The sequence below is a fragment of the Pseudophryne corroboree genome, unplaced genomic scaffold (assembly GCF_028390025.1).
Source record: "Pseudophryne corroboree isolate aPseCor3 unplaced genomic scaffold, aPseCor3.hap2 scaffold_407, whole genome shotgun sequence".
Lineage (NCBI taxonomy): Eukaryota > Metazoa > Chordata > Amphibia > Anura > Myobatrachidae > Pseudophryne > Pseudophryne corroboree.
The window spans coordinates 185,564-253,253 of record NW_026970044.1 but is presented as its reverse complement, the minus strand read 5'-3'; the positions used below and the strand labels follow the sequence as shown (position 1 = coordinate 253,253).

General features: G+C 47.4%; 30 non-coding genes and 7 pseudogenes across 30 annotated transcripts; 36 read left to right on the top strand and 1 right to left on the bottom strand.

Moving 5' to 3' along the window:
* Positions 1-29,877: 29,877 nt before the first annotated feature.
* LOC135024327 (U1 spliceosomal RNA) lies at positions 29,878-30,042 on the bottom strand. The gene has a single exon (XR_010221158.1). It is a non-coding gene; the product is annotated as a U1 spliceosomal RNA (small nuclear RNA).
* Positions 30,043-32,930: 2,888 nt separating this feature from the next.
* On the top strand, positions 32,931-33,094 carry LOC135024352 (U1 spliceosomal RNA). Its single transcript, XR_010221182.1, has one exon. It is a non-coding gene; the product is annotated as a U1 spliceosomal RNA (small nuclear RNA).
* Positions 33,095-33,246: 152 nt separating this feature from the next.
* Positions 33,247-33,388, top strand: LOC135024319 (U1 spliceosomal RNA; annotated as a pseudogene).
* Positions 33,389-34,083: 695 nt separating this feature from the next.
* On the top strand, positions 34,084-34,247 carry LOC135024288 (U1 spliceosomal RNA). The gene has a single exon (XR_010221130.1). It is a non-coding gene; the product is annotated as a U1 spliceosomal RNA (small nuclear RNA).
* A 152-nt stretch (positions 34,248-34,399) lies between these two features.
* Positions 34,400-34,562, top strand: LOC135024316 (U1 spliceosomal RNA). Its single transcript, XR_010221154.1, has one exon. It is a non-coding gene; the product is annotated as a U1 spliceosomal RNA (small nuclear RNA).
* Positions 34,563-35,233: 671 nt separating this feature from the next.
* Positions 35,234-35,397, top strand: LOC135024291 (U1 spliceosomal RNA). The gene has a single exon (XR_010221133.1). It is a non-coding gene; the product is annotated as a U1 spliceosomal RNA (small nuclear RNA).
* A 152-nt stretch (positions 35,398-35,549) lies between these two features.
* On the top strand, positions 35,550-35,691 carry LOC135024324 (U1 spliceosomal RNA; annotated as a pseudogene).
* Positions 35,692-36,386: 695 nt separating this feature from the next.
* Positions 36,387-36,550, top strand: LOC135024351 (U1 spliceosomal RNA). Its single transcript, XR_010221181.1, has one exon. It is a non-coding gene; the product is annotated as a U1 spliceosomal RNA (small nuclear RNA).
* A 152-nt stretch (positions 36,551-36,702) lies between these two features.
* On the top strand, positions 36,703-36,865 carry LOC135024306 (U1 spliceosomal RNA). Its single transcript, XR_010221147.1, has one exon. It is a non-coding gene; the product is annotated as a U1 spliceosomal RNA (small nuclear RNA).
* A 671-nt stretch (positions 36,866-37,536) lies between these two features.
* LOC135024356 (U1 spliceosomal RNA) lies at positions 37,537-37,700 on the top strand. The gene has a single exon (XR_010221186.1). It is a non-coding gene; the product is annotated as a U1 spliceosomal RNA (small nuclear RNA).
* Positions 37,701-37,852: 152 nt separating this feature from the next.
* Positions 37,853-38,015, top strand: LOC135024318 (U1 spliceosomal RNA). The gene has a single exon (XR_010221156.1). It is a non-coding gene; the product is annotated as a U1 spliceosomal RNA (small nuclear RNA).
* A 671-nt stretch (positions 38,016-38,686) lies between these two features.
* LOC135024340 (U1 spliceosomal RNA) lies at positions 38,687-38,850 on the top strand. Its single transcript, XR_010221170.1, has one exon. It is a non-coding gene; the product is annotated as a U1 spliceosomal RNA (small nuclear RNA).
* A 152-nt stretch (positions 38,851-39,002) lies between these two features.
* LOC135024323 (U1 spliceosomal RNA) lies at positions 39,003-39,144 on the top strand (annotated as a pseudogene).
* A 695-nt stretch (positions 39,145-39,839) lies between these two features.
* LOC135024350 (U1 spliceosomal RNA) lies at positions 39,840-40,003 on the top strand. The gene has a single exon (XR_010221180.1). It is a non-coding gene; the product is annotated as a U1 spliceosomal RNA (small nuclear RNA).
* A 152-nt stretch (positions 40,004-40,155) lies between these two features.
* LOC135024305 (U1 spliceosomal RNA) lies at positions 40,156-40,318 on the top strand. Its single transcript, XR_010221146.1, has one exon. It is a non-coding gene; the product is annotated as a U1 spliceosomal RNA (small nuclear RNA).
* A 671-nt stretch (positions 40,319-40,989) lies between these two features.
* Positions 40,990-41,153, top strand: LOC135024355 (U1 spliceosomal RNA). The gene has a single exon (XR_010221185.1). It is a non-coding gene; the product is annotated as a U1 spliceosomal RNA (small nuclear RNA).
* Positions 41,154-41,305: 152 nt separating this feature from the next.
* Positions 41,306-41,468, top strand: LOC135024317 (U1 spliceosomal RNA). Its single transcript, XR_010221155.1, has one exon. It is a non-coding gene; the product is annotated as a U1 spliceosomal RNA (small nuclear RNA).
* A 671-nt stretch (positions 41,469-42,139) lies between these two features.
* On the top strand, positions 42,140-42,303 carry LOC135024339 (U1 spliceosomal RNA). Its single transcript, XR_010221169.1, has one exon. It is a non-coding gene; the product is annotated as a U1 spliceosomal RNA (small nuclear RNA).
* A 152-nt stretch (positions 42,304-42,455) lies between these two features.
* LOC135024320 (U1 spliceosomal RNA) lies at positions 42,456-42,618 on the top strand. The gene has a single exon (XR_010221157.1). It is a non-coding gene; the product is annotated as a U1 spliceosomal RNA (small nuclear RNA).
* Positions 42,619-43,292: 674 nt separating this feature from the next.
* On the top strand, positions 43,293-43,456 carry LOC135024349 (U1 spliceosomal RNA). The gene has a single exon (XR_010221179.1). It is a non-coding gene; the product is annotated as a U1 spliceosomal RNA (small nuclear RNA).
* Positions 43,457-43,608: 152 nt separating this feature from the next.
* On the top strand, positions 43,609-43,771 carry LOC135024304 (U1 spliceosomal RNA). Its single transcript, XR_010221145.1, has one exon. It is a non-coding gene; the product is annotated as a U1 spliceosomal RNA (small nuclear RNA).
* Positions 43,772-44,442: 671 nt separating this feature from the next.
* Positions 44,443-44,606, top strand: LOC135024338 (U1 spliceosomal RNA). The gene has a single exon (XR_010221168.1). It is a non-coding gene; the product is annotated as a U1 spliceosomal RNA (small nuclear RNA).
* Positions 44,607-44,758: 152 nt separating this feature from the next.
* Positions 44,759-44,900, top strand: LOC135024322 (U1 spliceosomal RNA; annotated as a pseudogene).
* A 693-nt stretch (positions 44,901-45,593) lies between these two features.
* LOC135024345 (U1 spliceosomal RNA) lies at positions 45,594-45,757 on the top strand. Its single transcript, XR_010221176.1, has one exon. It is a non-coding gene; the product is annotated as a U1 spliceosomal RNA (small nuclear RNA).
* A 152-nt stretch (positions 45,758-45,909) lies between these two features.
* On the top strand, positions 45,910-46,072 carry LOC135024296 (U1 spliceosomal RNA). Its single transcript, XR_010221138.1, has one exon. It is a non-coding gene; the product is annotated as a U1 spliceosomal RNA (small nuclear RNA).
* A 674-nt stretch (positions 46,073-46,746) lies between these two features.
* Positions 46,747-46,910, top strand: LOC135024347 (U1 spliceosomal RNA). Its single transcript, XR_010221178.1, has one exon. It is a non-coding gene; the product is annotated as a U1 spliceosomal RNA (small nuclear RNA).
* A 152-nt stretch (positions 46,911-47,062) lies between these two features.
* LOC135024303 (U1 spliceosomal RNA) lies at positions 47,063-47,225 on the top strand. Its single transcript, XR_010221144.1, has one exon. It is a non-coding gene; the product is annotated as a U1 spliceosomal RNA (small nuclear RNA).
* Positions 47,226-47,896: 671 nt separating this feature from the next.
* Positions 47,897-48,060, top strand: LOC135024344 (U1 spliceosomal RNA). The gene has a single exon (XR_010221175.1). It is a non-coding gene; the product is annotated as a U1 spliceosomal RNA (small nuclear RNA).
* Positions 48,061-48,212: 152 nt separating this feature from the next.
* On the top strand, positions 48,213-48,354 carry LOC135024315 (U1 spliceosomal RNA; annotated as a pseudogene).
* Positions 48,355-49,046: 692 nt separating this feature from the next.
* On the top strand, positions 49,047-49,210 carry LOC135024346 (U1 spliceosomal RNA). Its single transcript, XR_010221177.1, has one exon. It is a non-coding gene; the product is annotated as a U1 spliceosomal RNA (small nuclear RNA).
* Positions 49,211-49,362: 152 nt separating this feature from the next.
* Positions 49,363-49,504, top strand: LOC135024299 (U1 spliceosomal RNA; annotated as a pseudogene).
* A 690-nt stretch (positions 49,505-50,194) lies between these two features.
* Positions 50,195-50,358, top strand: LOC135024290 (U1 spliceosomal RNA). Its single transcript, XR_010221132.1, has one exon. It is a non-coding gene; the product is annotated as a U1 spliceosomal RNA (small nuclear RNA).
* A 152-nt stretch (positions 50,359-50,510) lies between these two features.
* On the top strand, positions 50,511-50,673 carry LOC135024301 (U1 spliceosomal RNA). The gene has a single exon (XR_010221142.1). It is a non-coding gene; the product is annotated as a U1 spliceosomal RNA (small nuclear RNA).
* A 671-nt stretch (positions 50,674-51,344) lies between these two features.
* On the top strand, positions 51,345-51,508 carry LOC135024328 (U1 spliceosomal RNA). The gene has a single exon (XR_010221159.1). It is a non-coding gene; the product is annotated as a U1 spliceosomal RNA (small nuclear RNA).
* Positions 51,509-51,660: 152 nt separating this feature from the next.
* LOC135024325 (U1 spliceosomal RNA) lies at positions 51,661-51,802 on the top strand (annotated as a pseudogene).
* A 692-nt stretch (positions 51,803-52,494) lies between these two features.
* Positions 52,495-52,658, top strand: LOC135024335 (U1 spliceosomal RNA). The gene has a single exon (XR_010221166.1). It is a non-coding gene; the product is annotated as a U1 spliceosomal RNA (small nuclear RNA).
* A 1,752-nt stretch (positions 52,659-54,410) lies between these two features.
* TRNAS-ACU (transfer RNA serine (anticodon ACU)) lies at positions 54,411-54,484 on the top strand. The gene has a single exon. It is a non-coding gene; the product is annotated as a tRNA-Ser (tRNA).
* The last annotated feature ends 13,206 nt before the right edge of the window (positions 54,485-67,690 follow it).

Sequence of the window (67,690 nt, the reverse complement as noted above, 5' to 3'; positions counted from 1 at the left end):
CCTTGGGCCCTGCCACCCACCCTTATGTTGTATAAACAAAACAGGACATGCACACTTTAACCAACCCATCATTTCAGTGACAGGGTCTGCCACACGACTGTGACTGATATGACGGGTTGGTTTGGACCCCCCCCCAAAAAAGAAGCAATTAATCTCTCCTTGCACAAACTGGCTCTACAGAGGCAAGATGTCCACCTCATCTTCACCCTCCGATATATCACCGTGTACATCCCCCTCCTCACAGATTATCAATTCGTCCCCACTGGAATCCACCATCTCAGCTCCCTGTGTACTTTGTGGAGGCAATTGCTGCTGGTCAATGTCTCCGCGGAGGAATTGATTATAATTCATTTTAATGAACATCATCTTCTCCACATTTTCTGGATGTAACCTCGTACGCCGATTGCTGACAAGGTGAGCGGCGGCACTAAACACTCTTTCGGAGTACACACTTTTGGGAGGGCAACTTAGGTAGAATAAAGCCAGTTTGTGCAAGGGCCTCCAAATTGCCTCTTTTTCCTGCCAGTATAAGTACGGACTGTGTGACGTGCCTACTTGGATGCGGTCACTCATATAATCCTCCACCATTCTATCAATGTTGAGAGAATCATATGCAGTGACAGTAGACGACATGTCCGTAATCGTTGTCAGGTCCTTCAGTCCGGACCAGATGTCAGCATCAGCAGTCGCTCCAGACTGCCCTGCATCACCGCCAGCGGGTGGGCTCGGAATTCTGAGCCTTTTCCTCGCACCCCCAGTTGCGGGAGAATGTGAAGGAGGAGATGTTGACAGGTCGCGTTCCGCTTGACTTGACAATTTTGTCACCAGCAGGTCTTTCAACCCCAGCAGACTTGTGTCTGCCGGAAAGAGAGATCCAAGGTAGGCTTTAAATCTAGGATCGAGCACGGTGGCCAAAATGTAGTGCTCTGATTTCAACAGATTGACCACCCGTGAATCCTTGTTAAGCGAATTAAGGGCTCCATCCACAAGTCCCACATGCCTAGCGGAATCGCTCCGTGTTAGCTCCTCCTTCAATGTCTCCAGCTTCTTCTGCAAAAGCCTGATGAGGGGAATGACCTGACTCAGGCTGGCAGTGTCTGAACTGACTTCACGTGTGGCAAGTTCAAAGGGCATCAGAACCTTGCACAACGTTGAAATCATTCTCCACTGCGCTTGAGACAGGTGCATTCCACCTACTATATCGTGCTCAATTGTATAGGCTTGAATGGCCTTTTGCTGCTCCTCCAACCTCTGAAGCATATAGAGGGTTGAATTCCACCTCGTTACCACTTCTTGCTTCAGATGATGGCAGGGCAGGTTCAGTAGTTTTTGGTGGTGCTCCAGTCTTCTGTACGTGGTGCCTGTACGCCGAAAGTGTCCCGCAATTCTTCTGGCCACCGACAGCATCTCTTGCACGCCCCTGTCGTTTTTTAAAAAATTCTGCACCACCAAATTCAAGGTATGTGCAAAACATGGGACGTGCTGGAATTTGCCCATATTTAATGCACACACAATATTGCTGGCGTTGTCCGATGCCACAAATCCACAGGAGAGTCCAATTGGGGTAAGCCATTCCGCGATGATCTTCCTCAGTTGCCGTAAGAGGTTTTCAGCTGTGTGCGTATTCTGGAAAGCGGTGATACAAAGCGTAGCCTGCCTAGGAAAGAGTTGGCGTTTGCGAGATGCTGCTACTGGTGCCGCCGCTGCTGTTCTTGCGGCGGGAGTCCATACATCTACCCAGTGGGCTGTCACAGTCATATAGTCCTGACCCTGCCCTGCTCCACTTGTCCACATGTCCGTGGTTAAGTGGACATTGGGTACAACTGCATTTTTTAGGACACTGGTGAGTCTTTTTCTGACGTCCGTGTACATTCTCGGTATCGCCTGCCTAGAGAAGTGGAACCTAGATGGTATTTGGTAACGGGGGCACACTGCCTCAATAAATTGTCTAGTTCCCTGTGAACTAACGGCGGATACCGGACGCACGTCTAACACCAACATAGTTGTCAAGGCCTCAGTTATCCGCTTTGCAGTAGGATGACTGCTGTGATATTTCATCTTCCTCGCAAAGGACTGTTGAACAGTCAATTGCTTACTGGAAGTAGTACAAGTGGGCTTACGACTTCCCCTCTGGGATGACCATCGACTCCCAGCGGCAACAACAGCAGCGCCAGCAGCAGTAGGCGTTACACGCAAGGATGCATCGGAGGAATCCCAGGCAGGAGAGGACTCGTCAGAATTGCCAGTGACATGGCCTGCAGGACTATTGGCATTCCTGGGGAAGGAGGAAATTGACACTGAGGGAGTTGGTGGGGTGGTTTGCGTGAGCTTGGTTACAAGAGGAAGGGATTTACTGGTCAGTGGACTGCTTCCGCTGTCACCCAAAGTTTTTGAACTTGTCACTGAGTTATTATGAATGCGCTGCAGGTGACGTATAAGGGAGGATGTTCCGAGGTGGTTAACGTCCTTACCCCTACTTATTACAGCTTGACAAAGGGAACACACGGCTTGACACCTGTTGTCCGCATTTCTGGTGAAATACCTCCACACCGAAGAGCTGATTTTTTTGGTATTTTCACCTGGCATGTCAACGGCCATATTCCTCCCACGGACAACAGGTGTCTCCCCGGGTGCCTGACTTAAACAAACCACCTCACCATCAGAATCCTCCATGTCAATTTCCTCCCCAGCGCCAGCAACACCCATATCCTCCTCATCCTGGTGTACTTCAACACTGACATCTTCAATCTGACTATCAGGAACTGGACTGCGGGTGCTCCTTCCAGCACTTGCAGGGGGCGTGCAAATGGTGGAAGGCGCATGCTCTTCACGTCCAGTGTTGGGAAGGTCAGGCATCGCAACCGACACAATTGGACTCTCCTTGTGGATTTGGGATTTCGAAGAATGCACAGTTCTTTGCTGTGCTGCTTTTGCCAGCTTGAGTCTTTTCATTTTTCTAGCGAGAGGCTGAGTGCTTCCATCCTCATGTGAAGCTGAACCACTAGCCATGAACATAGGCCAGGGCCTCAGCCGTTCCTTGCCACTCCGTGTGGTAAATGGCATATTGGCAAGTTTACGCTTCTCCTCCGACAATTTTATTTTAGGTTTTGGAGTCCTTTTTTTTCTGATATTTGGTGTTTTGGATTTGACATGCTCTGTACTATGACATTGGGCATCGGCCTTGGCAGACGACGTTGCTGGCATTTCATCGTCTCGGCCATGACTAGTGGCAGCAGCTTCAGCACGAGGTGGAAGTGGATCTTGATCTTTCCCTAATTTTGGAACCTCAACATTTTTGTTCTCCATATTTTAATAGGCACAACTAAAAGGCACCTCAGGTAAACAATGGAGATGGATACTAGTATACAATTATGGACTGCCTGCCGACTGCAGACACAGAGGTAGCCACAGCCGTGAACTACCGTACTGTACTGTGTCTGCAGCTAATATAGACTGGTTGATAAAGAGAAGATGTCTATGTAACTATGTATGTATAAAGAAGAATGAAAAAAAACCACGGTTAGGTGGTATACAATTATGGACGGACTGCCTGCCGAGTGCAGACACAGAGGTAGCCACAGCCGTGAACTACCGTACTGTACTGTGTCTGCAGCTAATATAGACTGGTTGATAAAGAGAAGATGTCTATGTAACTATGTATGTATAAAGAAGAATGAAAAAAAACCACGGTTAGGTGGTATACAATTATGGACGGACTGCCTGCCGAGTGCAGACACAGAGGTAGCCACAGCCGTGAACTACCGTACTGTACTGTGTCTGCAGCTAATATAGACTGGTTGATAAAGAGAAGATGTCTATGTAACTATGTATGTATAAAGAAGAATGAAAAAAATCCACGGTTAGGTGGTATTACAATTATGGACGGACTGCCTGCCGAGTGCAGAGACACAGAGGTAGCCACAGCCGTGAACTACCGTACTGTGTCTGCTGCGACTGGATGATAAATGATATAAAAAATATATATATATCACTACTGCAGCCGGACAGGTATATATTATATATTATATAATATATACACTGTCTGTCAGCAGAATGAGTTTTATTTTTATAGAATAAAAAAAAAAAAAACACACAAGTGAAGTCACACGACGAGTGTTTAACTTTTTCAGGCAATCACAATATAAGTATACTACTAACTATACTGGTGGTCAGTGTGGTCAGGTCACTGGTCAGTCACACTGGCAGTGGCACTCCTGCAGCAAAAGTGTGCACTGTTTAATTTTAATATAATATGTACTCCTGGCTCCTGCTATAACCTATAACTGGCACTGCAGTAGTGCTCCCCAGTCTCCCCCACAATTATAAGCTGTGTGAGCTGAGCAGTCAGACAGATATATAATATATATAGATGATGCAGCACACTGGCCTGAGCCTGAGCAGTGCACACAGATATGGTATGTGACTGACTGAGTCACTGTGTGTATCGCTTTTTTCAGGCAGAGAACGGATATATTAAATAAACTGCACTGTGTGTCTGGTGGTCACTCACTATATAATATATTATGTACTCCTGGCTCCTGCTATAACCTATAACTGGCACTGCAGTAGTGCTCCCCAGTCTCCCCCACAATTATAAGCTGTGTGAGCTGAGCAGTCAGACAGATATATATAATATTATATATAGATAATAGATGATGCAGCACACTGGCCTGAGCCTGAGCAGTGCACACAGATATGGTATGTGACTGACTGAGTCACTGTGTGTATCGCTTTTTTCAGGCAGAGAACGGATATATTAAATAAACTGCACTGTGTGTCTGGTGGTCACTCACTATATAATATATTATGTACTCCTGGCTCCTGCTATAACCTATAACTGGCACTGCAGTAGTGCTCCCCAGTCTCCCCCACAATTATAAGCTGTGTGAGCTGAGCAGTCAGACAGATATATATAATATTATATATAGATAATAGATGATGCAGCACACTGGCCTGAGCCTGAGCAGTGCACACAGATATGGTATGTGACTGAGTCACTGTGTGCTGTGTATCGCTTTTTTCAGGCAGAGAACGGATTATAAAGTAAACTGCACTGTCCTCACTAGTAAACTCTCTCCACTCAGTCTCTACACTTCTACAGTAACAGTACTCCTCCTAGTCAGCTCCAGTAAATCTCTCTCAGTCTCTTATAATCTAAATGGAGAGGACGCCAGCCACGTCCTCTCCCTATCAATCTCAATGCACGTGTGAAAATGGCGGCGACGCGCGGCTCCTTATATAGAATCCGAGTCTCGCGATAGAATCCGAGCCTCGCGAGAATCCGACAGCGTCATGATGACGTTCGGGCGCGCTCGGGTTAACCGAGCAAGGCGGGAAGATCCGAGTCTGCTCGGACCCGTGAAAAAAACCATGAAGTTCTGGCGGGTTCGGATTCAGAGAAACCGAACCCGCTCATCTCTAGTTAATATGTCCTTAATATCCACAATCATGTACTGAATGCTCCTTGCCAATATTGGATCTAATCAGGAAATATTATGGTCGACATAGGAATCAGTATCCGAGTCAGTATCAGTGTGTAGTAACTGGGCAAAATAAAATTTTTGCGGGGCCTGAGGGAAAAGAAGCATAGCCATGAACCTCACATCTTTTCTCTACGTCTGTGTCTGGGACACAGATTTATCCAACCTCACTCTGATATTACTGAAACTTTCACCCAGTCAGTTATTGGTGGTGCCAACAGGGCCACCATCATATGTCTGCATTCCTAATATAGTTTCCTCTTGGGAAAAACATTCAGCCACCGACATGTTGACACACATGTACCAAGTACCCACAGACACATCGGCTTATGGGGGATAGACCTACAGTAAATCTGTCAGAGGGACAGATGGGATTTTTCAGCTCACAACCCAGCGTCAAAAGTACACAGTCTGGAAATAATAAACTCTATAGTGATAGACTTGTAACGCTCTATAGGTGTGCTGGTGAGGAAGAAGCCCCGCCGCTGTAATGGCACGCTTCTGTCCCGTTCAGAAACAAATAATTAATTACGCTGGCGGGGTAAGGACAGTGCCCAGGCACTAATGTCCACTTTTGCCAGCCTTTTGTGAGGAATTTATGCTGCCCAGGGTGCCCCCCCCACGCCCTGCACCCTGCAGTGCCTGTGTTTGTGTGGGAGCATGGCGCACAGCATTCCGCTCGCTGCGTGGTACCTCAGAATGCCATCTGTTCTTCTGCTACTCGCCTGTCTTCTGACTTCTGGCTCTGTAAGGGGGTGATGGCAGGCTACGGGAGTGGGCATCTAGGCGTACCCAGCGATCAGCACCCTCAGGAGCTAATGGTGTCCTGTCTGCCAGAAGTAGAGCCATTGAACTCACTAGAAGTTGGTCATACTTCTCTCCCCTAAGTCCCACGAAGCAGGGAGACTGTTGCCAGCAGCCTCCCTGAAAATAAGAAAAACTAACATAAGTCTTTTCAGAGAAACTCAGTAGAGCTCCCCTGTAGTGCATCCAGTCTCACTGGGCACAATTCTAAAACTGGAGTCTGGAGGAGGGGCATAGAGGGAGGAGACAGTTCACACCCTTTGAAAGTCTTAAAGTGCCCATGTCTCCTGCGGATCCCGTCTATACCCCATGGTTCTTAATGTGATACCAGCATCCTCTAGGACGTATGAGAAAACAAATAACGCACACACGAGGAGGAGAGAACAAAGGAAGCTATAAGGAGGGGAGGGGGGGGGGGGAAGGTAAGGTAGTAAAGGCATATTGGATAAACTACAACCTTATACATATTCATTAATGTACCAGTAGTTAGAAGTAGAAGAGCTCTAACAGAAACCACAAAGCTTATCTAAAGCCACACCACACTGGATATGCCCAATCTCATTTGATCTTTGAAGCAAAGCAGTATTGGACTTTGTTACTACCAAGCAGTCTCCCATCCATGTATTATCAGATTCTTTAGGTGTTTTTAAACTACCAACACCCTTTTCTTGGTACATTTAATTTTTACACGTATTCTTTTATGTACCAGAAGTTAGAAGTAGAAAAGCTCTAACAGAAACCACCAGCTCATCTACAGCCACAGCACACTGGATTTGCCCAATCTCTCCTGATCATGGAAGCTGAGCAGTGTTGGTCCTGGTTTTAGTACTTGGATGGGAGACCACCAGGAAATACCAGGAGCTGTGTGTATTTTTACAATACCAACACCATTCTCTTGATGCATTCCATTTTGAAACATTGGGGCAGATCTATTAAGCCTGGTGAACTGATAAAGTGCAAGGTGATAAAGTACCAGCCAGTCAGCTCCTAGCTGTCATTTTTCAAACCCAGCGTGTGACATGGCAATTAGGAGCTGATTGGCTGGTACTTTATCACCATGCAAATTATCATTCCACCAGGTTTAATAAACCGGCCGCTTATTCATTTATGTACTAGTAGTTAGAAGTAGAAGAACTCTAACAGAAACCACTAAGCTCATCTACAGCCACACCACACTGTATATGCCCAATATTACCTGATCTTAGGCCTGGTTTGTTCTTGGATGTGAGACCACCTGGGAATACCAGGTGCTATAGGTAGTTTTATACTACCAACACCGTTCTCTTGATGCATTCTATTTTGAAACTTATTCATTGATGTAGAAGTTAGAAACAGCAAAAATCATCTACAGCCGCATCACACTGGATATGTCCAATCTCATCTGATGTTGGAAGCTAAGCAGTGTTGTGCCTGGTTAGTTTTTGGATTTCAGGTCCTGCCTTCTGGTTTGGCCACGCACCTCGGAAATTCACCAAGGTCATGGCCGTGATGACGACCCTTCACCATCGGTAGACCAGAGAGGAATCTCTCCTCCCGATAAACATTCTGGAATTGCGGGCAGTGTTCAATTCATTGATACTGGCCCTGCCTCTAGTACAGAACAGGCCTGTTCAAGTACAATCGGACAACGCCACCATGGTAGTGTACACAAATCATCAAGGCGGCACTCGAAACTGCATGGCAAAGCTGGAAGTATAAAAAAATCCTCAGTTGGGTAGAACGTCATCTGCCAGCAATATCGGCAGTGTTCATTCCCGGAGTCCTCAACTGGGAAGCGGATTTCCTCAGTCGTCAGGAAGTTCACGCTGGAGAGTGGAGAGGCTGCAGCAGAAATATCTGCACTGGTGTCAGTAGGTGACTGAGGCAGGGATGACTGGGAGATAGTGGGTGACTGAAGCATGTATGAGTGGGAGATAGTGGGTGACTGAAGCCGGGGTGACTGGGAGATAGTGGGTGACTGATGCAGGGGTGACAATGATAGTGGGTGACTGAGGCAGGGGTGACAGGGAGATAGTGGGTTACTGAGGGAGGGGTGATAGGAAGGGGTTGGGTAAGTATGGGAAGAAAGTGGGTGACAGGGATAATAAATGAATAAGGCAGGGATGATAGGGAGATAGTGGATGACTGTGGCAGGGGTGACAGGGACAGTAAGAGACTGAGGCAGGGTTGACAGGGATAGTGGGTGACTGAAGCAGGGGTGATAGGGTGACAGTGGGTGACTGAGGCAGGGGTGACAGGGATAGTGGGTGACTGCGGCAGGGGTCGCAGGTATAGTGGTTGACTGAGGCAGCGGTGACTGGGAGATAGTGGGTAACTGAGGCAGGGGTGAAAGGGAAAGTGTGTGACTCAGGCAGGGGTGATAGGGAGATAGTGGGCAGCATATCTCTGCCTCACTGCAGCAGCACATTCCTGCTTCACTGACAGCAGCACATCCCTGCAACGTTGACAGCAGCACATCCCTGCAACATTGACGGCAGCACATCCCTGCCTCATTGACGGCAGCACATCCCTGCCTCACTTATAGCAGCACATCCCTGCCTCGCTGACAGCAGCACATCACTGCCTCGCTGACAGCAGCACATCACTGCTTCACTGACAGCAGCACATCACTGCTTCACTGACAGCAGCACATCCCTGCCTCACTGGCAGCAGCACATCCCTGCTTTACTGACAGCTGTATATAGGGCCTAATTAAGACCTGATCCCTGCTGTGCATATTCACACAACAGGAGATCAGGTCTGAAGTGCGTGTGTGCTGGTGCCACAGTGCACCGGCACATGCCAGAGATGCGATCAGCATCTCTGCCCAGTGAGCGCCTCTGCCTGATTGACAGGCAGAGGCGGTCACTGGGCAGGAGGAGTCGGGCCAGCGGCGTTGTGCCGCCATTTTGGGGGCACAGTCAGGACAACACAGACATGACCGGACCGTATGGGGGCGGGCCGTGACGGCTGTGTGACCCGGACAGCAACAGGCCTTATTTACTAAAATCTCAGATAAATTTTATGGCATTTATGTGCAGTCTAGTTTGCACAGTTGATAGAGTGTTGATCTTGTACTATCAATGTAAGCCTCACATAGGTTTGATACACATGTAAGTTTGTTTTTATTTTACTACATTGTGGTTTGTGGCTCTATACCATGTAATGCATGTCTTTTAACAGTAGTCAAGTCTTCCAATGTGCTTGTTAGTGAAACCCAATACATAGCTTTATTTTATTTTGTTTCTTCAAATATTGAATGCATATGTCTTATAACTTTTTATTTCAATATATAAACATTTTTATTATAAGATTTTCAATGACACAAGTACATCCAAGTTGCAGATTATGGATTGTGAAGTACAAATCAACCATATAAACAATTTAAGCAATTTAAATTGCATGCAGGTAGTAGAATGTCAAACTCCTTGGATGAGAGTTGGTCGTAATAAACTAGGATAGAAAAGAATAAAGTAGAAAATAAGATTTTAAACCTACCGGTAAATCTTTTTCTCGTAGTCCGTAGAGGATGCTGGGGACTCCGTAAGGACCATGGGGATAAACGGGCTCCGCAGGAGACATGGGCACTTTAAGAAAGACTTTAGTTCTGGGTGTGCAGTGGCTCCTCCCTCTATGCCCCTCTATGCCACAGTTAGAGAAACTGTGCCCAGAGGAGACTGACAGTACGAGAAAAGGATTTTGTTAATCCAGGGCAAGATTCATACCAGCCACACCAATCACACCGTATAACTTGTGATAAACTACACAGAAATGAGTACGAAAAAACAACATACTGTAGCATCAGTACAGGACCGATGCAACTATAACATAACCCTTATTGAAGCAATAACTATATACAAGTATTGCAGAAGTAGTCCGCACTTGGGACGGGCGCCCAGCATCCTCTACGGACTACGAGAAAAAGATTTACCGGTAGGTTTAAAATCTTATTTTCTCTAACGTCCTAGAGGATGCTGGGGACTCCGTAAGGACCATGGGGATTATACCAAAGCTCCAAAACGGGCGGGAGAGTGCGGATGACTCTGCAGCACCGATTGAGCAAACATGAGTTCCTCCTCAGCCAGGGTATCAAACTTATAGTATTTTGAAAAGGTGTTTGAACCTGACCAAGTAGCAGCTCGACACAGCTGTAGTGCCGAGACCCCTCGGGCAGCCGCCAAAGAAGAGCCCACTTTCCTCGTGGAATGGGCCTTGACCGATTTCGGTAACTGCAATCCAGCCATAGAATGCGCTTGCTGAATTGTGTTACAAATCCAGCGAGCAATAGCCTGCTTTGAAGCAGGGGCACCAATCTTGTTGGTTGCATACAGGACAAACAGCGCTTCAGTTTTCCTGACTCTAGCCGTCCTGGCCACGTAAATTTTCAAAGCCCTGACCACATCAAGTAACTCGGAATCCTCCAAGTCACGCGTAGCCAAAGGCACCACAATAGGTTGGTTCATATGAAAAGATGAGACCACTTTTGGTAGGAATTGAGGACGGGTCCGCAATTCCGCTCTATCCACATGGAACACCAAATATGGGCTTTTATGTGACAAAGCTGCTAATTCCGACACTCGCCTAGCCGAAGCCAAGGCTAATAACATGACCACCTTCCACGTGAGATATTTTAACTCCACCGTTTTAAGTGGTTCAAACCAGTGTGATTTTAGAAAACTTAACACCACGTTAAGGTCCCAAGGTGCCACCGGAGGCACAAAAGGAGGCTGAATATGCAGCACTCCTTTTACAAAAGTCTGAACTTCTGGAAGAGAAACCAATTCTTTTTGAAAGAAAATGGATAAGGCCGAAATCTGGACCTTAATAGAGCCTAATTTTAGGCCCAAATTCACTCCAGTTTGTAGGAAGTGAAGGAAACGGCCCAGATGGAATTCTTCCATAGGAGCATTCCTGGCCTCACACCAAGAAACATAATTTCGCCATATACGGTGTAATGTTTTGACGTTACATCCTTCCTAGCCTTTATCAGCGTAGGGATGACCTCAACCGGAATGCCTTTCACTGCTAGGATCCGGCATTCAACCACCATGCCGTGAAACGGAGCCGCGGTAAGTCTTGGAACAGACAGGGCCCCTGATGCAACAGGTCCTGTCTTAGAGGAAGAGGCCACGGATCTTCTGTGAGCATTTCCTGCAGATCCGGATACCAGGTCCTCTGTGGCCAATCTGGAACAATGAGGATTGTTCTCACTCCTCTTTGTCTTATTATCCTCAACACCTTGGGTATGAGAGGAAGAGGAGGAAATACATAGATCGGCCGGAACACCCACGGTGTCACTAGGGCGTCTACAGCTACTGCCTGAGGGTCTCTTGACCTTGCGCAATACCTATGTAGCTTTTTGTTGAGCCGGGACGCCATCATGTCTATCTGTGGCAGTTCCCACCAACTTGTAATCTGTGCAAAGACTTCCTGATGAAGTCCCCACTCTCCCGGATGTAGGTTGTGTCTGCTGAGGAAGTCTGCTTCCCAGTTGTCCACTCCCAGAATGAACACTGCTGACAGTGCGCTTGCGTGATTCTCCACCCAGCGAAGAATTCTGGTGGCTTGTGCCATCGCCACTCTGCTCCTTGTGCCGCCTTGGCGGTTTACATGAGCCACTGCGGTGATGTTGTCTGACTGGATCAGAACCGGTTGGTCGCAAAGTAAGGTCTCCGCTTGACGTAGGGCATTGTATATGGCCCCTAGTTTCAGGATGTTGATGTGAAGACAAGTCTCTTGACTTGACCAAAGACCTTGGAAATTTCTTCCCTGTGTGACTGCTCCCCAACCTTGGAGGCTTGCATCTGTGGTCACCAGGATCCAGTCCTGAATGCCGAATCTGCGTCACTCGAGACGGTGAGCACTCTGCAGCCACCACAGGAGTGATACCCTGACCCTGGGGGACAGGGTGATCAACCAATGCATCTGTAAATGTGACCCGGACCACTTGTCCAGTAGGTCCCATTGGAAAGTCCTCGCATGGAACCTGCCGAATGGAATGGCTTCGTATGATGCCACCATCTTTCCCAGGACTCGAGTGCAGTGATGCACTGACACAAGTTTTGGTTTCAATAGGTTCCTGACAAGAGTCATGAGTTCCTGGGCCTTTTCTATCGGGAGATAAACCCTCTTCTGGTCTGTGTCCAGAATCATGCCCAAGAAAGACAGACGAGTCGTAGGAACCAACTGCGACTTTGGGATATTGAAAATCCAGCCGAAAATCCAGTGAAAGTGATACGCTGTTCAGCAACTGCTCTCTTGATCTCGCTTTTATGAGATCGCTCAAGTACGGGATAATTGTGACACCTTGCTTGCGCAGGAGAACCATCATTTCCGCCATTACCTTGGTGAAAATTCTCTGGGCCGTGGAGAGACCAAACAGCAACGTCTGAAATTGGCAATGACAGTCCTGCACCGCAAATCTGAGGTACGCCTGATGAGATGGATAAATGGGAACATGAAGGTATGCATCCTGTACACAAATGCGGACAACAGGTGTCAAGCCATGTGTTGCCTTTGTCAAGCTGTAATAAGTAGGGGTAAGGACGTTAACCACCTCAGAACATCCTCCCTTATACGTCACCTGCAGCGCATTAATCATAAGTCAGTGACAAGTTCAAAAACTTTGGATGACAGCGGAAGCAGTCCACTGACCTCTAAATCCCTTCCTCTTGTAACCAAGCTCCTGCAAACCACACCACCAACTCCCTCAGTGTCAATTTCCTCCTTAGACAGGAAAGCCAATAGTCCTGCAGGCCATGTCACTGGCACGTCTGACGAGTCCTCTCCTGCCTGGGATTCCTCCGATGCATCCTTGAGTGTAACGCCTACTGCTGCTGGCGCTGCTGTTGTTGCTGCTGGGAGTCGATCGTCATCCCAGAGGGGAAGTCGGAAGACCACTTGTACTACTCCCAGTAGGCAATTGACTGTCCAACAGTCCTTTGCGAGGAAGATGAAATATCACAGCAGTCATCCTGCTGCAAAGCGGATAACTCAGGTCTTGTCAGCCTGGGTGGTGAGAAACGTGGTTCCGGTACCCATCGTTAATTCAGAGGCAACTAGAGACTTGATTGAGGTACTGTGTCCCCGGTACCAAATGCCATCTAGGTTCCATTTCTCTAGGCAGGCGATACCGAAAATGTATACAGACCTCAAAAAAGAGTCACCAGTGTCCTAAAAAATGCAGTTGTACCCAATGTCCACTAGTCCACATGTCCGTGGTTAAGTGGAGCAGGGCAGACTCAGGGCTATATGACTGTGACAGCCCACTGGGTAGATGTATTGCCTCCCGCAGCAAGAACAGCAGCGGCGGCACCAGTAGCAGCATCTCGCAAATGCCAACTCGTTCCTAGGCAGGCTACGCTTTGTATCACCGCTTTCCATAAGAGGCACACAGCTGACAACCTCTTACGGAAACTGAGGAACATCATCGCAGAATGGCTTACCCCAATTGGACTCTCCTGGGGATTTGTGACATCGGACAACGCCACCAATATTGTGCGTACATTACATCTGGGCAAATTCCAGCACGTCCCATGTTTTGCACATACATTGAATTTGGTGGTGCAGAATTATTTAAAAAATTACAGGGGCGTGCAAGAGATGCTGTCGGTGGCCCGAAGAATTGCGGGCCACTTTCTGCATTCAGCCACCGCGTGCCGAAGACTGGAGCACCACCAAACATTCCTGAACCTGCCCTGCCATCTTCTGAAGCAAGAGGTGGTAACGAGGTGGAATTCAACCCTCTATATGCTTCAGAGGATGGAGGAGCAGCAAAAGGCCATTCAAGCAAAAACATCTACTCACGATATAGGCAAAGTAGGGGGAATGCACCTGACTCAAGCGCAGTGGAGAATGATTTCAACGTTGTGCAAGGTTCTGCAACCCTTTGAACTTGCCACACGTGAAGTCAGTTCAGACACTGCCAGCCTGAGTCAGGTCATTCCCCTCATCAGGCTTTTGCAGAAGAAGCTGGAGACATTGAAGGAGGAGCTAAAACAGAGCGATTCCGCTAGGCATGTGGGACTTGTGGATGGAGCCCTTAATTCGCTTAACCAGGATTCAATCTGTTGAAATCAGAGCAATACATTTTGGCCACCGTACTCGATCCTAGATTTAAAACCTACATTGTATCTCTCTTTCCGGCAGACACAAGTCTGCAGAGGTTCAAAGACCTGCTGGTGAGAAAATTGTCAAGTCAAGCGGAACGTGACCCGTCAACAGCTCCTCCTTCACATTCTCCCGCAACTGGGGGTGCGAGGAAAAGGCTAAGAATTCCGAGCCCACCCGCTGGCGGTGATGCAGGGCAGTCTGGAGTGAGTGCTGACATCTGGTCCGGACTGAAGGACCTGGCAACGATTACTGACATGTCGTCTACTGTCACTGCATATGATTCTGTCACCTTTGAAAGAATGGTGGAGGATTATATGAGTGACCGCATCCAGGTAGGCACGTCAGACAGTCCGTATGTATACTGGCCGGAAAAAGAGGCAATTTGGAGGCCCTTGGACAAACTGGCTTTATTCTACCTAAGTTGCCCTCCCTCCAGTGTGTACTCCAAAAGAGTGTTTAGTGCAGCCGCTCACCTTGTCAGCAATCGGTGTACGAGGTTACTTCCAGAAAATGTGGAGAAGATGATGATCATCAAAATGAATTATAATCAATTCCTCCGTGGAGACATTCACCAGCAATTGCCTCCAGAAAGTACACAGGGATCTGAGATGGTGGATTCCAGTGGGGACGAATTAATAATCTGTGAGGAGGGCGATGTACACAGTGAAAGGGGTGAGGAATCGGAGGATGATGAGGTGGACATCTTGCCTCTGTAGAGCCAGTTTGTGCAAGGAGAGATTGATTGCTTCTTTTTTGGTGGGGGCCCAAACCACCCAGTCATTTTAGTCAGCCGTGTGGCAGACCCTGTTGCTGAAATGATGGGTTCGTCAATGTTTTTCTTTTCAATCTAAGCCCCTGCAGTTTTCTGTAAGAATCTGCTTCGCTATGATGATCAACAAGTCACAAGGGCAAACACTCAGGGCTGGAGGCGTAGATCTTAGGACCAGCTGCTACAAGCATGGCAAAGGTGTCACTATCATTGGTGACACCCAGAGAGGCAGCGAGGGAGATTGTAATGCAGTGCGCGCAGATAAGCAGCGCAATGGTAAAAAGGAGGCATGGTCTCATAGGTAGGGGTGTGGCCTGTTGGCCTGAATCTCCATTTTGTTGCTCCGGGTATCCCGGGGGTTGGGGGCTGCACCCGGGGACTAGTGTGTGAGTGGTGCTGGCTCCTGCACAGTGACAGAAACTGGGTGTTGCACGTAATGTCACAGTGAAACACCCATATTCTGTCACTGAAGAGGAGCCGGCACTTTGGTGTCACCCCCCTTGGCGGGTGACACTCGGGTGTGGGCCGCAACCCCATTGTGATGCCACTGACCCATGGAAAGCTTTACGTGGCTTACCCATGTGTTAGTAGCCCCAAGCATCTTTTGTGTTAGTCCCTGAAGAAAAACTTCAAATATTTACAAATAAATTTTGTAATCAATGGGCCTAATTCAGTAAGGATTGCAAATTCCGCTAAGTAACAGAATTTGCAATCCTTTGGTTCACATGCTGGGGCCACCCAGCATGCCGCCTCCCTTCTTGACCACGCTGAAATTGCAGTCGCAGTGCAGTTCAGCGTGATCATAAAAAATGGGTTAGCCTCCAGTTGGTGCAGACTGTATGTGTGCGCAGGAAGCCGCCACCATTTTTGTGATCGCAGCTGCTGCATGTGATGTCATGCAGCCGCTCTGACCACGCCTCCTGTTTCTCCGTTGCCGACCCCATTTTGAAGCCCTGCCCACGCACCGCTCCATCTCCGACTTAGAAACGGAGTGTTGCTGACTCCCCCCCCCAGCACCGATTGACAGTCAGAGGCGATCGCATTATCTGCGGGGTGCCGCAGAAAATGCAGGCGCATGCGTATGCTCTTAGCAATTTTTGCAGTTAGATTGCTTATTGCGATTGCAATCCAACCTGAATCAGGCTCTATTACCTATCAGGAAAAAAACTGTGTTCCCTAATGCACACCGAGTGAATAATATTGCTATGTAATAATGGTCAGATAATACGGAGATCTTAGTTGCGCATATCTGCAGATATAGGGTTAAGCCCCCAGGCCGATCGACAAGGCTTCTCCGTCACTGGGGGTCCCTAATACTAGGTATGGGCCCGGGGCGCAGGACCCCACAATGTCGGCACAGGTCGGCCACCCCAGGTCAGCACACAGGTGAAAATTAATAGGGGTTAATAAGAAGCACAGAAGTGCTATGTAAGTGGTGTGATTAAAATAATATATACAAAGTGATAGGAAAAATAATAAGTGTTAATAAAGTGTTAGGGTGTGCCGACCTGCAGCAGCCCACCCATACCGACACAGGGGCCACTGCACCCCACACCCACCCCATAAATAATTACATATATATATATCTGGGTTAAATTCCCAGTGTAAGGCCACATGGTAATGGCACCTACAGCATCTGAGAGCCAGCTTACCTGGGGATACCCCTGGCTTCCCCTATGGCACTACTAGATTCAGCAATCCCTCCTAATGCTGACCCATTTGTGCCTCTCTATATACAATACACAAGGTGGAAAGCTGCTCAATCAGATTGTAATGTCACTCAGGTGCTAAAAGGGGAGGGGGAATTCTGTGTAGGAAAAAAACTGTGTTCCCTAATGCACACCGAGTGAATAATATTGCTATATAATAATGGTTAGATAATACAGAGATCTTAGTTGCGTATATCTGCAGATATAGGGTTAAGCCCCCAGGCCGATCGACAAGGCTTCTCCGTCACTGGGGGTCCCTAATACTAGGTATGGGCCCGGGGCGCAGGACCCCACAATGTCGGCACAGGTCGGCCACCCCAGGTCAGCACACAGGTGAAAATTAATAGGGGTTAATAAGAAGCACAGAGGTGCTATGTAAGTGGTGTGATTAAAATAATATATACAAAGTGATAGGAAAAATAATAAGTGTTAATAAAGTGTTAGGGTGTGCCGACCTGCAGCAGCCCACCCATACCGACACAGGGGCCACTGCACCCCACACCCACCCCATAAATAATTACATATATATATCTGGGTTAAATTCCCAGTGTAAGGCCACATGGTAATGGCACCTACAGCATCTGAGAGCCAGCTTACCTGGGGATACCCCTGGCTTCCCCTATGGCACTACTAGAGTCAGCAATCCCTCCTAATGCTGACCCATTTGTGCCTCTCTATATACAATACACAAGGTGGAAAGCTGCTCAATCAGATTGTAATGTCACTCAGGTGCTAAAAGGGGAGGGGTAATTCTGTGTAGGAAAAAAACTGTGTTCCCTAATGCACACCGAGTGAATAATATTGCTATATAATAATGGTCAGATAATACGGAGATCTTAGTTGCGTATATCTGCAGATATAGGGTTAAGCCCCCAGGCCGATCGACAAGGCTTCTCCGTCACTGGGGGTCCCTAATACTAGGTATGGGCCCGGGGCGCAGGACCCCACAATGTCGGTACAGGTCGGCCACCCCAGGTCAGCACACAGGTGAAAATTAATAGGGGTTAATAAGAAGCACAGAAGTGCTATGTAAGTGGTGTGATTAAAATAATATATACAAAGTGATAGGAAAAATAATAAGTGTTAATAAAGTGTTAGGGTGTGCCGACCTGCAGCAGCCCACCCATACCGACACAGGGGCCACTGCACCCCACACCCACCCCATAAATAATTACATATATATATCTGGGTTAAATTCCCAGTGTAAGGCCACATGGTAATGGCACCTACAGCATCTGAGAGCCAGCTTACCTGGGGATACCCCTGGCTTCCCCTATGGTACTACTAGAGTCAGCAATCCCTCCTAATGCTGACCCATTTGTGCCTCTCTATATACAATACACAAGGTGGAAAGCTGCTCAATCAGATTGTAATGTCACTCAGGTGCAAAAAGGGGAGGGGTAATTCTGTGTAGGAAAAAAACTGTGTTCTCTAATGCACACCGAGTGAATAATATTGCTATATAATAATGGTCAGATAATACGGAGATCTTAGTTGTGTATATCTGCAGATATAGGGTTAAGCCCCCAGGCCGATCGACAAGGCTTCTCCATCACTGGGGGTCCCTAATACTAGGTATGGGCCCGGGGCGCAGGACCCCACAATGTCGGCACAGGTCGGCCACCCCAGGTCAGCACACAGGTGAAAATTAATAGGGGTTAATAAGAAGCACAGAAGTGCTGTGTAAGTGGTGTGATTAAAATAATATATACAAAGTGATAGGAAAAATAATAAGTGTTAATAAAGTGTTAGGGTGTGCCGACCTGCAGCAGCCCACCCTTACCGACACAGGGGCCACTGCACCCCACACCCACCCCATAGATAATTACATATATATATCTGGGTTAAATTCCCAGTGTAAGGCCACATGGTAATGGCACCTACAGCATCTGAGAGCCAGCTTACCTGGGGATACCCCTGCCTTCCCCTATGGCACTACTAGAGTCAGCAATCCCTCCTAATGCTGACCCATTTGTGCCTCTCTATATACAATACACAAGGTGGAAAGCTGCTCAATCAGATTGTAATGTCACTCAGGTGCTAAAAGGGGAGGGGTAATTCTGTATAGGAAAAAAACTGTGTTCCCTAATGCACACCGAGTGAATAATATTGCTATATAATAATGGTCAGATAATACGGAGATCTTAGTTGCGTATATCTGCAGATATAGGGTTAAGCCCCCAGGCCGATCGACAAGGCTTCTCCGTCACTGGGGGTCCCTAATACTAGGTATGGGCCCGGGGCGCAGGACCCCACAATGTCGGTACAGGTCGGCCACCCCAGGTCAGCACACAGGTGAAAATTAATAGGGGTTAATAAGAAGCACAGAAGTGCTATGTAAGTGGTGTGATTAAAATAATATATACAAAGTGATAGGAAAAATAATAAGTGTTAATAAAGTGTTAGGGTGTGCCGACCTGCAGCAGCCCACCCATACCGACACAGGGGCCACTGCACCCCACACCCACCCCATAAATAATTACATATATATATCTGGGTTAAATTCCCAGTGTAAGGCCACATGGTAATGGCACCTACAGCATCTGAGAGCCAGCTTACCTGGGGATACCCCTGGCTTCCCCTATGGTACTACTAGAGTCAGCAATCCCTCCTAATGCTGACCCATTTGTGCCTCTCTATATACAATACACAAGGTGGAAAGCTGCTCAATCAGATTGTAATGTCACTCAGGTGCTAAAAGGGGAGGGGTAATTCTGTGTAGGAAAAAAACTGTGTTCTCTAATGCACACCGAGTGAATAATATTGCTATATAATAATGGTCAGATAATACGGAGATCTTAGTTGTGTATATCTGCAGATATAGGGTTAAGCCCCCAGGCCGATCGACAAGGCTTCTCCGTCACTGGGGGTCCCTAATACTAGGTTTGGGCCCGGGGCGCAGGACCCCACAATGTCGGCACAGGTTGGCCACCCCAGGTCAGCACACAGGTGAAAATTAATATGGGTTAATAAGAAGCACAGAAGTGCTGTGTAAGTGGTGTGATTAAAATAATATATACAAAGTGATAGGAAAAATAGTAAGTGTTAGTAAAGTGTTAGGGTGTGCCGACCTGCCGCAGCCCACCCATACCGACACAGGGGCCACTGCACCCCACACCCACCCCATAAATAATTACATATATATATCTGGGTTAAATTCCCAGTGTAAGGCCACATGGTAATGGCACCTACAGCATCTGAGAGCCAGCTTACCTGGGGATACCCCTGCCTTCCCCTATGGCACTACTAGAGTCAGCAATCCCTCCTAATGCTGACCCATTTGTGCCTCTCTATATACAATACACAAGGTGGAAAGCTGCTCAATCAGATTGTAATGTCACTCAGGTGCTAAAAGGGGAGGGGTAATTCTGTGTAGGAAAAAAACTGTGTTCCCTAATGCACACCGAGTGAATAATATTGCTATATAATAATGGTCAGATAATACGGAGATCTTAGTTGCGTATATCTGCAGATATAGGGTTAAGCCCCCAGGCCGATCGACAAGGCTTCTCCGTCACTGGGGGTCCCTAATACTAGGTATGGGCCCGGGGCACAGGACCCCACAATGTCGGCACAGGTCGGCCACCCCAGGTCAGCACACAGGTGAAAATTAATAGGGGTTAATAAGAAGCACAGAAGTGCTATGTAAGTGGTGTGATTAAAATAATATATACAAAGTGATAGGAAAAATAATAAGTGTTAATAAAGTGTTAGGGTGTGCCGACCTGCAGCAGCCCACCCATACCGACACAGGGGCCACTGCACCCCACACCCACCCCATAAATAATTACATATATATATCTGGGTTAAATTCCCAGTGTAAGGCCACATGGTAATGGCACCTACAGCATCTGAGAGCCAGCTTACCTGGGGATACCCCTGGCTTCCCCTATGGTACTACTAGAGTCAGCAATCCCTCCTAATGCTGACCCATTTGTGCCTCTCTATATACAATACACAAGGTGGAAAGCTGCTCAATCAGATTGTAATGTCACTCAGGTGCTAAAAGGGGAGGGGTAATTCTGTGTAGGAAAAAAACTGTGTTCTCTAATGCACACCGAGTGAATAATATTGCTATATAATAATGGTCAGATAATACGGAGATCTTAGTTGTGTATATCTGCAGATATAGGGTTAAGCCCCCAGGCCGATCGACAAGGCTTCTCCGTCACTGGGGGTCCCTAATACTAGGTATGGGCCCGGGGCGCAGGACCCCACAATGTCGGCACAGGTTGACCACCCCAGGTCAGCACACAGGTGAAAATTAATAGGGGTTAATAAGAAGCACAGAAGTGCTGTGTAAGTGGTGTGATTAAAATAATATATACAAAGTGATAGGAAAAATAATAAGTGTTAATAAAGTGTTAGGGTGTGCCGACCTGCCGCAGCCCACCCATACCGACACAGGGGCCACTGCACCCCACACCCACCCCATAAATAATTACATATATATATCTGGGTTAAATTCCCAGTGTAAGGCCACATGGTAATGGCACCTACAGCATCTGAGAGCCAGCTTACCTGGGGATACCCCTGGCTTCCCCTATGGCACTACTAGAGTCAGCAATCCCTCCTAATGCTGACCCATTTGTGCCTCTCTATATACAATACACAAGGTGGAAAGCTGCTCAATCAGATTGTAATGTCACTCAGGTGCTAAAAGGGGAGGGGTAATTCTGTGTAGGAAAAAAACTGTGTTCCCTAATGCACACCGAGTGAATAATATTGCTATATAATAATGGTCAGATAATACGGAGATCTTAGTTGCGTATATCTGCAGATATAGGGTTAAGCCCCCAGGCCGATCGACAAGGCTTCTCCGTCACTGGGGGTCCCTAATACTAGGTATGGGCCCGGGGCACAGGACCCCACAATGTCGGCACAGGTCGGCCACCCCAGGTCAGCACACAGGTGAAAATTAATAGGGGTTAATAAGAAGCACAGAAGTGCTATGTAAGTGGTGTGATTAAAATAATATATACAAAGTGATAGGAAAAATAATAAGTGTTAATAAAGTGTTAGGGTGTGCCGACCTGCAGCAGCCCACCCATACCGACACAGGGGCCACTGCACCCCACACCCACCCCATAAATAATTACATATATATATCTGGGTTAAATTCCCAGTGTAAGGCCACATGGTAATGGCACCTACAGCATCTGAGAGCCAGCTTACCTGGGGATACCCCTGCCTTCCCCTATGGCACTACTAGAGTCAGCAATCCCTCCTAATGCTGACCCATTTGTGCCTCTCTATATACAATACACAAGGTGGAAAGCTGCTTAATCAGATTGTAATGTCACTCAGGTGCTAAAAGGGGAGGGGTAATTCTGTGTAGGAAAAAAACTGTGTTCCCTAATGCACACAGAGTGAATAATATTGCTATATAATAATGGTCAGATAATACGGAGATCTTAGTTGCGTATATCTGCAGATATAGGGTTAAGCCCCCAGGCCGATCGACAAGGCTTCTCCGTCACTGGGGGTCCCTAATACTAGGTATGGGCCCGGGGCGCAGGACCCCACAATGTCGGCACAGGTCAGCCACCCCAGGTCAGCACACAGGTGAAAATTAATAGGGGTTAATAAGAAGCACAGAAGTGCTATGTAAGTGGTGTGATTAAAATAATATATACAAAGTGATAGGAAAAATAATAAGTGTTAATAAAGTGTTAGGGTGTGCCGACCTGCAGCAGCCCACCCATACCGACACAGGGGCCACTGCACCCCACACCCAACCCATAAATAATTACATATATATATCTGGGTTAAATTCCCAGTGTAAGGCCACATGGTAATGGCACCTACAGCATCTGAGAGCCAGCTTACCTGGGGATACCCCTGCCTTCCCCTATGGCACTACTAGAGTCAGCAATCCCTCCTAATGCTGACCCATTTGTGCCTCTCTATATACAATACACAAGGTGGAAAGCTGCTCAATCAGATTGTAATGTCACTCAGGTGCTAAAAGGGGAGGGGTAATTCTGTGTAGGAAAAAAACTGTGTTCCCTAATGCACACCGAGTGAATAATATTGCTATATAATAATGGTCAGATAATACGGAGATCTTAGTTGCGTATATCTGCAGATATAGGGTTAAGCCCCCAGGCCGATCGACAAGGCTTCTCCGTCACTGGGGGTCCCTAATACTAGGTATGGTCCCGGGGCGCAGGACCCCACAATGTCGGCACAGGTCGGCCACCCCAGGTCAGCACACAGGTGAAAATTAATAGGGGTTAATAAGAAGCACAGAAGTGCTATGTAAGTGGTGTGATTAAAATAATATATACAAAGTGATAGGAAAAATAATAAGTGTTAATAAAGTGTTAGGGTGTGCCGACCTGCAGCAGCCCACCCATACCGACACAGGGGCCACTGCACCCCACACCCACCCCATAAATAATTACATATATATATCTGGGTTAAATTCCCAGTGTAAGGCCACATGGTAATGGCACCTACAGCATCTGAGAGCCAGCTTACCTGGGGATACCCCTGCCTTCCCCTATGGCACTACTAGAGTCAGCAATCCCTCCTAATGCTGACCCATTTGTGCCTCTCTATATACAATACACAAGGTGGAAAGCTGCTCAATCAGATTGTAATGTCACTCAGGTGCAAAAAGGGGAGGGGTAATTCTGTGTAGGAAAAAAACTGTGTTCTCTAATGCACACCGAGTGAATAATATTGCTATATAATAATGGTCAGATAATACGGAGATCTTAGTTGTGTATATCTGCAGATATAGGGTTAAGCCCCCAGGCCGATCGACAAGGCTTCTCCATCACTGGGGGTCCCTAATACTAGGTATGGGCCCGGGGCGCAGGACCCCACAATGTCGGCACAGGTCGGCCACCCCAGGTCAGCACACAGGTGAAAATTAATAGGGGTTAATAAGAAGCACAGAAGTGCTGTGTAAGTGGTGTGATTAAAATAATATATACAAAGTGATAGGAAAAATAATAAGTGTTAATAAAGTGTTAGGGTGTGCCGACCTGCAGCAGCCCACCCTTACCGACACAGGGGCCACTGCACCCCACACCCACCCCATAGATAATTACATATATATATCTGGGTTAAATTCCCAGTGTAAGGCCACATGGTAATGGCACCTACAGCATCTGAGAGCCAGCTTACCTGGGGATACCCCTGCCTTCCCCTATGGCACTACTAGAGTCAGCAATCCCTCCTAATGCTGACCCATTTGTGCCTCTCTATATACAATACACAAGGTGGAAAGCTGCTCAATCAGATTGTAATGTCACTCAGGTGCTAAAAGGGGAGGGGTAATTCTGTATAGGAAAAAAACTGTGTTCCCTAATGCACACCGAGTGAATAATATTGCTATATAATAATGGTCAGATAATACGGAGATCTTAGTTGCGTATATCTGCAGATATAGGGTTAAGCCCCCAGGCCGATCGACAAGGCTTCTCCGTCACTGGGGGTCCCTAATACTAGGTATGGGCCCGGGGCGCAGGACCCCACAATGTCGGTACAGGTCGGCCACCCCAGGTCAGCACACAGGTGAAAATTAATAGGGGTTAATAAGAAGCACAGAAGTGCTATGTAAGTGGTGTGATTAAAATAATATATACAAAGTGATAGGAAAAATAATAAGTGTTAATAAAGTGTTAGGGTGTGCCGACCTGCAGCAGCCCACCCATACCGACACAGGGGCTACTGCACCCCACACCCACCCCATAAATAATTACATATATATATCTGGGTTAAATTCCCAGTGTAAGGCCACATGGTAATGGCACCTACAGCATCTGAGAGCCAGCTTACCTGGGGATACCCCTGGCTTCCCCTATGGTACTACTAGAGTCAGCAATCCCTCCTAATGCTGACCCATTTGTGCCTCTCTATATACAATACACAAGGTGGAAAGCTGCTCAATCAGATTGTAATGTCACTCAGGTGCTAAAAGGGGAGGGGTAATTCTGTGTAGGAAAAAAACTGTGTTCTCTAATGCACACCGAGTGAATAATATTGCTATATAATAATGGTCAGATAATACGGAGATCTTAGTTGTGTATATCTGCAGATATAGGGTTAAGCCCCCAGGCCGATCGACAAGGCTTCTCCGTCACTGGGGGTCCCTAATACTAGGTTTGGGCCCGGGGCGCAGGACCCCACAATGTCGGCACAGGTTGGCCACCCCAGGTCAGCACACAGGTGAAAATTAATATGGGTTAATAAGAAGCACAGAAGTGCTGTGTAAGTGGTGTGATTAAAATAATATATACAAAGTGATAGGAAAAATAGTAAGTGTTAGTAAAGTGTTAGGGTGTGCCGACCTGCCGCAGCCCACCCATACCGACACAGGGGCCACTGCACCCCACACCCACCCCATAAATAATTACATATATATATCTGGGTTAAATTCCCAGTGTAAGGCCACATGGTAATGGCACCTACAGCATCTGAGAGCCAGCTTACCTGGGGATACCCCTGCCTTCCCCTATGGCACTACTAGAGTCAGCAATCCCTCCTAATGCTGACCCATTTGTGCCTCTCTATATACAATACACAAGGTGGAAAGCTGCTCAATCAGATTGTAATGTCACTCAGGTGCTAAAAGGGGAGGGGTAATTCTGTGTAGGAAAAAAACTGTGTTCCCTAATGCACACCGAGTGAATAATATTGCTATATAATAATGGTCAGATAATACGGAGATCTTAGTTGCGTATATCTGCAGATATAGGGTTAAGCCCCCAGGCCGATCGACAAGGCTTCTCCGTCACTGGGGGTCCCTAATACTAGGTATGGGCCCGGGGCACAGGACCCCACAATGTCGGCACAGGTCGGCCACCCCAGGTCAGCACACAGGTGAAAATTAATAGGGGTTAATAAGAAGCACAGAAGTGCTATGTAAGTGGTGTGATTAAAATAATATATACAAAGTGATAGGAAAAATAATAAGTGTTAATAAAGTGTTAGGGTGTGCCGACCTGCAGCAGCCCACCCATACCGACACAGGGGCCACTGCACCCCACACCCACCCCATAAATAATTACATATATATATCTGGGTTAAATTCCCAGTGTAAGGCCACATGGTAATGGCACCTACAGCATCTGAGAGCCAGCTTACCTGGGGATACCCCTGGCTTCCCCTATGGTACTACTAGAGTCAGCAATCCCTCCTAATGCTGACCCATTTGTGCCTCTCTATATACAATACACAAGGTGGAAAGCTGCTCAATCAGATTGTAATGTCACTCAGGTGCTAAAAGGGGAGGGGTAATTCTGTGTAGGAAAAAAACTGTGTTCTCTAATGCACACCGAGTGAATAATATTGCTATATAATAATGGTCAGATAATACGGAGATCTTAGTTGTGTATATCTGCAGATATAGGGTTAAGCCCCCAGGCCGATCGACAAGGCTTCTCCGTCACTGGGGGTCCCTAATACTAGGTATGGGCCCGGGGCGCAGGACCCCACAATGTCGGCACAGGTTGACCACCCCAGGTCAGCACACAGGTGAAAATTAATAGGGGTTAATAAGAAGCACAGAAGTGCTGTGTAAGTGGTGTGATTAAAATAATATATACAAAGTGATAGGAAAAATAATAAGTGTTAATAAAGTGTTAGGGTGTGCCGACCTGCCGCAGCCCACCCATACCGACACAGGGGCCACTGCACCCCACACCCACCCCATAAATAATTACATATATATATCTGGGTTAAATTCCCAGTGTAAGGCCACATGGTAATGGCACCTACAGCATCTGAGAGCCAGCTTACCTGGGGATACCCCTGGCTTCCCCTATGGCACTACTAGAGTCAGCAATCCCTCCTAATGCTGACCCATTTGTGCCTCTCTATATACAATACACAAGGTGGAAAGCTGCTCAATCAGATTGTAATGTCACTCAGGTGCTAAAAGGGGAGGGGTAATTCTGTGTAGGAAAAAAACTGTGTTCCCTAATGCACACCGAGTGAATAATATTGCTATATAATAATGGTCAGATAATACGGAGATCTTAGTTGCGTATATCTGCAGATATAGGGTTAAGCCCCCAGGCCGATCGACAAGGCTTCTCCGTCACTGGGGGTCCCTAATACTAGGTATGGGCCCGGGGCACAGGACCCCACAATGTCGGCACAGGTCGGCCACCCCAGGTCAGCACACAGGTGAAAATTAATAGGGGTTAATAAGAAGCACAGAAGTGCTATGTAAGTGGTGTGATTAAAATAATATATACAAAGTGATAGGAAAAATAATAAGTGTTAATAAAGTGTTAGGGTGTGCCGACCTGCAGCAGCCCACCCATACCGACACAGGGGCCACTGCACCCCACACCCACCCCATAAATAATTACATATATATATCTGGGTTAAATTCCCAGTGTAAGGCCACATGGTAATGGCACCTACAGCATCTGAGAGCCAGCTTACCTGGGGATACCCCTGCCTTCCCCTATGGCACTACTAGAGTCAGCAATCCCTCCTAATGCTGACCCATTTGTGCCTCTCTATATACAATACACAAGGTGGAAAGCTGCTTAATCAGATTGTAATGTCACTCAGGTGCTAAAAGGGGAGGGGTAATTCTGTGTAGGAAAAAAACTGTGTTCCCTAATGCACACAGAGTGAATAATATTGCTATATAATAATGGTCAGATAATACGGAGATCTTAGTTGCGTATATCTGCAGATATAGGGTTAAGCCCCCAGGCCGATCGACAAGGCTTCTCCGTCACTGGGGGTCCCTAATACTAGGTATGGGCCCGGGGCGCAGGACCCCACAATGTCGGCACAGGTCAGCCACCCCAGGTCAGCACACAGGTGAAAATTAATAGGGGTTAATAAGAAGCACAGAAGTGCTATGTAAGTGGTGTGATTAAAATAATATATACAAAGTGATAGGAAAAATAATAAGTGTTAATAAAGTGTTAGGGTGTGCCGACCTGCAGCAGCCCACCCATACCGACACAGGGGCCACTGCACCCCACACCCAACCCATAAATAATTACATATATATATCTGGGTTAAATTCCCAGTGTAAGGCCACATGGTAATGGCACCTACAGCATCTGAGAGCCAGCTTACCTGGGGATACCCCTGCCTTCCCCTATGGCACTACTAGAGTCAGCAATCCCTCCTAATGCTGACCCATTTGTGCCTCTCTATATACAATACACAAGGTGGAAAGCTGCTCAATCAGATTGTAATGTCACTCAGGTGCTAAAAGGGGAGGGGTAATTCTGTGTAGGAAAAAAACTGTGTTCCCTAATGCACACCGAGTGAATAATATTGCTATATAATAATGGTCAGATAATACGGAGATCTTAGTTGCGTATATCTGCAGATATAGGGTTAAGCCCCCAGGCCGATCGACAAGGCTTCTCCGTCACTGGGGGTCCCTAATACTAGGTATGGGCCCGGGGCGCAGGACCCCACAATGTCGGCACAGGTCGGCCACCCCAGGTCAGCACACAGGTGAAAATTAATAGGGGTTAATAAGAAGCACAGAAGTGCTATGTAAGTGGTGTGATTAAAATAATATATACAAAGTGATAGGAAAAATAATAAGTGTTAATAAAGTGTTAGGGTGTGCCGACCTGCAGCAGCCCACCCATACCGACACAGGGGCCACTGCACCCCACACCCACCCCATAAATAATTACATATATATATCTGGGTTAAATTCCCAGTGTAAGGCCACATGGTAATGGCACCTACAGCATCTGAGAGCCAGCTTACCTGGGGATACCCCTGGAGGGCAGTGTGTGTGTGACTGACCTTAGGAAGAAACCGGAGCCTCCGCTGCAGTGACCCAGCAACCAGGGCACGGGAGTATACTGCGCCGCTGGGAGTGATGGAGCTGCAGTAAAGATGTCTATTAGACCTAGCCTGCTGCAGCCCTTGTAGATTCTTATAAAAAAAGTTCTTCTTTTCTTGTCAAAATTAATAGCTAAGAATAGGCTGCCTGAGGCAGCCCCCTGTTAAGTGGCCTGCTACTGAAGGCACCAACTACAAACTGAGCTCCCTGTTCATGGAAGCGAGGTTATAGAGGAGGGGGCGCTGAGCATCTTGGGAACAGTCAAAAGCTTTGAGCCTGTTGGTGCCTCAGATCAAGATCCTACTCTACACCCCAATGTGAATCCTTGTGGAGTCCAGTGTACCCCACAGAAGAAATGAATGTGTCACACCCATTGGCAGCAACATTAGAATAGCTGCTGATGGGCACAATTGAGAAAGGAAGGGGGGAAAACATTTGAATCCAGCACATATATGTAATTTGAATATGTAATTTGTACCTTCCTACTTTAAAATGTAATGGATGAACCTCACCCTGTGAGAACTATCTTCATGATCAAGAGATCTCATACGCAAGAAAAGCATGTGTTGAGATAGGGCTGTGGAGGGCGGCTGCTCGGGCACACCCCCGTCAAGTTGAGGAGATTCAACTGAGGAAGCACAAGAAAACTCTTGTCTGGGGACAACAACTGCAGGGAGACCACATATTTTCAGATAAACATGAGATGGCGGAAGGCTGCCTAATACTGAAGCACCCACAAACATCAATCCATATGCAACAACTAGTGCAAGCATTCCTGGGGAAAGGTCTGCAGCAGACGGATTTGCATACGGTGATGTCATCCAAGCAGTAGGCCAAAGTTGGCTGGAACCCTCATCTGCATATGAAAAGAGAAAAGGGGCGCTTGCATGACCCCTAGTTCGCATTGAACACCCCCACCCTCCTTCGGTGTGGGGCTCATGTTGGCCATGCCCCTGCCCCTGAAGCATTCAAGCTGATTTCTTGCAGCAGCTGGGCACTGTAACAGCTCCAGAGCTGCTCTGTAAGGCAAGTAAAAGGGCGTGGGCCCTGCAGCACTACCTGTAGTTCGCATTGTGCGTTGGAAGGCACAAAGTAAGCAGACGGGAGAAGTCAGGATAGTGCGCAAGGGCATAGAAGGGAGGGGCTCAAGAAAAGAGAAGTGGAAACAGACAGCAAACTAGGCTGGAGAGAGACCTGAGACAAATAGATCTGAATTATACCAGAGCCAACCAGGGGAAAGCACAAATGCAGTCCCCCCCCTACCACAAATTATGCAGTCGAGTTTCCCACATTTGGGGAAATCACAGAGGTCAGCATACCCAGAATGCAATGAATGAACCTCACCCTGGGAAAACAATCTTCATGACCATGGTATCACCTATGCAAAATAAGTATGATTTGAGATAGGGCTGGGGAGGGCCGCTGCTCAGGCACACCTCCGTCAAGTAAAGGAGATTCAGCTGAGGCAGCACAAGGGAACTCTCATCTGGGGACAACAACTGCAGGGAGAACACATTTTCAGACGAATGTGGGAGGGCAGAAGGCTGCCTAATACTGAAGCACCCCCCAAACAACAAACCAAATGCAACAGCTAGTGCAAGCATTCCTGGGGGAAGGCCTGCAGCAGATGGATTCGCATATGGTGATGTCATCCAAGCAATGGGCATAGTTGGCTGCAACCCTCGTCTGCATATGAAAAGAGAAAATGGTCATGCAGGGCATGGCGGCCTTTGTGGGGTTGCGCTTGGATGACCCCTAGATCGCTTTATACACCCCCATCAGTGTGGGGCTCATGTTGGCCATGCCCAAGCCCCTGAAGCATTCAAGCTGATTTCTTGCAGCAGCTGGACCCAGTAACAGCTCCAGAGTTGCTCTACAAGACAAGTAAAAGGGTGTGAGCCCTGCAGCACCACCTGTAGTTTGCATACACACATATATAGGACAGCATCTCTTATATGCCCCAGGGGCAATAAAATAGTAGCCTTATCTAGGGTATCCGTCCATGCCGCTACAGCACTACACACCCAGGCCGACGCAATTGCCGGTCTGAGTAAGGTACCTGAATGTGTATAAATGGACTTCAGGGTAATCTCCTGTTTGCGGTCAGCAGACTCTTTGAGGGAAGCCGTATCCTGGGACGGGAGGGCTACCTTCTTGGATAAGCGTGTTAATGCTTTGTCCACCCAAGGGGAGGATTCCCATCGTAACCTATCCGTTGATGGGAAAGGATACGCCATAAGAATCCTTTTGGAAATCTGCAGGGGATTCCCAAGCTTTTTCACATAACTCGTTTAGCTCGTGTGAGGGGGGAAAGGTTACCTCAGGCTTCTTTACCTTGTACATATGTACCCTCTTGTCAGGGATAGGGGGCTCCTCTGTGATGTGCAAAACATTTTTTATTGCCATAATCATATATCAAATGTATTTTGCCAATTTTGGCTGTAACTTTGCATCATCGTAATCGACACTGGAGTCAGAATCCGTGTCGGTATCTGTGTCAACAATCTGGATAGTGGGCGCTTATGAGACCCTGACAGTCTCTGCGACATAGGATCAGGCATGGGTTGAGACCCTGACTGTCGCAAAGCTTCAGCCTTGTCTAATCTTTTGTGCAATGAGTTTACACTAGCATTTAAAACATTCCACATATCCATCCAGTCAGGTGTCGGCGGAGACACCACGTTCATTTGCTCCCGCTCCTCTCTAATATAGCCTTCTTCCTCAGACATGTCGACACACGCGTACCGACACACCACACACACAGGGAATACTTTTACTGAAGACATTTCCCCCACAAGGCCCTTTGGAGAGACAGAGAGAGAGTATGCCAGCACATACCCCAGCGCTATATAACCCAGGAATAGCACAGTAACTTAATGTTTGCACAGTAGCGCTGCTGTATGTAATTTGCGCCGAATTATGTGCCCCCCCCCCTCTCTTTTCAACCCTCTTGTCTACCGTGGTATAAGCAGGGGAGAGTCCGGGGAGCTTCCTCTCAGCGGTGCTGTGGAGAAAAAATGGCGCTGGTGAGTGCTGAGGGAGAAGCCCCGCCCCCTCGGCGGCGGGCTTCTGTCCCGTTTAAACTGTACAATTGGCGGGGGCTCATACATATATACAGTGCCCAGCTGTATATATGTTATATTTTTGCCAAAAAGAGGTTTATATTGCAGCCCAGGGCGCCCCCCCTGCGCCCTGCACCCTTACAGTGACCGGAGTATGTGAGGTGTATGGGAGCAATGTCGCACAGCTGCAGTGCTGTGCGTTACCTCAATGAAGATCATGAAGTCCTCTGCCGCCTCTGAAGTCTTCTTTTCTTCTCATACTCACCCGGCTTCTATCTTCCGGCTCTGCGAGGGGGACGGACGGCGAGAGTGAGATCCTGCGTACCAATCCCTTTGGAGCTAATCCCTTTGGAGCTAATGGTGTCCAGTAGCTTAAGAAGCAGGACCTTGCAACTCGGAGAGTAGGGCTGCTTCTCTCCCCTCAGTCCCTCGATGCAGGGAGTCTGTTGCCAGCAGTGCTCCCTGAAAATTAAAAACCTAGCAAAATACTTTCTGTCAGAAAGCTCAGGAGAGCTCCTGAAAAGCACCCAGTCTCCACTGGGCACAGTATCAAACTGAGGTATGGAGGAGGGGCATAGAGGGAGGAGCCACTGCACACCCAGAACTAAAGTCTTTCTTAAAGTGCCCATGTCTCCTGCGGAGCCCGTCTATCCCCATGGTCCTTACGGAGTCCCCAGAATCCTCTAGGACGTTAGAGAAAATAGGATTTTAATACCTACCGGTAAATCCTTTTCTCTTAGTCCGTAGAGGATGCTGGGCACCCGTCCCAGTGCGTACTGTGTCTGCAGTTATTAAATGGCCCTTAACTCCAGAACATTTATGTGGAGACAACTTTCCCGACTTGACCATCTTCCTTGGACGTTTTCCCCCTGTGTGACTGCTCCCCAGCCTCGGAGGGCTGCATCCATGGTCCCTAGGATCCAGTCCTGGATCCCGAACCTTCGCCCCTCTAGGAGGTGAGAACTGTGCAGCCACCAATGGAGTGAGATTCTGGTCTTGGAAGACAGGATTATCCTCCGGTGCATGTGTAGGTGGGATCCGGACCACTTGTCCAACAGGTCCCACTGGAACAGTAAAGCCACGCCCATCCCAACGAAGCCACACACCCTATTTTGCGGCGCGCGCACATTTATCCCTTTAATAGTTCCAATTGTGGGGAGCGCCAAAGAATTTTTTGGCTTGGGGGAGAAAAATTTCTAGTTACGCCACTGATCCCAAATCATACTTATTTTGCATAGGAGATACCATGGTCATGAAGATTGTTCTCCCAGGGTGAGGTTCATTCATTGCATTCTGGGTATGCTGACCCCTGTAATTTCCCCAAATGTGGGAAACTCGACTGCATTATTTGTGGTAGTGGGGGACTGTGTTTGTGCTTTCCTCTGGTCAGCTCTGGTAAAAGTCAGATTTCTTTGTCTCAGATTTTCCTCTAGCCTTGTTCTTCTTTCGAGAGTTCCCTTGTGCTGCCTCAGTTGGATTTCCTTCACTTGACAGGGGGGTGCCCGAGCAGCGACCCTCCCCAGCTCTAGCCCAACTCCTACTTACCTGCCAGGTGAGATACTATGCTCATGAAGTTGCTTCTCCCAGGGCAAGGCTCACCCATTGCACTCTGGGTGTGCTGCCCCTGCGATTTCCGCAAATGTGGGAAACTTGACTGCATAATTTGTGTTTCCCCTGGTCGGCTCTCATATGATTCAGATCTCTTTGTCTCAGGTCTCTCTCCAGCCTAGTTTGCTGTCTGTTTCCACTTTTTTTTTCTTGAGCCCCTCCCTTCAATACCCTTGTGCACTATCCTGACTTCTCCTCCCGTCTGCTTACTTTGTGCCTTCCAATGCACAATGCAAACTACAGGTAGTGCTGCAGGGCCCACACCTTTTTACTTGCCTTACAGAGCAGCTCTGGAGCTGTTACAGTGCCCAGCTGCTGCAAGAAATCAGCTTGAATGCTTCAGGGGCTGGGGCATGGCCAACATGAGCCCCACACCGAAGGAGGGTGGGGGTGTTTAATGCGAACTAGGGGTCATCCAAGAGCCGCAAAAGGCCGCCATGCCCTGCATACCCCTTTTCTCTTTTCATATATAGATGAGGGTTCCAGCCAACTTTGGCCCACTGCTTGGATGACATCACCGTATGCAAATCCGTCTTCTGCAGACCTTCCCCCAGGAATGCTTGTACTAGTTGTTGCATTTGGTTTGTTGTTTGGGGGTGCTTCAGTATTAGGCAGCCTTCTGCCCTCCCATGTTCATCTGAAAATATGTGTTCTCCCTGCAGTTGTTGTCCCCAGATGAGAGTTCCCTTGTGCTGCCTCAGTTGAATCTCCTTTATTTGACAGAGATGTGCCTGAGCAGCGGCCCTCCCCAGCCCTATCCCAAATCATACTTATTTTGCATAGGAGATACCATGGTCATGAAGATTGATCTCCCAGGGTGAGGTTCATTCATTGCATTCTGGGTATGCTGACCCCTATGATTTCCCCAAATGTGGGAAACTCGACTGCATTATTTGTGGTAGTGGGGGACTGTGTTTGTTCTTTCCTCTGGTCAGCTCTGGTAAAAGTCAGATTTCTTTGTCTCAGATCTTCCTCTAGCCTTGTTCTTCTTTCGAGAGTTTCCTTGTGCTGCCTCAGTTGTATCTCCTTCACTTGACAGGGGGGTGCCCGAGCAGCGACCCTCCCCAGCTCTAGCCCAACTCCTACTTACCTGCTAGGTGAGATACTATGATCATGAAGGTGCTTCTCCCAGGGCAAGGCTCACCCATTTCACTCTGGGTGTGCTGCTCCTGCGATTTCTCCAAATGTGGGAAACTTGACTGCATAATTTGTGTTTCCCCTGGTCGGCTCTCGTATAATTCAGATCTCTTTGTCTCAGGTCTCTCTCCAGCCTAGTTTGCTGTCTGTTTCCACTTCTCTTTTCTTGAGCCGCTCCCTTCTATGCCCTTGCGCACTATCCTGACTTCTCCCGTCTGCTTAATTTGTGCCTTCCAACGCACAATGCAAACTACAGGTAGTGCTGCAGGGCCCACACCCTTTTATTTGCCTTACAGAGCAGCTCTGGAGCTGTTACAGTGCCCAGCTGCTGCAAGAAATCAGCTTGAATGCTTCAGGGGCTGGGGCATAGCCAACATGAGCCCCACACCGAAGGAGGGTGGAGGTGTTTAATGCGAACTAGGGGTCATCCAAGCACCGCAAAAGGACGCCATGCCCTGCATGCCGCTTTTCTCTTTTCATATGCAGACGAGGGTTGAAGCCAACTTTGACTCACTGCTTGGATGACATCACCATATGCAAATCCATCTGCTGCAGGCCTTCCCCCAGGAATGCTTGCACTAGTTGTTGCATTTGGTTTGTTGTTTGGGGGTGCTTCAGTATTAGGCAGCCTTCTGCCCTCCCATGTTCATCTGAAAATATGTGTTCTCCCTGCTGTTGTTGTCCCCAGATGAGAGTTCCCTTGTGCTGCCTCAGTTGAATCTCCTTTACTTGACAGAGATGTGCCTGAGCAGCGGCCCTCCCCAGCCCTATCCCAAATCATACTTATTTTGCATAGGAGATACCATGGTCATGAAGATTGATCTCCCATGGTGAGGTTCATTCATTGCATTCTGGGTATGCTGACCCCTATGATTTCCCCAAATGTGGGAAACTCAACTGCATTATTTGTGGTAGTGGAGGACTGTGTTTGTGCTTTCCTCTGGTCAGCTCTGGTAAAACTCAGATTTCTTTGTCTCAGATCTTCCTCTAGCCTTGTTCTTCTTTCAAGAGTTCCCTTGTGCTTCCTCAGTTGGATTTCCTTCACTTGACAGGGGGGTGCCCGAGCAGCGACCCTCCCCAGATCTAGCCCAACTCCTACTTACCTGCCAGGTGAGATACTATGATCATGAAGTTGCTTCTCCCAGGGCAAGGCTCACCCATTGCACTCTTGGTGTGCTGCTCCTGCGATTTCCGCAAATGTGGGAAACTTGACTGCATAATTTGTGTTTCCCCTGGTCGGCTCTCATATAATTCAGATCTCTTTGTCTCAGGTCTCTCTCCAGCCTAGTTTGCTGTCTGTTTCCACTTCTTTTTTCTTGAGCCCCTCCCTTCTATACCCTTGTGCACTATCCTGACTTCTCCTCCCGTCTGCTTACTTTGTGCCTTACAATGCACAATGCGAACTACAGGTAGTGCTGCAGGGCCCACACCCTTTTACTTGCCTTACAGAGCAGCTCTGGAGCTGTTACAGTGCCCAGCTGCTGCAAGAAATCAGCTTGAATGCTTCAGGGGCTGGGGCATAGCCAACATGAGCCCCACACCGAAGGAGGGTGGGGGTGTTTAATGCGAACTAGGGGTCATCCAAGCGCCTCAAAAGGCCGCCATGCCCTGCATACCCCTTTTCTCTTTTCATATGCAGATGAGGGTTCCAGACAACTTTGGCCCACTGCTTGGATGACATCACCGTATGCAAATCCGTCTTCTGCAGACCTTCCCCCAGGAATGCTTGTACTAGTTGTTGCATTTGGTTTGTTGTTTGGGGGTGCTTCAATATTAGGCAGCCTTCTGCCCTCCCATGTTCATCTGAAAATATGTGTTCTCCCTGCAGTTGTTGTCCCCAGATGAGAGTTCCCTTGTGCTGCCTCAGTTGAATCTCCTTTACTTGACAGAGATGTGCCTGAGCAGCGGCCCTCCCCAGCCCTATCCCAAATCATACTTATTTTGCATAGGAGATGCCATGGTCATGAAGATTGTTCTCCCAGGGTGAGGTTCATTCATTGCATTCTGGGTATGCTGACCCCTGTGATTTCCCCAATTGTGGGAAACTCGACTGCATTATTTGTGGTAGTGGGGGACTGTGTTTGTGCTTTCCTCTGGTCAGCTCTGGTAAAAGTCAGATTTCTTTGTCTCAGATCTTGCTCTAGCCTTGTTCTTCTTTCGAGAGTTCCCTTGTGCTGCCTCAGTTGGATCTCCTTCACTTGACAGGGGGGTGCCCGAGCAGCGACCCTCCCCAGCTCTAGCCCAACTCCTACTTACCTGCCAGGTGAGATACTATGATCAGGAAGGTGCTTCTCCCAAGGCAAGGCTCACCCATTGCACTCTGGGTGTGCTGCTCCTGTGATTTCCCAAAATGTGGGACACTTGACTGCATAATTTGTGTTTCCTCTGGTCGGCTCTCGTATAATTCAGATCTCTTTGCATCAGGTCTCTCTCCAGCCTAGTTTGCTGTCTGTTTCCACTTCTCTTTTCTTGAGCCGTTCCCTTTTATGCCCTTGCGCACTATACTGACTTCTCCCGTCTGCTTACTTTGTGCCTTGCAACGCACAATGCGAACTACAGGTAGTGCTGCAGGTCCCACAACCTTTTATTTGCCTTACAGAGCAGCTCTGGAGCTGTTACAGAGCCCAGCTTCTGCAAGAAATCAGCTTGAATGCTTCAGGGGCTGGGGCATAGCCAACATGAGCCCCACACCGAAGGAGGGTGGAGGTGTTTAATGTGAACTAGGGGTCATCCAAGCGCCGCAAAAGGCCGCCATGCCCTGCATACCCCTTTTCTCTTTTCATATATAGATGAGGGTTCCAGCCAACTTTGGCCCACTGCTTGGATGACATCACCGTATGCAAATCCGTCTTCTGCAGACCTTCCCCCAGGAATGCTTGTACTAGTTGTTGCATTTGGTTTGTTGTTTGGGGGTGCTTCAGTATTAGGCAACCTTCTGCCCTCCCATGTTCATCTGAAAATATGTGTTCTCCCTGCAGTTGTTGTCCCCAGATGAGAGTTCCCTTGTGCTGCCTCAGTTGAATCTCCTTTACTTGACAGAGATGTGCCTGAGCAGCGGCCCTCCCCAGCCCTATCCCAAATCATACTTATTTTGCATAGGAGATACCATGGTCATGAAGATTGATCTCCCAGGGTGAGGTTCATTCATTGCATTCTGGGTATGCTGACCCCTATGATTTCCCCAAATGTGGGAAACTCGACTGCATTATTTGTGGTAGTGGGGGACTGTGTTTGTTCTTTCCTCTGGTCAGCTCTGGTAACAGTCAGATTTCTTTGTCTCAGATCTTCCTCTAGCCTTGTTCTTCTTTCGAGAGTTTCCTTGTGCTGCCTCAGTTGTATCTCCTTCACTTGACAGGGGGGTGCCCGAGCAGCGACCCTCCCCAGCTCTAGCCCAACTCCTACTTACCTGCTAGGTGAGATACTATGATCATGAAGGTGCTTCTCCCAGGGCAAGGCTCACCCATTTCACTCTGGGTGGGCTGCTCCTGCGATTTCTCCAAATGTGGGAAACTTGACTGCATAATTTGTGTTTCCCCTGGTCGGCTCTCGTATAATTCAGATCTCTTTGTCTCAGGTCTCTCTCCAGCCTAGTTTGCTGTCTGTTTCCACTTCTCTTTTCTTGAGCCGCTCCCTTCTATGCCCTTGCGCACTATCCTGACTTCTCCCGTCTGCTTAATTTGTGCCTTCCAACGCACAATGCAAACTACAGGTAGTGCTGCAGGGCCCACACCCTTTTATTTGCCTTACAGAGCAGCTCTGGAGCTGTTACAGTGCCCAGCTGCTGCAAGAAATCAGCTTGAATGCTTCAGGGGCTGGGGCATAGCCAACATGAGCCCCACACCGAAGGAGGGTGGAGGTGTTTAATGCGAACTAGGGGTCATCCAAGCGCCGCAAAAGGCCGCCATGCCCCGCATGCCCCTTTTCTCTTTTCATATGCAGACGAGGGTTGAAGCCAAGTTTGACTCACTGCTTGGATGACATCACCATATGCAAATCCATCTGCTGCAGGCCTTCCCCCAGGAATGCTTGCACTAGTTGTTGCATTTGGTTTGTTGTTTGGGGGTGCTTCAGTATTAGGCAGCCTTCTGCCCTCCCATGTTCATCTGAAAATATGTGTTCTCCCTGCAGTTGTTGTCCCCAGATGAGAGTTCCCTTGTGCTGCCTCAGTTGAATCTCCTTTACTTGACAGAGATGTGCCTGAGCAGCGGCCCTCCCCAGCCCTATCCCAAATCATACTTATTTTGCATAGGAGATACCATGGTCATGAAGATTGATCTCCCAGGGTGAGGTTCATTCATTGCATTCTGGGTATGCTGACCCCTATGATTTCCCCAAATGTGGGAAACTCAACTGCATTATTTGTGGTAGTGGAGGACTGTGTTTGTGCTTTCCTCTGGTCAGCTCTGGTAAAACTCAGATTTCTTTGTCTCAGATCTTCCTCTAGCCTTGTTCTTCTTTCAAGAGTTCCCTTGTGCTTCCTCAGTTGGATTTCCTTCACTTGACAGGGGGGTGCCCGAGCAGCGACCCTCCCCAGATCTAGCCGAACTCCTACTTACCTGCCAGGTGAGATACTATGATCATGAAGTTGCTTCTCCCAGGGCAAGGCTCACCCATTGCACTCTTGGTGTGCTGCTCCTGCGATTTCCGCAAATGTGGGAAACTTGACTGCATAATTTGTGTTTCCCCTGGTCGGCTCTCATATAATTCAGATCTCTTTGTCTCAGGTCTCTCTCCAGCCTAGTTTGCTGTCTGTTTCCACTTCTTTTTTCTTGAGCCCCTCCCTTCTATACCCTTGTGCACTATCCTGACTTCTCCTCCCGTCTGCTTACTTTGTGCCTTACAATGCACAATGCGAACTACAGGTAGTGCTGCAGGGCCCACACCCTTTTACTTGCCTTACAGAGCAGCTCTGGAGCTGTTACAGTGCCCAGCTGCTGCAAGAAATCAGCTTGAATGCTTCAGGGGCTGGGGCATAGCCAACATGAGCCCCACACCGAAGGAGGGTGGGGGTGTTTAATGCGAACTAGGGGTCATCCAAGCGCCTCAAAAGGCCGCCATGCCCTGCATACCCCTTTTCTCTTTTCATATGCAGATGAGGGTTCCAGACAACTTTGGCCCACTGCTTGGATGACATCACCGTATGCAAATCCGTCTTCTGCAGACCTTCCCCCAGGAATGCTTGTACTAGTTGTTGCATTTGGTTTGTTGTTTGGGGGTGCTTCAATATTAGGCAGCCTTCTGCCCTCCCATGTTCATCTGAAAATATGTGTTCTCCCTGCAGTTGTTGTCCCCAGATGAGAGTTCCCTTGTGCTGCCTCAGTTGAATCTCCTTTACTTGACAGAGATGTGCCTGAGCAGCGGCCCTCCCCAGCCCTATCCCAAATCATACTTATTTTGCATAGGAGATGCCATGGTCATGAAGATTGTTCTCCCAGGGTGAGGTTCATTCATTGCATTCTGGGTATGCTGACCCCTGTGATTTCCCCAATTGTGGGAAACTCGACTGCATTATTTGTGGTAGTGGGGGACTGTGTTTGTGCTTTCCTCTGGTCAGCTCTGGTAAAAGTCAGATTTCTTTGTCTCAGATCTTGCTCTAGCCTTGTTCTTCTTTCGAGAGTTCCCTTGTGCTGCCTCAGTTGGATCTCCTTCACTTGACAGGGGGGTGCCCGAGCAGCGACCCTCCCCAGCTCTAGCCCAACTCCTACTTACCTGCCAGGTGAGATACTATGATCAGGAAGGTGCTTCTCCCAAGGCAAGGCTCACCCATTGCACTCTGGGTGTGCTGCTCCTGTGATTTCCCAAAATGTGGGACACTTGACTGCATAATTTGTGTTTCCTCTGGTCGGCTCTCGTATAATTCAGATCTCTTTGCATCAGGTCTCTCTCCAGCCTAGTTTGCTGTCTGTTTCCACTTCTCTTTTCTTGAGCCGTTCCCTTTTATGCCCTTGCGCACTATACTGACTTCTCCCGTCTGCTTACTTTGTGCCTTGCAACGCACAATGCGAACTACAGGTAGTGCTGCAGGTCCCACAACCTTTTATTTGCCTTACAGAGCAGCTCTGGAGCTGTTACAGAGCCCAGCTTCTGCAAGAAATCAGCTTGAATGCTTCAGGGGCTGGGGCATAGCCAACATGAGCCCCACACCGAAGGAGGGTGGAGGTGTTTAATGTGAACTAGGGGTCATCCAAGCGCCGCAAAAGGCCGCCATGCCCTGCATACCCCTTTTCTCTTTTCATATATAGATGAGGGTTCCAGCCAACTTTGGCCCACTGCTTGGATGACATCACCGTATGCAAATCCGTCTTCTGCAGACCTTCCCCCAGGAATGCTTGTACTAGTTGTTGCATTTGGTTTGTTGTTTGGGGGTGCTTCAGTATTAGGCAACCTTCTGCCCTCCCATGTTCATCTGAAAATATGTGTTCTCCCTGCAGTTGTTGTCCCCAGATGAGAGTTCCCTTGTGCTGCCTCAGTTGAATCTCCTTTACTTGACAGAGATGTGCCTGAGCAGCGGCCCTCCCCAGCCCTATCCCAAATCATACTTATTTTGCATAGGAGATACCATGGTCATGAAGATTGATCTCCCAGGGTGAGGTTCATTCATTGCATTCTGGGTATGCTGACCCCTATGATTTCCCCAAATGTGGGAAACTCGACTGCATTATTTGTGGTAGTGGGGGACTGTGTTTGTTCTTTCCTCTGGTCAGCTCTGGTAACAGTCAGATTTCTTTGTCTCAGATCTTCCTCTAGCCTTGTTCTTCTTTCGAGAGTTTCCTTGTGCTGCCTCAGTTGTATCTCCTTCACTTGACAGGGGGGTGCCCGAGCAGCGACCCTCCCCAGCTCTAGCCCAACTCCTACTTACCTGCTAGGTGAGATACTATGATCATGAAGGTGCTTCTCCCAGGGCAAGGCTCACCCATTTCACTCTGGGTGGGCTGCTCCTGCGATTTCTCCAAATGTGGGAAACTTGACTGCATAATTTGTGTTTCCCCTGGTCGGCTCTCGTATAATTCAGATCTCTTTGTCTCAGGTCTCTCTCCAGCCTAGTTTGCTGTCTGTTTCCACTTCTCTTTTCTTGAGCCGCTCCCTTCTATGCCCTTGCGCACTATCCTGACTTCTCCCGTCTGCTTAATTTGTGCCTTCCAACGCACAATGCAAACTACAGGTAGTGCTGCAGGGCCCACACCCTTTTATTTGCCTTACAGAGCAGCTCTGGAGCTGTTACAGTGCCCAGCTGCTGCAAGAAATCAGCTTGAATGCTTCAGGGGCTGGGGCATAGCCAACATGAGCCCCACACCGAAGGAGGGTGGAGGTGTTTAATGCGAACTAGGGGTCATCCAAGCGCCGCAAAAGGCCGCCATGCCCCGCATGCCCCTTTTCTCTTTTCATATGCAGACGAGGGTTGAAGCCAAGTTTGACTCACTGCTTGGATGACATCACCATATGCAAATCCATCTGCTGCAGGCCTTCCCCCAGGAATGCTTGCACTAGTTGTTGCATTTGGTTTGTTGTTTGGGGGTGCTTCAGTATTAGGCAGCCTTCTGCCCTCCCATGTTCATCTGAAAATATGTGTTCTCCCTGCAGTTGTTGTCCCCAGATGAGAGTTCCCTTGTGCTGCCTCAGTTGAATCTCCTTTACTTGACAGAGATGTGCCTGAGCAGCGGCCCTCCCCAGCCCTATCCCAAATCATACTTATTTTGCATAGGAGATACCATGGTCATGAAGATTGATCTCCCAGGGTGAGGTTCATTCATTGCATTCTGGGTATGCTGACCCCTATGATTTCCCCAAATGTGGGAAACTCAACTGCATTATTTGTGGTAGTGGAGGACTGTGTTTGTGCTTTCCTCTGGTCAGCTCTGGTAAAACTCAGATTTCTTTGTCTCAGATCTTCCTCTAGCCTTGTTCTTCTTTCAAGAGTTCCCTTGTGCTTCCTCAGTTGGATTTCCTTCACTTGACAGGGGGGTGCCCGAGCAGCGACCCTCCCCAGATCTAGCCCAACTCCTACTTACCTGCCAGGTGAGATACTATGATCATGAAGTTGCTTCTCCCAGGGCAAGGCTCACCCATTGCACTCTTGGTGTGCTGCTCCTGCGATTTCCGCAAATGTGGGAAACTTGACTGCATAATTTGTGTTTCCCCTGGTCGGCTCTCAAATAATTCAGATCTCTTTGTCTCAGGTCTCTCTCCAGCCTAGTTTGCTGTCTGTTTCCACTTCTTTTTTCTTGAGCCCCTCCCTTCTATACCCTTGTGCACTATCCTGACTTCTCCTCCCGTCTGCTTACTTTGTGCCTTACAATGCACAATGCGAACTACAGGTAGTGCTGCAGGGCCCACACCCTTTTACTTGCCTTACAGAGCAGCTCTGGAGCTGTTACAGTGCCCAGCTGCTGCAAGAAATCAGCTTGAATGCTTCAGGGGCTGGGGCATAGCCAACATGAGCCCCACACCGAAGGAGGGTGGGGGTGTTTAATGCGAACTAGGGGTCATCCAAGCGCCTCAAAAGGCCGCCATGCCCTGCATACCCCTTTTCTCTTTTCATATGCAGATGAGGGTTCCAGACAACTTTGGCCCACTGCTTGGATGACATCACCGTATGCAAATCCGTCTTCTGCAGACCTTCCCCCAGGAATGCTTGTACTAGTTGTTGCATTTGGTTTGTTGTTTGGGGGTGCTTCAATATTAGGCAGCCTTCTGCCCTCCCATGTTCATCTGAAAATATGTGTTCTCCCTGCAGTTGTTGTCCCCAGATGAGAGTTCCCTTGTGCTGCCTCAGTTGAATCTCCTTTACTTGACAGAGATGTGCCTGAGCAGCGGCCCTCCCCAGCCCTATCCCAAATCATACTTATTTTGCATAGGAGATGCCATGGTCATGAAGATTGTTCTCCCAGGGTGAGGTTCATTCATTGCATTCTGGGTATGCTGACCCCTGTGATTTCCCCAATTGTGGGAAACTCGACTGCATTATTTGTGGTAGTGGGGGACTGTGTTTGTGCTTTCCTCTGGTCAGCTCTGGTAAAAGTCAGATTTCTTTGTCTCAGATCTTGCTCTAGCCTTGTTCTTCTTTCGAGAGTTCCCTTGTGCTGCCTCAGTTGGATCTCCTTCACTTGACAGGGGGGTGCCCGAGCAGCGACCCTCCCCAGCTCTAGCCCAACTCCTACTTACCTGCCAGGTGAGATACTATGATCAGGAAGGTGCTTCTCCCAAGGCAAGGCTCACCCATTGCACTCTGGGTGTGCTGCTCCTGTGATTTCCCAAAATGTGGGACACTTGACTGCATAATTTGTGTTTCCTCTGGTCGGCTCTCGTATAATTCAGATCTCTTTGCATCAGGTCTCTCTCCAGCCTAGTTTGCTGTCTGTTTCCACTTCTCTTTTCTTGAGCCGTTCCCTTTTATGCCCTTGCGCACTATACTGACTTCTCCCGTCTGCTTACTTTGTGCCTTGCAACGCACAATGCGAACTACAGGTAGTGCTGCAGGTCCCACAACCTTTTATTTGCCTTACAGAGCAGCTCTGGAGCTGTTACAGAGCCCAGCTTCTGCAAGAAATCAGCTTGAATGCTTCAGGGGCTGGGGCATAGCCAACATGAGCCCCACACCGAAGGAGGGTGGAGGTGTTTAATGTGAACTAGGGGTCATCCAAGCGCCGCAAAAGGCCGCCATGCCCTGCATACCCCTTTTCTCTTTTCATATATAGATGAGGGTTCCAGCCAACTTTGGCCCACTGCTTGGATGACATCACCGTATGCAAATCCGTCTTCTGCAGACCTTCCCCCAGGAATGCTTGTACTAGTTGTTGCATTTGGTTTGTTGTTTGGGGGTGCTTCAGTATTAGGCAGCCTTCTGCCCTCCCATGTTCATCTGAAAATATGTGTTCTCCCTGCAGTTGTTGTCCCCAGATGAGAGTTCCCTTGTGCTGCCTCAGTTGAATCTCCTTTACTTGACAGAGATGTGCCTGAGCAGCGGCCCTCCCCAGCCCTATCCCAAATCATACTTATTTTGCATAGGAGATACCATGGTCATGAAGATTGATCTCCCAGGGTGAGGTTCATTCATTGCATTCTGGGTATGCTGACCCCTATGATTTCCCCAAATGTGGGAAACTCAACTGCATTATTTGTGGTAGTGGAGGACTGTGTTTGTGCTTTCCTCTGGTCAGCTCTGGTAAAAGTCAGATTTCTTTGTCTCAGATCTTCCTCTAGCCTTGTTCTTCTTTCAAGAGTTCCCTTGTGCTTCCTCAGTTGGATTTCCTTCACTTGACAGGGGGGTGCCCGAGCAGCGACCTTCCCCAGATCTAGCCCAACTCCTACTTACCTGCCAGGTGAGATACTATGATCATGAAGTTGCTTCTCCCAGGGCAAGGCTCACCCATTGCACTCTTGGTGTGCTGCTCCTGCGATTTCCGCAAATGTGGGAAACTTGACTGCATAATTTGTGTTTCCCCTGGTCGGCTCTCATATAATTCAGATCTCTTTGTCTCAGGTCTCTCTCCAGCCTAGTTTGCTGTCTGTTTCCACTTTTTTTTTCTTGAGCCCCTCCCTTCTATACCCTTGTGCACTATCCTGACTTCTCCTCCCGTCTGCTTACTTTGTGCCTTCCAATGCACAATGCAAACTACAGGTAGTGCTGCAGGGCCCACACCTTTTTACTTGCCTTACAGAGCAGCTCTGGAGCTGTTACAGTGCCCAGCTGCTGCAAGAAATCAGCTTGAATGCTTCAGGGGCTGGGACATGGCCAACATGAGCCCCACACCGAAGGAGGGTGGGGGTGTTTAATGCGAACTAGGGGTCATCCAAGCGCCGCAAAAGGCCGCCATGCCCTGCATACCCCTTTTCTCTTTTCATATGTAGATGAGGGTTCCAGCCAACTTTGGCCCACTGCTTGGATGACATCACCGTATGCAAATCCGTCTTCTGCAGACCTTCCCCCAGGAATGCTTGTACTAGTTGTTGCATTTGGTTTGTTGTTTGGGGGTGCTTCAGTATTAGGCAGCCTTCTGCCCTCCCATGTTCATCTGAAAATATGTGTTCTCCCTGCAGTTGTTGTCCTCAGATGAGAGTTCCCTTGTGCTGCCTCAGTTGAATCTCCTTTACTTGACAGATGTGCCTGAGCAGCGGCCCTCCCCAGCCCTATCCCAAATCATACTTATTTTGCATAGGAGATACCATGGTCATGAAGATTGATCTCCCAGGGTGAGGTTCATTCATTGCATTCTGGGTATGCTGACCCCTATGATTTCCCCAAATGTGGGAAACTCGACTGCATTATTTGTGGTAGTGGAGGACTGTGTTTGTGCTTTCCTCTGGTCAGCTCTGGTAAAAGTCAGATTTCTTTGTCTCAGATCTTCCTCTAGCCTTGTTCTTCTTTCGAGAGTTCCCTTGTGCTGCCTCAGTTGGATCTCCTTCACTTGACAGGGGGGTGCCCGAGCAGCGACCCTCCCCAGCTCTAGCCCATCTCATACTTACCTGCCAGGTGAGATACTATGATCAGGAAGGTGCTTCTCCCAGGGCAAGGCTCACCCATTGCACTCTGGGTGTGCTGCTCCTGTGATTTCCCCAAATGTGGGACACTTGACTGCATAATTTGTGTTTCCTCTGGTCGGCTCTCGTATAATTCAGATCTCTTTGTCTCAGGTATATCTCCAGCCTAGTTTGCTGTCTGTTTCCACTTCTTTTTTCTTGAGCCCCTCCCTTCTATACCCTTGTGCACTATCCTGACTTCTCCTCCCGTCTGCTTACTTTGTGCCTTACAATGCACAATGCGAACTACAGGTAGTGCTGCAGGGCCCACACCCTTTTACTTGCCTTACAGAGCAGCTCTGGAGCTGTTACAGTGCCCAGCTGCTGCAAGAAATCAGCTTGAATGCTTCAGGGGCTGGGGCATAGCCAACATGAGCCCCACACCGAAGGAGGGTGGGGGTGTTTAATGCGAACTAGGGGTCATCCAAGCGCCTCAAAAGGCCGCCGTGCCCTGCATACCCCTTTTCTCTTTTCATATGCAGATGAGGGTTCCAGACAACTTTGGCCCACTGCTTGGATGACATCACCGTATGCAAATCCGTCTTCTGCAGACCTTCCCCCAGGAATGCTTGTACTAGTTGTTGCATTTGGTTTGTTGTTTGGGGGTGCTTCAATATTAGGCAGCCTTCTGCCCTCCCATGTTCATCTGAAAATATGTGTTCTCCCTGCAGTTGTTGTCCCCAGATGAGAGTTCCCTTGTGCTGCCTCAGTTGAATCTCCTTTACTTGACAGAGATGTGCCTGAGCAGCGGCCCTCCCCAGCCCTATCCCAAATCATACTTATTTTGCATAGGAGATGCCATGGTCATGAAGATTGTTCTCCCAGGGTGAGGTTCATTCATTGCATTCTGGGTATGCTGACCCCTGTGATTTCCCCAATTGTGGGAAACTCGACTGCATTATTTGTGGTAGTGGGGGACTGTGTTTGTGCTTTCCTCTGGTCAGCTCTGGTAAAAGTCAGATTTCTTTGTCTCAGATCTTGCTCTAGCCTTGTTCTTCTTTCGAGAGTTCCCTTGTGCTGCCTCAGTTGGATCTCCTTCACTTGACAGGGGGGTGCCCGAGCAGCGACCCTCCCCAGCTCTAGCCCAACTCCTACTTACCTGCCAGGTGAGATACTATGATCAGGAAGGTGCTTCTCCCAAGGCAAGGCTCACCCATTGCACTCTGGGTGTGCTGCTCCTGTGATTTCCCAAAATGTGGGACACTTGACTGCATAATTTGTGTTTCCTCTGGTCGGCTCTCGTATAATTCAGATCTCTTTGCATCAGGTCTCTCTCCAGCCTAGTTTGCTGTCTGTTTCCACTTCTCTTTTCTTGAGCCGTTCCCTTTTATGCCCTTGCGCACTATACTGACTTCTCCCGTCTGCTTACTTTGTGCCTTGCAACGCACAATGCGAACTACAGGTAGTGCTGCAGGTCCCACAACCTTTTATTTGCCTTACAGAGCAGCTCTGGAGCTGTTACAGAGCCCAGCTTCTGCAAGAAATCAGCTTGAATGCTTCAGGGGCTGGGGCATAGCCAACATGAGCCCCACACCGAAGGAGGGTGGAGGTGTTTAATGTGAACTAGGGGTCATCCAAGCGCCGCAAAAGGCCGCCATGCCCTGCACGCCCCTTTTCTCTTTTCATATGCAGACGAGGGTTGAAGCCAACTTTGACCCACTGCTTGGATGACATCACCATATGCAAATCCATCTGCTACAGGCCTTCCCCCAGGAATGCTTGCACTAGTTGTTGCATTTGGTTTGTTGTTTGGGGGTGCTTCAGTATTAGGCAGCCTTCTGCCCTCCCATGTTCATCTGAAAATATGTGTTCTCCCTGCAGTTGTTGTCCCCAGATGAGAGTTCCCTTGTGCTGCCTCAGTTGAATCTCCTTTACTTGACAGAGATGTGCCTGAGCAGCGGCCCTCCCCAGCCCTATCCCAAATCATACTTATTTTGCATAGGAGATACCATGGTCATGAAGATTGTTCTCCCAGGGTGAGGTTCATTCATTGCATTCTGGGTATGCTGACCCCTATGATTTCCCCAAATGTGGGAAACTCGACTGCATTATTTGTGGTAGTGGGGGACTGTGTTTGTTCTTTCCTCTGGTCTGCTCTGGTAAAAGTCAGATTTATTTGTCTCAGATCTTCCTCTAGCCTTGTTCTTCTTTCGAGAGTTTCCTTGTGCTGCCTCAGTTGTATCTCCTTCACTTGACAGGGGGGTGCCCGAGCAGCGACCCTCCCCAGCTCTAGCCCAACTCCTACTTACCTGCTAGGTGAGATACTATGATCATGAAGGTGCTTCTCCCAGGGCAAGGCTCACCCATTTCACTCTGGGTGTGCTGCTCCTGCGATTTCCCCAAATGTGGGAAACTTGACTGCATAATTTGTGTTTCCCCTGGTCGGCTCTCATATAATTCAGATCTCTTTGTCTCAGGTCTCTCTCCAGCCTAGTTTGCTGTCTGTTTCCACTTCTCTTTTCTTGAGCCGCTCCCTTCTATGCCCTTGCACACTATCCTGACTTCTCCCGCCTGCTTAATTTGTGCCTTCCAACGCACAATGCAAACTACAGGTAGTGCTGCAGGGCCCACACCCTTTTACTTGCCTTACAGAGCAGCTCTGGAGCTGTTACAGTGCCCAGCTGCTGCAAGAAATCAGCTTGAATGCTTCAGGGGCTGGGGCATAGCCAACATGAGCCCCACACCGAAGGAGGGTGGAGGTGTTTAATGCGAACTAGGGGTCATCCAAGCGCCGCAAAAGGCCGCCATGCCCTGCATGCCCCTTTTCTCTTTTCATATGCAGACGAGGGTTGAAGCCAACTTTGACTCACTGCTTGGATGACATCACCATATGCAAATCCATCTGCTGCAGGCCTCCCCCCAGGAATGCTTGCACTAGTTGTTGCATTTGGTTTGTTGTTTGGGGGTGCTTCAGTATTAGGCAGCCTTCTGCCCTCCCATGTTCATCTGAAAATATGTGTTCTCCCTGCAGTTGTTGTCCCCAGATGAGAGTTCCCTTGTGCTGCCTCAGTTGAATCTCCTTTACTTGACAGAGATGTGCCTGAGCAGCGGCCCTCCCCAGCCCTATCCCAAATCATACTTATTTTGCATAGGAGATGCCATGGTCATGAAGATTGTTCTCCCAGGGTGAGGTTCATTCATTGCATTCTGGGTATGCTGACCCCTGTGATTTCCCCAATTGTGGGAAACTCGACTGCATTATTTGTGGTAGTGGGGGACTGTGTTTGTGCTTTCCTCTGGTCAGCTCTGGTAAAAGTCAGATTTCTTTGTCTCAGATATTCCTCTAGCCTTGTTCTTCTTTCGAGAGTTCCCTTGTGCTGCCTCAGTTGGATCTCCTTCACTTGACAGGGGGGTGCCCGAGCAGCGACCCTCCCCAGCTTTAGCCCAACTCCTACTTACCTGCCAGGTGAGATACTATGATCAGGAAGGTGCTTCTCCCAGGGCAAGGCTCACCCATTGCACTCTGGGTGTGCTGCCCCTACGATTTCCCCAAATGTGGAAAACTTGACTGCATAATTTGTGTTTCCCCTGGTCGGCTCTCATATAATTCAGATCTCTTTGTCTCAGGTCTCTCTCCAGCCTAGTTTGCTGTCTGTTTCCACTTCTTTTTTCTTGAGCCCCTCCCTTCAATACCCTTGTGCACTATAATGACTTCTCCTCCCGTCTGCTTACTTTGTGTCTTACAATGCACAATGCAAACTACAGGTAGTGCTGCAGGGCCCACACCCTTTTACTTGCCTTACAGAGAAGCTCTGGAGCTGTTACAGTGCCCAGCTGCTGCAAGAAATCAGCTTGAATGCTTCAGGGGCTGGGGCATGGCCAACATGAGCCCCACACCGAAGGAGGGTGGGGGTGTTTAATGCGAACTAGGGATCATCCAAGCGCCGCAAAAGGCCGCCATGCCCTGCATACCCCTTTTCTCTTTTCATATGCAGATGAGGGTTCCAGCCAATTTTGGCCCACTGCTTGGATGACATCACCGTATGCAAATCCGTCCAGACCTTCCCCCAGGAATGCTTCTACTAGTTGTTGCTTTTGGTTTGTTGTTTGGGGGTGCTTCAGTATTAGGCAGCCTTCTGCCCTCCCATGTTCATCTGAAAATATGTGTTCTCCCTGCAGTTGTTGTCCCCAGATGAGAGTTCCCTTGTGCTGCCTCAATTGAATCTCCTTTACTTGACTGAGATGTGCCTGAGCAGCGGCCCTCCCCAGCCCTATCCAAAAACATACTTATTTTGCATAGGAGATACCATGGTCATGAAGATTGCTCTCCCAGGGTGAGGTTCATTCATTGCATTCTGGGAATGCTGACCCCTGTGATTTCCCCAAATGTGGGAAACTCGACTGCATTATTTGTGGTAGTGGGGGACTGTGTTTGTTCTTTCCTCTGGTCAGCTCTGGTAAAAGTCAGATTTCTTTGTCTCAGATCTTCCTCTAGTATTGTTCTTCATTCGAGAGTTCCCTTGTGCTGCCTCAGTTGGATCTCCTTCACTTGACAGGGGGGTGCCCGAGCAGCAACCCTCCCAAGCTGTAGCCCATCTCCTACTTACCTGCCAGGTGAGATACTATGATCAGGAAGGTGCTTCTCCCAGGGCAAGGCTCACCCATTGCACTCTGGGTGTGCTGCTCCTGCGATTTCTCCAAATGTGGGAAACTTGACTGCATAATTTGTGTTTCCCCTGGTCGGCTCTCGTATAATTCAGATCTCTTTGTCTCAGGTCTCTCTCCAGACTAGTTTGCTGTCTGTTTCCACTTCTCTTTTCTTGAGCCGCTCCCTTCTATGCCCTTGCGCACTATCCTGACTTCTCCCGTCTGCTTAATTTGTGCCTTCCAACGCACAATGCGAACTGCAGGTAGTGCTGCAGGGCCCACACCCTTTTACTCGCCTTACAGAGCAGCTCTGGAGCTGTTACAGTGCCCAGCTGCTGCAAGAAATCAGCTTGAATGCTTCAGGGGCTGGGGCATAGCCAACATGAGCCCCACACCGAAGGAGGGTGGAGATGTTTAATGCGAACTAGGGGTCATCCAAGCGCCGCAAAAGGCCGCCATGCCCTGCACGCCCCTTTTCTCTTTTCATATGCAGACGAGGGTTGAAGCCAACTTTGACACACTGCTTGGATGACATCACCATATGCAAATCCATCTGCTGCAGGCCTTCCCCCAGGAATGCTTGCACTAGTTGTTGCATTTGGTTTGTTGTTTGGGGGTGCTTCAGTATTAGGCAGCCTTCTGCCCTCCCATGTTCATCTGAAAATATGTGTTCTCCCTGGAGTTGTTGTCCCCAGATGAGAGTTCCCTTGTGTTGCCTCAGTTGAATCTTCTTTACTTGACAGAGATGTGCCTGAGCAGCGGCCCTCCCCAGCCCTATCCCAAATCATACTTATTTTGCATAGGAGATACCATGGTCATGAAGATTGTTCTCCCAGGGTGAGGTTCATTCATTGCATTCTGGGTATGCTGACCCCTGTGATTTCCCCAAATGTGGGAAACTCGACTGCATTATTTGTGGTAGTGGGGGACTGTGTTTGTGCTTTCCTCTGGTCAGCTCTGGTAAAAGTCAGATTTCTTTGTCTCAGATTTTCCTCTAGCCTTGTTCTTCTTTCGAGAGTTCCCTTGTGCTGCCTCAGTTGGATCTCCTTCACTTGACAGGGGGGTGCCCGAGCAGCGACCCTCCCCAGCTCTAGCCCAACTCCTACTTAAATGCCAGGTGAGATACTATGATCATGAAGTTGCTTCTCCCAGGGCAAGGCTCACCCATTGCACTCTGGGTGTGCTGCTCCTGCGATTTCCCCAAATGTCTGAAACTTGACTGCATAATTTGTGTTTCCCCTGGTCGGCTCTCGTATAATTGAGATCTCTTTGTCTCAGGTCTCTCTCCAGCCTAGTTTGCTGTCTGTTTCCACTTCTCTTTTCTTGAGCCACTCCCTTCTATGCCCTTGCGCACTATCCTGACTTCTCCCGTATGCTTAATTTGTGCCTTGCAACGCACAATGCGAACTACAGGTAGTGCTGCAGGGCCCACACCCTTTTACTTGCCTTACAGAGCAGCTCTGGAGCTGTTACAGTGCCCAGCTGCTGCAAGAAATCAGCTTGAATGCTTCAGGGGCTGGGGCATAGCCAACATGAGCCCCACACTGAAGGAGGGTGGGGGTGTTTAATGCGAACTAGGGGTCATCCAAGCGCCGCAAAAGGCCGCCATGCCCTGCATACCCCTTTTCTCTTTTCATATGCAGACGAGGGTTCCAGCCAACTTTGGCCCACTGCTTGGATGACATCACCGTATGCAAATCCGTCTTCTGCAGACCTTCCCCCAGGAATGCTTGCACTAGTTGTTGCATTTGGTTTGTTGTTTGGGGGTGCTTCAGTATTAGGCAGCCTTCTGCCCTCCCATGTTCATCTGAAAATATGTGTTTTCCCTGCAGTTGTTGTCCCCAGATGAGAGTTCCCTTGTGCTGCCTCAGTTGAATCTCCTTTACTTGACAGAGATGTGCCTGAGCAGCGGCCCTCCCCAGCCCTATCTCAAATCATACTTATTTTGCACAGGAGATACCATGGTCATGAAGATTGTTCTCCCAGGGTGAGGTTCATTCATTGCATTCTGGGTATGCTGACCCCTGTGATTTCCCCAAATGTGGGAAACTCGACTGCATTATTTGTGGTAGTGGGGGACTGTGTTTGTGCTTTCCTCTGGTCAGCTCTGGTAAAAGTCAGATTTCTTTGTCTCAGATCTTCCTCTAGCCTTGTTCTTCTTTCAAGAGTTCCTTTGTGCTGCCTCAGTTGGATCTCCTTCACTTGACAGGGGGGTGCCCGAGCAGCGACCCTCCCCAGCTCTAGCCCAACTCATACTTACCTGCCAGGTGAGATACTATTAAGTGGATTTTTGAAAGAAAACAATACTGTCAATATACTATTAAAACAAATTAAAATGGTAAAAGTTATTGTACTTTAAGTAAAAATAAAAGAGCTAAAATATCAATCCCAGTTTTGGATTACTTTAATTAACAAAAAAAATGCATATAGCAGAGGATAGTTTCAATCTGCCTACCTCTGGGTTATAGGCCCAGCATGCTTCCATTGCAGTACTCTGCTGCACATGTAAGTGCAAGAGATCCTGAAGCACTCACTCATCATGGGAAAGTACCAATGTGTTTCTTCATTGGTTGATTTAAGAAAATTCTTACAAAAACTCTCCAGATTATTGACTTTTGAAAGTTTTTCTAGGAAACGTTCTAGATGAATGCTTATTAGCCTTTGTCAGTATGTACATTTTGCAAAGTGTCTCCGTGGCGCAATCGGTTAGTGTGTTCGGCTATTAACCAAAAGGTTGGTGGTTCAATCCCAAGCAGGGACGTAATTGACCTTGTTGTCAGATTTTGGTGATCTTTAAGTAGACAAGTCAAAATTTCAAACCCCCTCTTATGGTGTAGGGTACCTGGCCTTCTCTGATGTAATCAGAGTTAGATTTGATTAAGTGATTTTATAAAAAAACAGATAGGAAGTACAATTTAGCAGTGGGTTGCAGAGAAAAAGAAAAATGCTGGCAGAAAAATCCAATTGAGTGATTAAACAGCTCTTCATTTTCTGGCTTTATTTTTATGCTAACAAATTTGTTCTCTGAAAAGGGTCCACAAAGCCAAGTCTCTGATTAACACCTTTGTAGGGATGGTTTTTCACCTATTACTAAATTAAACTTGCTTCATTGGAAAGGCAGCAAGATGCATCCTCATTTCAATGTCTACTGAAATAATACAGGTTGACACAAGGAAACATTAACGCCACTGCATCCTTGCTGCTTTCTCATGTGGAAGTCTGTTTAATGTGAAAACAAGGTGATATCTAATTAGCACACAGGTAAGGAATTAAGAAAATATTTAAGGGTGAAGATGTTTCTCACAAAATCGTTGCCCCAATGCATCATTGAAATTCAAGCTGGAAAGATGATTTTAATATATCACTTGTACATGTTGTATTGCTCTTCTGGTGACAATGTAGTTTGTTTTTGTCAATTACCATTTTAATAATAGGGTAAAGAAAATTAAGTGGATTTTTGAAAGAAAACAATACTGTCAATATACTATTAAAACAAATTAAAATGGTAAAAGTTATTGTACTTTAAGTAAAAATAAAAGAGCTAAAATATCAATCCCAGTTTTGGATTACTTTAATTAAAAAAAAAATGCATATAGCACAAGATAGTTGCAATCTGCCTACCTCTGGGTTATGGGCCCAGCATGCTTCCATTGCAGTACTCTGCTGCACATGTAAGTGCAAGAGATCCTGAAGCACTCACTCATCATGGGAAAGTACCAAGGTGTTTCTTCGTTGGTTGATCTAAGAAACATCTTACAAAAACTCTCCAGATTATTGACTTTTTAAAGTTTTTCTAGGAAACGTTCTAGATGAATGCTTATTAGCCTTTGTCAGTATGCACTTTTGCAAAGTGTCTCTGTGGCGCAATCAGTTAGTGTGTTTGGCTACTAACCAAAAGGTTGGTGGTTCAATCCCACCCAGGGACGTAATTGACCTTGTTATCAGGTTTTGGTGATCTTTAAGTAGACAAGTCAAAATTTCAACCTCCCTCTTATGATGTAGGTTACCTGGCCTTCTCTGATGTAATCAGAGTTAGATTTGATTAAGTGATTTTATAAAAAACAGCTAGGAAGCACAATTTAGCAGTGGGTTGCAGAAAAAAAAAATATGCTAGCAGAAAAATCCAATTGAGTGATTAAACAGCTCTTCATTTTCTGGCTTTATTTTTATGCTAACAAATTTGTTCTCTGAAAAGTGTCCACAAAGCCAAGTCTCTGATTAACACCTTTGTAGGGATGGTTTTTCACCTATTACTAAATTAAACTTGCTTCATTGGAAAGGCAGCAAGATGCATCCTCATTTCAATGTCTACTGAAATAATACGGGTTGACACCAGGAAACATTAACGCCACTGCATCCTTGCTGCTTTCTCATGTGGAAGTCTGTTTAATGTGAAAACAAGGTGATATCTAATTAGCACACAGGTAAGGAATTAAGAAAATCTTTATTTAAGGGTGAAGATGTTTCTCACAAAATCGTTGCCCCAATGCATCATTGAAATTCAAGCTGGAAAGATGATTTTAATATATCACTTGTACATTTTGTATTGCTCTTCTGGTGACAATGTAGTTTGTTTTTGTCAATTACCATTTTAATAATAGGGTAAAGAAAATTAAGTGGATTTTTGAAAGAAAACAATACTGTCAATATACTATTAAAACAAATTAAAATGGTAAAAGTTATTGTACTTTAAGTAAAAATAAAAGAGCTAAAATATCAATCCCAGTTTTGGATTACTTTAATTAACAAAAAAAAATGCATATAGCAGAGGATAGTTTCAATCTGCCTACCTCTGGGTTATGGGCCCAGCATGCTTCCATTGCAGTACTCTGCTGCACATGTAAGTGCAAGAGATCCTGAAGCACTCACTCATCATGGGAAAGTACCAATGTGTTTCTTCGTTGGTTGATTTAAGAAAATTCTTACAAAAACTCTCCAGATTATTGACTTTTTAAAGTTTTTCTAGGAAACGTTTTAGATGAATGCTTATTAGCCTTTGTCAGTACGTACTTTTTGCAAAGTGTCTCTGTGGCGCAATTGGTTAGTGTGTTCGGCTATTAACCAAAAGGTTGGTGGTTCAATCCCACCCAGGGACGTAATTGACCTTGTTATCAGATTTTGGTGATCTTTAAGTAGACAAGTCAAAATTTCAAACCCCCTCTTATGGTGTAGGGTACCTGGCCTTCTCTGATGTAATCAGAGTTAGATTTGATTACGTGATTTTATAAAAAAAACAGATAGGAAGTACAATTTAGCAGTGGGTTGCAGAGAAAAAGAAAAATGCTGGCAGAAAAATCCTATTGAGTGATTAAACAGCTCTTCATTTTCTGGCTTTATTTTTATGCTAACAAATTTGTTCTCTGAAAAGTGTCCACAAAGCCAAGTCTCTGATTAACACCTTTGTAGGGATGGTTTTTCACCTATTACTAAATTAAACTTGCTTCATTGGAAAGGCAGCAAGATGCATCCTCATTTCAATGTCTACTGAAATAATACAGGTTGACACCAGGAAACATTAACGCCACTGCATCCTTGCTGCTTTCTCATGTGGAAGTCTGTTTAATGTGAAAACAAGGTGATATCTAATTAGCACACAGGTAAGGAATTAAGAAAATATTTAAGGGTGAAGATGTTTCTCACAAAATCGTTGCCCCAATGCATCATTGAAATTCAAGCTGGAAAGATGATTTTAATATATCACTTGTACATTTTGTATTGCTCTTCTGGTGACAATGTAGTTTGTTTTTGTCAATTACCATTTTAATAATAGGGTAAAGAAAATTAAGTGGGTTTTTGAAAGAAAACAATACTGTCAATATACTATTAAAACAAATTAAAATGGTAAAAGTTATTGTACTTTAAGTAAAAATAAAAGAGCTAAAATATCAATCCCAGTTTTGGATTACTTTAATTAACAAAAAAAATGCATATAGCAGAGGATAGTTTCAATCTGCCTACCTCTGGGTTATAGGCCCAGCATGCTTCCATTGCAGTACTCTGCTGCACATGTAAGTGCAAGAGATCCTGAAGCACTCACTCATCATGGGAAAGTACCAATATGTTTCTTCGTTGGTTGATTTAAGAAACATCTTACAAAAACTCTCCAGATTATTGACTTTTTAAAGTTTTTCTAGGAAACGTTCTAGATGAATGCTTATTAGCCTTTGTCAGTATGTGCTTTTTGCAAAGTGTCTCTGTGGCGCAATCGGTTAGTGTGTTCGGTTATTAACCAAAAGGTTGGTGGTTCAATCCCACCCAGGGACGTAATTGACCTTGTTATCAGATTTTGGTGATCTTTAAGTAGACAAGTCAAAGTTTCAAACCCCCTCTTATGGTGTAGGGTACCTGGCCTTCTCTGATGTAATCAGAGTTAGATTTGATTAAGTGATTTTATAAAAAAACAGATAGGAAGTACAATTTAGCAGTGGGTTGCAGAGAAAAAGAAAAATGCTGGCAGAAAAATCCAATTGAGTGATTAAACAGCTCTTCATTTTCTGGCTTTATTTTTATGCTAACAAATTTGTTCTCTGAAAAGTGTCCACAAAGCCAAGTCTCTGATTAACACCTTTGTAGGGATGGTTTTTCACCTATTACTAAATTAAACTTGCTTAATTGGAAAGGCAGCAAGATGCATCCTCATTTCAATGTCTACTGAAATAATACAGGTTGACACCAGGAAACATTAACGCCACTGCATCCTTGCTGCTTTCTCATGTGGAAGTCTGTTTAATGTGAAAACAAGGTGATATCTAATTAGCACACAGGTAAGGAATTAAGAAAATATTTAAGGGTGAAGATGTTTCTCACAAAATCATTGCCCCAATGCATCATTGAAATTCAAGCTGGAAAGATGATTTTAATATATCACTTGTATATTTTGTATTGCTCTTCTGGTGACAATGTAGTTTGTTTTTGTCAATTACCATTTTAATAATAGGGTAAAGAAAATGAAGTGGATTTTTGAAAGAAAACAATACTGTCAATATACTATTAAAACAAATTAAAATGGTAAAAGTTATTGTACTTTAAGTAAAAATAAAAGAGACAAAATATCAATCCCAGTTTTGGATTACTTTAATTAACAAAAAAAAATGCATATAGCAGAGGATAGTTTCAATCTGCATACCTCTGGGTTATGGGCCCAGCATGCTTCCATTGCAGTACTCTGCTGCACATGTAAGTGCAAGAGATCCTGAAGCACTCACTCATCATGGGAAAGTACCAATGTGTTTCTTCGTTGGTTGATGGAAGAAACATCTTACAAAAACTCTCCAGATTATTGACTTTTTAAAGTTTTTCTAGGAAACATTTTAGATGAATGCTTATTAGCCTTTGTCAGTATGGACTTTTGCAAAGTGTCTCTGTGGCGCAATCAGTTAGTATGTACGGCTATTAACCATAAGGTTGGTGGTTCAATCCCACCCAGGGACCTAATTGACCTTGTTATCAGATTTTGGTGATCTTTAAGTAGACAAGTCAAAATTTCAAACCCCCTGTTATGGTGTAGGGTACCTGGCCTTCTCTGATGTAATCAGAGTTAGATTTGATTCAGTGATTTTATAAAAACAGCTAGGAAGCACAATTTAGCAGTGGGTTGCAGAGAAAAAAAATATGCTGGCAGAAAAATCCAATTGAGTGATTAAACAGCTCTTCATTTTCTGGCTTTATTTTTATGCTAACAAATTTGTTCTCTGAAAAGTGTCCACAAAGCCAAGTCTCTGATTAACACCTTTGTAAGGATGGTTTTTCACCTATTACTAAATTAAACTTGCTTCATTGGAAAGGCAGCAAGATGCATCCTCATTTCAATGGTAAGTCAACCTTCTTGCCCTATGTTCCCTCTCAACGGATGAAGACGCATCATTATCTACCGCAGTCATTTTGGCCCAATAGATATGCAAGAAGTTAAGATTCCCCTTTCTTTGCAGGTAGAGGAAGGAAAAGGAAGAGGTCTGTAGCCTCTTCAAGATCGCAGGACCAGAGATTGTCCTCTGCTTCTGCCAAATCCACTGCATGACACTGGGGCTTTCTTGCAGGAGCCCACACCAGTGGGGGCACGTCTAAAACTCTTCAGTCAGTTCTGGATTCATTCGGACCTGGACTCGTGGGTTTTACAAATAGTGTCCCAAGGGTACAAACTGGGGTTTCAAGACGTTCCCCCTCACGGATTGTTCAAATTGGCCTTAGTCAGCAGGGAGAAGGTTTTTATTCAAGCCTCTTCGTGGTCCCGAAGCCGGACGGCTCAGTCAGACCAATCTTAAATCTGAAATCCCTCAATTTCTTCCTAAAGAAATTCAATTTCAAGATGGAATTTCTCAGGGCAGTGATCTCCAGTCCGGAGGACGGAGATTTCATGGTTTTGGTAGACATAAAGGATGCCTACTTACATGTTCCCATTTATCCACTGCCTCAAGCTACCTAAGGTTTGCAATTCAGGATTGTCATTACCAATTTCAGACATTGCCGTTTGGTCTGTCCACGGCTCCGAGGATTTTCACCAGGGTGATGGCGGAAATTATGGTTCTCCTTCGCAAGCAAGGAGTCACAATTATCCCGTACTTGGATGATCTCCTGATAAAGGCGAGATCCAGGGACCAGTTGGTGCAAAACATTGCACTCTCCCTGACAGTTCTTCAACAACATGGTTGGCTCCTAAACTTGCCAAAATCGCAGTTGGTCCCAATGACGCGGTTGTTGTTTTTGGGAGTCATACTGTTAGGCGCCGGGGTCCGCTTGATGGTCTGCGCGGCCCGGCGCCTAGCAACTAGAGACGCCGTGCACGTACAGCCACCGGCTCCCTAGCAACGCTAGACGCCGGGCGCGCTGAGCCGCACAGACCCTAGCAACGGGGACGCCACTGGCGGACCGCGTTCCCCGTTGCTAGGCTTTAGGAAATTAAGATATTCACCTGCTCTCTGGCCGTGCAGCAAGGCAGCTGCACGGCATTTATTCTAATCAGCCTTTAGCAGCTGATTGGAGGACTCCTTGTTAAGTACACTCCCAGGGCTTCTCACAGACGCCGGTAATAGCTTCCTGCATGCTGCCTTTGTTTGCTAAGAGTCTGTTTCCAGTCCTGCTGTATCCGGTCATTCCAGTCCGCAGAAGTCCGGTATTCGGGAGTTGTCATCTCATCCCAAGAGGTCGTTTGGTTCCCTGGAGTCCTGACTGATCACCGTTTTATATCCAGTGGTGTTCGTGAGTTGCGGCTCTGCCGTGTGTTGCGGCTCAGCCGCTTTACCTTTTATATTTTGTGTTTGGAGCATTTGCGGAGGGTTCCGCTTCCACAAGTCCTCTCTGGTACTTGGCGGTGCCGGTTAGGAGAATTGGACAAGTGGATATTTTGGTTGTCCTTTTTCCTGGCGGTTTCTCCGCACATATTATAGTTTTGAGTTTGCTTAGCCCCTGGCCTGGTTGTTTAGTTAGAGGGCCTCTTGTTATCACCCTGTCTCGGGTTTCCCTTTGTCTCTCATTAAGACCGGGGGGCATCGAAGTTGGGCAGACATAATCCGCCCTTCAAACGCGGCTGCCAAGGGCTCAAGAAACCATAGTCTCGCAGGGGATTTCTGACAACACGGGTGAGACAACAGAGTTAGGGCGCCAGGGGCTATTTTCCTGTCCTGCTCCCTTCCCCAGCATTCCGTTCCAGTGCTCCAGTCCTTGCCATAAGATCTTCTCTGACCAGAGTGCTGGAATCATAACATTATTACCGGCCATACCAAAACTTAAAATTAAACGGGGTTTAATTTTTTCTCATTCAGTTTTGTGAGAGTTTATCGGCCTCATGAATCCAACAGGTTTAGGGCCAAATCCTGGTCAGCTCTTAGTCAGCCAGATTCAAGAACTTACTCAGATGGTTCAGGATCTTTCTCTTCGGGTGAAGTCGCAGGAAGATCTTTTGCGAGCTTCCCCAAGGGTAGTCCCTGAACCAAAGATGCATTTGCCTGACCGTTTTTCTGGTGATAGAAAAGAGTTTTTTAATTTTAAAGAATCCTGTAAACTTTATTTTCGTTTAAGACCGACTTCCTCGGGTACTGAATCTCAGCGGGTCGGGTTTATTATTTCTTTGCTCCAGGGGGATCCTCAGACCTGGGCATTTGGTTTAAGAGCAGAGGATCCGGCATTGTTGTCAGTTGACGCTTTTTTTGAGTCTTTAGGGCTCTTGTATGATGACCCTGATAGAGAGGCGTCCGCTGAAAGTCAGTTGCGCGCTCTCAGACAGGGTAGAAATCCTGCAGAGGTTTATTGTACGGAGTTTCGCCGTTGGTCGAACGACTGTGGCTGGAATGACCCAGCCCTGCGCAGTCAGTTTCGCCTCGGCTTATCAGAGTCTATAAAAGACAGTCTCCTTCAGTACCCCGCTCCTGAGACTCTCGATAAACTCATGGAGCTTTCTATTAAGATTGATCGTCGTCTCAGAGAGCGGAGGGCTGAAAAAGGAGCACCTGTAAGGTCAAGTCCGTGTGTATATTCCATTCCTGAAGACGTAGAGGAGACCATGCAGATGGATCTCTCCCGGCTGTCTCCTGAAGAAAGAGCCAGAAGGCAAAATTCTGGTCTTTGTCTGTACTGTGGGGGTAAGGGACATTTTGCTCGTAATTGTCCGAACAAGTCGGGAAACGCTTTGACCAGGTGAATTGTGAGGGGGTTCACCTAGGTCTGCAGCTTATCTCCTCGAATAACTCCCTTTTAGTCCCAGTTAAAGTTTCCTTTGGCAGCCTCAGTTCTTCGGTGTCGGCTTTTGTCGACAGTGGAGCTGCAGGAAACTTTATGGATTTAACTTGGGCTAAGGCCTTAGGCATTCCTCAGTTACCTTTGGGTAGGTGTGTCACCATGCATGGCTTAGATGGGAGTCCGCTGTCTAATGGGATTATTTCTCTCCGTACACCCCCTGTACTACTTACAGTAGGAGCTCTACATTCCGAGAAAATCGAGTTCTTTCTTACACATTGCCCTGCAGTTCCAGTTGTTCTGGGTCACCCTTGGCTGGCCTTTCATAATCCCACCATTGATTGGCGGTCGGGGGAGATTTCACATTGGGGTACTTTTTGTGATAAGGAATGTATCACGTTTCCAGTCAGAGTAGCAGCTATCATTCCAGAACTCATTCCGGTGGAATACCAGGAGTTTGCTGATGTTTTCTCCAAAGGCAATGCGGACATTCTGCCTCCCCATCGGCCTTATGATTGTGCTATTGAGTTAATTCCTGGTGCCGCATTGCCAAAGGGAAGATTATATGCATTATCCGGGCCAGAAACTGCGGCTATGAATGATTATGTAAAGGAGAGCCTTGAGAAAGGATTTATTAGACCATCAAAATCTCCTTTAAGTGCAGGCTTCTTCTTTGTGGAGAAAAAGGATGGCTCGCTTAGACCTTGCATTGATTTTAGAGCCCTGAATAAGATCTCAGTTAAAAACACCTATCCTTTGCCGTTGATTTCTGTACTCTTTGATCAGTTACGTTCTGCTGTGATTTTTTCTAAAATTGACCTTAGAGGAGCGTACAACCTCATCCGAATTAAATCTGGAGATGAGTGGAAAACGTCCTTCAGTACTCAGTCGGGTCACTACGAATACCTGGTGATGCCGTTCGGCCTGTCCAATGCTCCGGCAGTTTTTCAAGACCTCATTAACGATGTGCTCCGTGACTTCCTAGGGAAATTCGTGGTCGTTTACTTAGACGACATCCTGATTTTTTCTAAATCAATGGAACAACATGTTACCCAGGTGCGTCTGGTTCTTCAAAAGTTATGTGAGAATCATTTATATGCCAAGCTGGAGAAGTTTGAGTTTCATGTCACGGAAGTATCTTTTTTAGGGTACATAATTTCCCCTCAGGGATTTTCCATGGAACCAAAGAAACTCCAGGCCATCCTTAGTTGGGCGCAACCCACCAATTTAAAAGCTATTAAGCGTTTTTTAGGGTTTGCGAATTATTATAGGAGGTTCATTCATTCTTTTTCTGACCTGGTTGCTCCCATTGTAGCTCTGACAAAGAAAGGAGCGGATCCTACCAACTGGTCGCGTGAAGCTGAGTTGTCCTTCCGGGCCTTGAAACAAGCCTTTGTCTCGGCTCCAGTCCTTAGACATCCTAATCCGGAATTGCCCTTTGTGGTGGAGGTTGATGCCTCGGAGGTTGGAGTGGGGGCTATCCTTTCTCAAAAGGATCCGGAGTCTCTGGAGTTACATCCTTGTGCCTTTATGTCCAGGAAATTCTCCTCCGCTGAATCCAACTATGACGTTGGTAATCGGGAGTTACTGGCGGTAAAATGGGCTTTCGAGGAGTGGAGGCATTGGCTGGAGGGAGCAAAACATACTATTTCGGTATTGACTGACCATAAGAACCTGCAATACATTGAATCGGCTAAGCGGCTTAATGCCCGGCAGGCACATTGGGCATTATTTTTTACGCGTTTCAAATTTATAATCACTTTCAGGCCTGGTTCCAAGAATACTAAGGCTGATGCCCTGTCACATAGCTTTCTTCCGGTTCACAATAACAATCCTGTTACCCCCATACTTCCATCTTCGGTCATCTGGGCGGGCCTCACACAAGATTTATTTACCCAGTTAAAACAGCTTCAACACCAAGCTCCTAGAATTACTCCTGCTGGTCGTCTTTACGTCCCTGAGTTTTTGAGAGTTACTGTTTTAACGGAATTCCATGATAACAAAGTTTCAGGGCATCCAGGAGTCTCTAAGACATTGGAGTTAGTCTCTCGCTCAGTATGGTGGCCTGGTCTTTCTAAAGACGTCAAGGAATTTGTTTATTCATGTCAGGTTTGTGCACAGCATAAGGTTCCCCGTTCCTTGCCCATCGGGCAACTTATGCCCTTAAATGTTCCTCTCAGGCCGTGGTCTCATATTTCCATGGATTTTGTGGTTGACCTTCCCCTTTCAGCCGGATTCCGAGTCATATGGGTGGTAGTGGACCGTTTTAGTAAAATGGCTCATTTTATTGCTCTTCCCCGATTGCCTTCTGCCCAAGGGTTGGCAGTTTTGTTTCTCCGCCATGTATTCAGGCTTCATGGGTTGCCTACTGATATTGTTTCTGATCGGGGTCCACAATTCATCGCACAATTCTGGAAATGTTTTTGTGCCTCATTGAAGATGAAATTGTCGTTAACATCCGGTTACCACCCACAATCCAACGGGCAAACCGAACGAGTTAACCAATCATTGAAACAATATTTGCGCTTGTATTCAGCCAAACTCCAGAATGATTGGTCCGAGTTTCTTCCGTTGGCTGAATTTGCTTACAATAATTCTTGTCATTCCTCCACTAAAGAGTCTCCATTCTTTTCAGTTTTTGGTTTTCACCCCAGAGCTAATTCTTTTTTTCATCATTCCTCAGTCTCCTCGCTTACCTTAACCTCCCATCTCAGAGCCATTTGGAAAAAGGTGCACCTTGCTCTCAGAAAAGCGGCCTTTCGAGAGAAGAAATTTTCTGACAGGCTCCGACGTCCTTGCACTTTTAAGGTGGGAGATAGGGTGTGGTTGTCGACTCGCAACATCAGGCTTCGACAATCCTCAGCTAGACTGGGACCCAAATTTATTGGGCCATTTCTTATTATTAAAAGAGTCAACCCAGTTGCCTTTCGGTTACGTTTACCAAGATCTCTCAGGATTGGAAATACGTTTCATTGTTCCCTGTTGAAACAATACGTTTCTTCCAGTAGATTTCCTCGGAAGATCTCTCAGGGTAGATCTCCAGTGGATGTACAGGGACAACAGGAGTTCTTGGTAGAGAAGGTTCTCGATTCCAAATTGTCCCGGGATCGGCTGTATTTTCTGGTTCACTGGAAAGGCTATGGTCCGGAGGAAAGGTCTTGGGTCCTGGATAAGGATCTTCATGCCCCGAGGCTCAAGAGGGCATTTTTTCGGGAATTTCCTCAGAAACCTGGCTTTAGGGGTTCCTTGACCCCTCCTCAAGGGGGGGGTACTGTTAGGCGCCGGGGTCCGCTTGATGGTCTGCGCGGCCCGGCGCCTAGCAACTAGAGATGCCGTGCACGTACAGCCGCCGGCTCCCTAGCAACGCTAGACGCCGGGCGCGCTGAGCCGCACGGACCCTAGCAACGGGGACGCCACTGGCGGACCGCGTTCCCCGTTGCTAGGCTTTAGGAAATTAAGATATTCACCTGCTCTCTGGCCGTGCAGCAAGGCAGCTGCACGGCATTTATTCTAATCAGCCATTAGCAGCTGATTGGAGGACTCCTTGTTAAATACACTCCCAGGGCTTCTCACAGACGCCGGTAATAGCTTCCTGCATGCTGCCTTTGTTTGCTGAGAGTCTGTTTCCAGTCCTGCTGTATCCGGTCATTCCAGTCCGCAGACGTATTCGGGAGTTGTCATCTCATCCCAAGAGGTCGTTTGGTTCCCTGGAGTCCTGACTGATCACCGTTTTATATCCAGTGGTGTTCGTGAGTTGCGGCTCTGCCGTGTGTTGCGGCTCAGCCGCTTTACCTTTTATATTTTGTGTTTGGAGCATTTGCGGAGGGTTCCGCTTCCACAAGTCCTCTCTGGTACTCGGCGGTGCCGGGTAGGAGAATTGGACAAGTGGATATTTTGGTTGTCCTTTTTCCTGGCGGTTTCTCCGCACATATTATAGTTTTGAGTTTGCTTAGCCCCTGGCCTGGTTGTTTAGTTAGAGGGCCTCTTGTTATAACCCTGTCTCGGGTTTCCCTTTGTCTCTCATTAAGACCGGGGGGCATCGAAGTTGGGCAGACATAATCCGCCCTTCAAACGCAGCTGCCAAGGGCTCAAGAAACCATAGTCTCGCAGGGGATTTCTGACAACACGGGTGAGACAACAGAGTTAGGGCGCCAGGGGCTATTTTCCTGTCCTGCTCCCTTCCCCAGCATTCCGTTCCAGTGCTCCGGTCCTTGCCATAAGATCTTCTCTGACCAGAGTGCTGGAATCATAACACATACTGGACACAGAAGAGGTTTTCTTCCAGTGGAAAGGCTATGGAGATCCAGAGTCTGGTCAAACAAATTCTGAAACCAGCAAGAGTGTTAATCCATCAATGCATTCAGTTGCTGGGGAAGATGGTTGTGGCCTACGAGGCCATTCAGTTTGGCAGGTTCCATGCCAGAGTGTTCCAGTGGGACCTGTTGGACAATTGGTCCGGATCCCACCTACACATGCACCGGAGGATAATCCTGTCTTCCAAGACCAGAATCTCACTCCATTGGTGGCTGCACAGTTCTCACCTCCTAGAGGGGCGATGGTTCGGGATCCAGGACTGGATCCTAGGGACCACAGATGCAACCCTCCGAGGCTGGGGAGCAGTCACACAGGGGGAAAACGTCCAAGGAAGATGGTCAAGTCAGGAAAGTTGTCTCCACATAAATGTTCTGGAGTTAAGGGCCATTTAATAACTGCAGACACAGTACACACTGGGACGGGTGCCCAGCATCCTCAACAGACTAAGAGAAAAGGATTTACCGGTAGGTATTAAAATCCTAGTTTCTCTAACGTCCTAGAGGATGCTGGGGACTCCGTAAGGACCATGGGGATAGACGGGCTCCACAGAGTTCATGATCTTCACTGAGGTAGCGCACAGCACTGCAGCTGTGCGCCATTGCTCCCATACACCTCACATACTCCGGTCACTGTAAGGGTGCAGGGCGCAAGGGGGGGCGCCCTAGGCAGCAATATAAACCTCTTTTTGGCAAAAATATAACATATATACAGCTGGGCACTGTATATATGTATGAGCCCCCACCAATTTTACAGTTTAAGCGGGACAGAAGCCCGCCGCCGAGGGGGCGGGGCTTCTCCCTCAGCACTCACCAGCGCCATTTTTTCTCCACAGCACCGCTGAGAGGAAGCTCCCCGGACTCTCCCCTGCTTATACCACGGTAGAGAAGAGGGTTGAAAAGAGAGGGGGGGGGGCACATAATTCGGCGCAAATTACATACAGCAGCGCTACTGGACAAACATTAAGTTACTGTGTTATTCCTGGGTTATATAGCGCTGGGGAGTGTGCTGGCATACTCTCTCTCTGTCTCTCCAAAGGGCCTTGTGGGGAAACTGTCTTCAGAAAAAGTATTCCCTGTGTGTGTGGTGTGTCTGTACACGTGTGTCGACATGTCTGAGGAAGAAGGCTATATTAGAGAGGAGCGGGAGCAAATGAATGTGGTGTCTCCGCTGACACCTGATTGGATGGATATGTGGAATGTTTTAAATGCTAGTGTAAACTCATTGTACAAAAGATTAGACAAGGCTGAAGCTTTGGGACAGTCAGGGACTCAACCCATGCCTGATCCTATGTTGCAGGGACTGTCAGGGTCTCATAAGCGCCCACTATCCCAGATTGTTGACACAGATACCGACACGGATTCTGACTCCTGTGTCGATTACGATGATGCAAAGTTACAGCCAAAATTGGCAAAATCCATTCGATATATGATTATGGCAATAAAAGATGTTTTGCACATCACAGAGGAACCCCCTGTCCCTGACAAGAGGGTACATATGTACAAGGGAAAGAAGCCTGAGGTAACCTTTGAGGGGGTCACACGAGCTGAACGAGTTATGTGAAAAAGCTTGGGAATCTCCAGATAAAAGACTGCAGATTTCCAAAAGGATTCTTATGGCGTATCCTTTTCCATCAACGGATAGGTTACGATGGAAATCCTCCCGTAGGATGGACAAAGCATTAACACGCACAGCTACAGTTGGAAAATCTAATTTTTTACCTTATGTTCCCTCACAGCATAAGAAAGCTCCGCATTATCAAATGCAGTCCTTTCGGTCACAAAGAAACAAGAAAGTGCGAGGTGCGTCCTTTCTTGCCAGAGGTAGGGGCAGAGGAATAAAGCTGCACAACACAGCTAGTTCCCAGGAACAGAAGTCCTCCCCGGCCTCTACAAAATCTACCTCATGACGCTGGGGCTCCACTGGCAGAGTCCGGCCCATGTGATGTCATGCAGCTGCTCTGACCACGCCTCCTGTTTCTCCGTTGCCGACCCCATTTTGAAACCGTGCCCCCGCACCGCTCCATCTCCGACTTGGAAATGGAGTGTTGTTGACCCCCCTTCACCGATTCACAGGCAGAGGTGATCGCATTATCTGCGGGGTGCCGCAGAAAATGCAGGCGGATGCGGATGCTCTTAGCAGTTTTTGCAGTT